General features: G+C 42.5%; 2 protein-coding genes across 2 annotated transcripts; both read left to right on the top strand.

Moving 5' to 3' along the window:
- The first annotated feature begins 15,340 nt into the window (after positions 1-15,340).
- On the top strand, positions 15,341-43,324 carry LOC133537393 (zona pellucida-like domain-containing protein 1). Its single transcript, XM_061878405.1, has 10 exons — positions 15,341-15,605; positions 22,721-22,941; positions 23,047-23,228; positions 32,365-32,437; positions 34,043-34,140; positions 36,454-36,534; positions 36,662-36,833; positions 36,914-37,019; positions 42,688-42,717; positions 42,864-43,324. Exons 1-10 carry the CDS (start codon positions 15,491-15,493, stop codon positions 43,037-43,039), a joined length of 1,254 nt encoding a protein of 417 aa, XP_061734389.1. The 5' UTR covers positions 15,341-15,490; the 3' UTR covers positions 43,040-43,324.
- Positions 43,325-51,713: 8,389 nt separating this feature from the next.
- si:ch211-229d2.5 (zona pellucida-like domain-containing protein 1) lies at positions 51,714-71,610 on the top strand. Its single transcript, XM_061878356.1, has 11 exons — positions 51,714-51,810; positions 57,472-57,692; positions 57,781-57,965; positions 65,128-65,200; positions 65,301-65,398; positions 65,584-65,664; positions 67,703-67,871; positions 67,954-68,055; positions 68,172-68,220; positions 68,760-68,766; positions 71,502-71,610. The coding sequence occupies exons 1-11, from the start codon at positions 51,714-51,716 to the stop codon at positions 71,608-71,610; spliced, it is 1,191 nt and encodes a 396-aa protein (XP_061734340.1).
- The last annotated feature ends 479 nt before the right edge of the window (positions 71,611-72,089 follow it).

Below are 72,089 nucleotides of genomic sequence, written 5' to 3'. Positions count from 1 at the left end.
CCTGAGCCCAGAATTGAACCCAGGACTACTCAGGACATTCATAAATTTAATAATTCTCTCGGGCCCGGTAGCATATGCGTCACGTGCCGGTCCCGGTGCTGGTGCCTATCCCAGCTGCATTCGGGCGGCAGGTGGCGTACACCCTGGACAAGTCGCCACCTCAATCCCAGGGCCAACACAGATAGACAGAACCGGTACTTTTCAAACAGCGTAAAGTACCGTTTTTGATTCATTCGTACTGCGATACTACACCAGTACCGGTATACCGTCCAACCCTAGTCCAATATGTTGGTAAACACGTCGTCAATCATTTTGGAAAACTGTAAGTAAGGAAACAGGTCCACAGTCTGTAGGCGTCCTATATGTTGAGATTTCTGACTTTTATTAGAGTCGTTGCGGGTTGAATCCCAACGGGGCCTTTGATGAGGTTTTTACTTCCCCGCCTATAGCGTCAGGTTACAAGCACACCACAACATTTAAGCCTGTAGTTGCCAGGCAGTCAGCCTGACGACATCACCTTCTACTCACCCTCGAAACACCCTTGTAATTCATGCCGATGATCCATGTTCTGTTCTCGTTCCAAGTAAGTTGTACACCCTGGACAAGTCACCACCTCATCGCAGGGCCAACACAGCTAGAAAGACAACATTCACACTCACATTCACACACTAGGACCAATTTAGTGTTGCCAATCAACCTACCCCCAGGTGCATGTATTTGGAGGTGGGAGGAAGCCGGAGTGCCCGGGGAGAACATGCAAACTCCACATAGAAAGATCCTGAGCCCGGAATTGAACCCAGGACTACTCAGGACATTCATAAATTTAATAATTCTCTCGGGCCCGGTAGCATATGCGTCACGGACCGGTCCCGGTGCTGGAGCCTATACCAGCTGCATTCGGGCGGCAGGCGGCGTACACCCTGGACAAGTCGCCACCTCAATCCCAGGGCCAACACAGATAGACAGAACCGGTACTTTTCAAACAGCGTAAAGTACCGTTTTTGATTCATTCGTACTGCGATACTACACCAGTACCGGTATACCGTCCAACCCTAGTCCAATATGTTGGTAAACACGTCGTCAATCATTTTGGAAAACTGTAAGTAAGGAAACAGGTCCACAGTCTGTAGGCGTCCTATATGTTGAGATTTCTGACTTTTATTAGAGTCGTTGTGGGTTGAATCCCAACGGGGCCTTTGATGAGGTTTTTACTTCCCCGCCTATAGCGTCAGGTTACAAGCACACCACAACATTTAAGCCTGTAGTTGCCAGGCAGTCAGCCTGACGACATCACCTTCTACTCACCCTCGAAACACCCTTTAATTCATGCCGATGTTCCATGTTCCGTTCTCGTTCCAAGTAAGTTGTACACCCTGGACAAGTCGCCACCTCATCGCGGGGCCAACACAGCTAGAAAGACAACATTCACACTCACATTCACACACTAGGACCAATTTAGTGTTGCCAATCAACCTATCCCCAGGTGCATGTCTTTGGAGGTGGGAGGAAGCCGGAGTGCCCGGGGAGAACATGCAAACTCCACATAGAAAGATCCTGAGCCCAGAATTGAACCCAGGACTACTCAGGACATTCATAAATTTAATAATTCTCTCGGGCCCGGTAGCATATGCGTCACGTGCCGGTCCCGGTGCTGGTGCCTATCCCAGCTGCATTCGGGCGGCAGGTGGCGTACACCCTGGACAAATCGCCACCTCAATCCCAGGGCCAACACAGATAGACAGAACCGGTACTTTTCAAACAGCGTAAAGTACCGTTTTTGATTCATTCGTACTGCGATACTACACCAGTACCGGTATACCGTCCAACCCTAGTCCAATATGTTGGTAAACACGTCGTCAATCATTTTGGAAAACTGTAAGTAAGGAAACAGGTCCACAGTCTGTAGGCGTCCTATATGTTGAGATTTCTGACTTTTATTAGAGTCGTTGCGGGTTGAATCCCAACGGGGCCTTTGATGAGGTTTTTACTTCCCCGCCTATAGCGTCAGGTTACAAGCACACCACAACATTTAAGCCTGTAGTTGCCAGGCAGTCAGCCTGACGACATCACCTTCTACTCACCCTCGAAACACCCTTGTAATTCATGCCGATGATCCATGTTCTGTTCTCGTTCCAAGTAAGTTGTACACCCTGGACAAGTCACCACCTCATCGCAGGGCCAACACAGCTAGAAAGACAACATTCACACTCACATTCACACACTAGGACCAATTTAGTGTTGCCAATCAACCTACCCCCAGGTGCATGTATTTGGAGGTGGGAGGAAGCCGGAGTGCCCGGGGAGAACATGCAAACTCCACATAGAAAGATCCTGAGCCCGGAATTGAACCCAGGACTACTCAGGACATTCATAAATTTAATAATTCTCTCGGGCCCGGTAGCATATGCGTCACGTGCCGGTCCCGGTGCTGGTGCCTATCCCTAGCTGTATTCGGGCGGCAGGCGGCGTACACCCTGGACAAGTCGCCACCTCATCGCGGGGCCAACACAGCTAGAAAGACAACATTCACACTCACATTTACACACTAGGACCAATTTAGTGTTGCCAATCAACCTATCCCCAGGTGCATGTCTTTGGAGGTGGGAGAAGCCTATCCCCAGGTGCATGTCTTTAGAGGTGGGAGGAAGCCGGAGTGCAAACTCCACATAGAAAGATCCTGAGCCCGGGATTGAACTCAGGACTACTCAGGACATTCATAAATTTAATAATTCTCTCGGGCCCGGTAGCATATGCGTCACGTACCGGTCCCGGTGCTGGTGCCTATCCCAGCTGCATTTGGGCGGCAGGCGGCCTACACCCTGGACAAGTCGCCACCTCAATCCCAGGGCCAACACAGATAGACAGAACCGGTACTTTTCAAACAGCGTAAAGTACCGTTTTTGATTCATTCGTACCGCGATACTACACCAGTACCGGTATACCGTCCAACCCTAGTCCAATCTGTTGGTAAACACGTTGTCAATCATTTTGGAAAACTGTAAGTAAGGAAACAGGTCCACAGTCTGTAGGCGTCCTATATGTTGAGATTTCTGACTTTTATTAGAGTCGTTGCGGGTTGAATCCCAACGGGGCCTTTGATGAGGTTTTTACTTCCCCGCCTATAGCGTCAGGTTACAAGCACACCACAAGATTTAAGCCTGTAGTTGCCAGGCAGTGAGCCTGACGACATCACCTTCTACTCACCCTCGAAACACCCTTGTAATCCATGCCGATGTTCCATGTTCCGTTCTCGTTCCAAGTAAGTTGTACACCCTGGACAAGTCGCCACCTCATCGCGGGGCCAACACAGCTAGACAGACAACATTCAAACTGACATTCACACACTAGGACCAATTTAGTGTTGCCAATCAACCTATCGCCAGGTGCATGTCTTTGGAGGTGGGAGAAACCTATCCCCAGGTGCATGTCTTTAGAGGTGGGAGGAAGCCAGAGTGCAAACTCCACATAGAAAGATCCTGAGCCCGGAATTGAACCCAGGACTACTCAGGACATTCATAAATTTAATATTTCTCTCGGGCCCGGTAACATATGGGTCACGGACCGGTCCCGGTGCTGGAGCCTATACCAGCTGCATTCGGGCGGCAGGCGGCGTACACCCTGGACAAGTCGCCACCTCAATCCCAGGGCCAACACAGATAGACAGAACCGGTACTTTTCAAACAGCGTAAAGTACCGTTTTTGATTCATTCGTACCGCGATACTACACCAGTACCGGTATACCGTCCAACCCTAGTCCAATCTGTTGGTAAACACGTTGTCAATCATTTTGGAAAACTGTAAGTAAGGAAACAGGTCCACAGTCTGTAGTCCTCCTATATGTTGAGATTTCTGACTTTTATTAGAGTCGTTGCGGGTTGAATCCCAACGGGGCCTTTGATGAGGTTTTTACTTCCCCGCCTATAGCGTCAGGTTACAAGCACACCAAAATATTTAAGCCTGTAGTTGCCAGGCAGTCAGCCTGACGACATCACCTTCTACTCACCCTCGAAACACCCTTGTAATTCATGCCGATGATCCATGTTCCGTTCTCGTTCCAAGTAGGTTGTACACCCTGGACAAGTCGCCACCTCATCGCGGGGCCAACACAGCTAAAAAGACAACATTCACACTCACATTCACACACTAGGACCAATTTAGTGTTGCCAATCAACCTATCCCCAGGTGCATGTCTTTGGAGGTGGGAGGAAGCCGAAGTACACACTCTCACCGGTTTTTGTGATGCAGACTCCTCTGTGTGGTTGTGTTTTGTCTGTTTGGTCGGATAGAGGCAGCTTTATCTGACATATCTTGAAAGTGGCGGTGGGTCCCGGGCCCTTATAAAGCAGTGGTCCCTAACCTTCTTATTTTTGGTACCACGGAGCGGTTTAATGTAGGCATTATTTTCAGGGGGTCGACTTCCCACATATGCCAGCAAAAATAAGTGCATGAAAAATACAACTCACCATAAATGCTGAATAAGTGTTTCTTTACAACGAACTGCGGATGGAAATCAGCCTTTGGCTACAATCTGTCACTTTTCCATTTGATATGTTCAATATTGTACGTTGTATCATGTCACAAAGTTATAATAAGAAATGGTAACTTCTTACGAGGAGTTTTATTTTTAATTGTGAAGTGAATTATATTTATATAGCGCTTTTCTCTACTGACTCAAAGCGCTTCACATAGTGAAAACCCAATATCTAAGTTACATTTAAACCAGTGTGGGTGGAACTGGGAGCAGGTGGGTAAAGTGTCTTGCCCAAAGACACAACGGCAGTGACTAGGATGGCGGAAGTGGGGATTGAACCTGGAACCCTCAAGTTGCTGGCACAGCCACTCTACCAACCGAGCTATACCACCCCAATTATTGCATCTACACTACAAAACCTGAAATTTAAGTAAGATTAAATATCTCAAATAAGGGTGATATTTGCCCATTTTCTGTCTGATAAGATAATTTTGCTCACTAAGGAGATTTTATGTTAATGATCTGTCATGATCTGTGGTGTGGATTACATTTTTGTTGTTTTTTGTTAGTTTTTGGAATCTTTTAGTTCCTTGTTTGTTTGGTTACCATGCCGACTTATTAGTTTCACCTGCCTGCGGTGTTTGGGACACTCACCTGCTCTAATCAAGAGACCCTAATTTAAGCCTGTCTTTGCCAGTCACACTGCACAAACTGAAATCTACGTAAGATTAAATATCTCAATTAAGGGCGATATTTGCTTATTTTCTGTCTGATAAGATAATTCTGCTCACAAAGCAGATTTTATGTTAGTGTTTTTGTCATGATCTGTGGTCGGGATTATGTTTTTTGTTATAGGGACGGCGTGGCGCGCTTGGGAGAGTGCGTCCCAGCAACTTGAAGGTTCCTGGTTCAATCCCCATGTCCGTTGTGTCCTTGAGCAATACACTTCACCCTTGCTCCTGATTGTGGTTAGGGCCTTGCATGGCAGCTCCCGCCATCAGGTGTGTGAATGAGTGTGTGAATGGGTGAATGTGGAAATAGTGTCAAAGTGCTTTGAGTACTTTGAAGGTAGACAAGCGCTATACAAGTGTAACCCATTTACCATTTTTTTTGTTAGTTCTTGCACTCTTTTAGTTCCTGTTTGCGCTCCCTTGTTTGTTTGGTTAAAATGCCGACTTATTAGTTTCACCTGCCTCCGGTGTTCGAGACACTTACCTGCTCTAATCAAGAGACACAGATTTAAGCCTGTCTTTGCCAGTCACACTGCACAACTGAGATCTAAGTAAGATTATATATTTCAAATAAGGGCGATATCTGCTTATTTTCTGTCTGATAAGATAATTCTGCTCACGAAGCAGATTTTATGTTAGTATTTTTGTCATGACCTGTGGTCTGGATTATGTTTTTTGTTTTTATGGGGACGGTGTTGCGCGGTTGGGAGAGTGTGTGCCAACAATTTGAGGGTTCCTGGTTCAATCCCCACGTCCGTTGTGTCCTTGAGCAAGACACTTCACCCTTGCTCCTGATTGGGGTTAGGGCCTTGCATGGCAGCTCCCGCCATCAGGTGTGCAAATGAGTGTGTGAATGGGTGAATGTGGAAATAGTGTCAAAGCGCTTTGAGTAGCTTGAAGGTAGAAAAGCGCTATAAAAGTATAACCCATTTACCATTTTTTTTGTTAGTTTTTGGCTTCTTTTAGTTCCTGTTTGCGCTCCCTTGTTGGTTTGGTTACCATGCCGACTTATTAGTTTCACCCGCCTCTGGTGTTCTGGACACTCACCTGCTCCAATCAAGAGACCCTTATTTAAGCCTGTCTTTGCCAGTCACACTGCAAAAACTTAAATCTAAGCAGGATTAAATATCTCAAATAAGGGTTGTATTTGCTTATTTTCTGTCAGATAGGATAATTCGTCTCACGAAGCAGATTTTATGATAGTGTTTTACTTGTTTTAAGGGTTTTGGTCTTAATTGATCTCAGTAAGATATTACAGCCTGTTGCTGAGATGTTATGACCTATATTGAGTAAAACATGCTCGAAACTAGAATATCAACTGTTGCAAAGCTGTCATCAACACTCACAAGTATAAAACTACGTTTTCAAAGTAATCATTTCTTATTTCAAGCATGAAAAAAAAACTAATCATTACTTGGAAACAAGTGTGTCTCATATTAAAACAGATGACAGCCAAATGGACTTGACCTATTTTCTATTGTTTCATTGAAAATAAAACAGCACTCATATAGTAGTACAGTTGTTATTAGTGAGAATATACTTATTTTAAGGTGTTTTTGGGTTCATTAAGGTTAGCTAATTTTACTTGTTTTCGAAAGTTTTGACAAGCCAAATTTTCTTCTTCTATTGGCAGATAATTTTGCTTAGTTCAAATAAAATACCGCTATTTTTCTTCTTGATTTTGAACACTGACGTTTTGTAGTGCAGTCGGCCTGGCGTCATTGCTTGTTTTCATGCGATACCACAGTTCATGTTGCCCGTTCCATGTCCGATTCCAAGTTTTGTTAGTTATTTGCTTCATGCCACTGTAAGTTTTGTTTGTTCTCTGTCACAGTTTGGTTAGTTGTTTTCATGTCTGTAGCTTCATGTTCTAAGTTTTTTACCTTAGCTTCCGGGTGCGATAGGCACGCTTGCCTTCGGGTTGTTTTCTTTTTTTTTTGTACTTCGTTGAGTGTTAGTGAATAATTAAATATGTTCCTACCTGCTACCCTTGCCCGGAAAATCCGTTTGCATCCCGGGAGAACAGACTTCGCTGTAAGCTGCGACCCTCCCGCCATGACAGAAATTTTACTCAAAAGGGTACAAAAAAAACAGAAAACAACCCGAAGGCAAGCGTGCCCATTGCATGCAGATGCTAAGGCCAAAAAACTTAGGACATGAAACATGGAACTAAAGACATGAAAAGAGAATTAAACTATGGCATGAACAGAGCATGAAACTATGGCATGAACGGAGCTTGAAACTATGGCATGAACGTAGCATGAAACTATGGCATGAACTAAGCATGAAACTATGGCATGAACGGAGCATGAAACTATGTCATGAACGGAGCTTGAAACTATGGCATGAACGTAGCATGAAACTATGGCATGAACTAAGCATGAAACTACGGCATGAACGGAGCATGAAACTATGTCATGAACTAAGCATGAAACTATGGCATGAACGGAGCATGAAAGTAAAGGCATGAACCAAGCATGAAACTATGGCATGAACCGAGCATAAACTATGGCATGAACGGCGCATGAAACTATGGCATGAACAGAGCATGACACTAAAGGCATGAACGGAGCATGAAACTATGTCATGAACGGAGCATGACACTACAGGCATGAACGGAGCATGACACTAAAGGCATGAACGGAGCATGAAACTATGGCATGAACGGAGCATGAGACTAAAGGCATGAACAGAGCATGGCACTAATGGCATGAACGGAGCATGAAACTATGGCATGAACGGAGCATTAAACTATGGCATGAACGGAGCATGAATCTTTGGCATGAACGGAGCATGAAACTGTGGCATGAACAGAGCATGAAACTTTGGCATGAACACAGCATGAAACTATGGCATGAACGGAGCATGAAACCATGGCATGAACGGAGCATGAAACTATGGCATGAGCGGAGCGTGAAACTATGACATGAACGGAGCATGAAACCATGGCATGAAGAGAGCATAAATTATGGCATGAACGGAGCATGAAACTATTGCATGAACGGAGCATGAAACTATGGCATGAACGGAGCATGAAACCATGGCATGAACGGAGCATGAAACCATGGCATGAACGGAGCGTGAAACTATGGCATGAACGGAGCATGAAACTGTGTCATGAACAGAGCATGACACTAAAGGCATGAACGGAGCATGAAACTAAAGGCATGAACGGAGCATAAACTATGGCATGAACGGAGCATGAAACTATGGCATGAACGGAGCATGAAACTTTGGCATGAACGGAGTATGAAACTATGGCATGAATGGAGCATAAAACCATGGCATGAACGGAGCATGAAACCATCGCATGAACGGAGCATAAAACCATGGAATGAAAGGAGCATGAAACCATGGCATGAACAGAGCATAAATTATGGCATGAACGGAGCATGAAACTATGGCATGAACGGAGCATGAAACTATGGCATGAACGGAGCATGAAACTTTGTCATGAACGGAGCATGAAACTAAAGGCATGAACGGAGCATGAAACTTATGAAACTTTGGCATGGAAGGAGCATGAAACTATAGCATGAATGGAGCTTGAAACCATGGCATGAACGTAGCATGAAACTTTAGATAGTAAATAGATGATCTAAAATAATAGTGTGAGAGTCCAGTCCATAGTGGATCTAACATAATAGTGGATCTAAAATAATATTTTGAGAGTCCAGTCCATAGTGGATCTAACATAATAGTGGATCTAAAATAATAGTGTGAGAGTCCAGTCCATAGTGGATCTAACATAATAGTGTCTCAGTCCAGTCCATAGTGGATCTAACATAATAGTGTGAGAGGCATTCGATTGTGTCCCTCGGGAAGTCATGTGGGGAGTGCTCAGAGAGTATGGGGTATCAGACTGTCTGATTTTGGCGGTGTCAGAGCTTAGTCCGCATTGCCGGCAGTAAGTCGGACACGTTTCCAGTGAGGGTTGGACTCCGCCAAGGCTGCCCTTTGTCACAGATTCTGTTCATAACTTTTATGGACGGAATATCTTGGCGCAGTAAAGGCGTTGAGAGGATCCGGTTTGGTGGCTGCAGGATTAGGTCTCTGCTTTTTGCAGATGATGTGGTCCTGATGGGTTCACCTGGCCAGGATCTTCAGCTCTCACTGGATCGGTTCGCAGCTGAGTGTGAAGCGACTAGGATGGCAATCAGCACCTCCAAGTTCGGGTCCATGGTTCTCGCCCGGAAAAGGGTGGAGTGCCATCTCCGGGTTGGGGAGGAAACCCTGCCCCAAGTGGAGGAGTTCTAGTACCTTGAAGTGTTGTTCACGAGTGGGGGAAGAGTAGATGGTGAGATCGACAGGCGGAAGGAGTGCGGCGTTTTCAGTAATGCGGACGCTGTATTGATCCGTTGTGGTGAAGAAGGAGCTGAGCCGGAAGGTAAAGCTCTCAATTTACCGGTCGATCTACGTTCCCATCCTCACCTATGGTCATGTGCTTTGGGTTATGACCGAAAGGACAAGATCACGGGTACGAGCGGCCGAAATGAGTTTCCTCCGCCAGATGGCGGGGCTCTCGCTTAGAGATAGGGTGAGAAGCTCTGTCATCCGGGAGGAACTCAAAGTAAAGCCGCTGCTTTACTTTGGAGAGGAGTCGGATGAGGTGGTTCGGACATCTAGTCAGGATGCCACCCGAATGCCTCCCTAGGGAGGTGTTTAGGGCACATCCGACCGGTAGGAGGCAACGGGGAAGACCCAGGACACGTTGGGAAGACTATGTCTCCCGGCTGGCCTGGGAACAACTCGGGATCCCTCGGGAGGAGCTGGGCGAAGTGGCTGGGGAGAGGAAAGTCTGGGCTTCTCTGCTTAGGCTGCTGCCCCCGCGACCCGACCTCGGATAAGCAGAAGAAGATGGACGGATTTCATAGGCAAATTCATGAATTGCGGTGTGGTCCTTGATGAAAACAAGTTAGACACCCCTGGTCGAGTGGGACAGGCCAAAGTTAAGTGGGAGAAAATGCAGTCCTTTATAAATGATTTAATGTTTCTTTCCGGCCTGGTAGCAAATGTGCAACGGACCGGTACCGGTCACCGGACCTGTGGTTGGGGACCACTGTTATCAAGGTCCTGCAGACTGACTGAAATTAAACATTTGTCAGAATTTCAATCGTTGTGGACATTTTCCATGTGACTAAAACCACAGAAGTAGAGCAGGTGGCTCCAGGGTGGCTAAATAGGTTGAGTGCTGGGTGGGATTTGTAAAATAAAAAAAAAAAGATGGTAATGGTTTCACCGCCTGTATTCATTTCATGTGTTTGTGGCCATCTGATCCTTGTTTGCTTGGATTTGATTTCAACCCTACCTCATCTCCGTGACGGTGAATAGTAAACACCTGCTGCAGTCTGTACTTGGCTTCCAGTGCGGATCTGAGCTTGACACGTGAGGCCGGGGGCCAGAGTGACTAAACTGGGGGGTTGGGGGTGAGGGGGGGCGGGGGTGTTCACCTGATTTAGAAGAGGAGTTCAACACCAAAGGAACAAACATCACAAGCTAATAAAATCTCTGCCGGATAAATGTGTCAAAAGGCAAAGTAGAACAAGTGTGGGAATATCTTTGCTCCTCTTGAATTGTTACTTGCTGGATTTGAATTTGTTTGAAATAATAACCAATAACAAATAGTTTTCTCTTATTTAATCAGTTACAGTAGTGGTCCTCAAACTTTTTGAATTTTGAGGCCGGGCTGTAGTATATATATATATATATATATATATACTACTATATACTGCGATGAGGTGGCAACTTGTCCAGGGTGTACCCTGCCTTCCGCCCGATTGTAGCTGAGATAGGCGCCAGCGCCCCCCGGATGGATGGATATATATATATATATATATATATATATATATATATATATATATATATATATATATATATAAATATATATATATATATATATATATATATATATATATATATATATATATATATATATATATATATATGTATGTACATTTGAATATACATATGTATATATATATATATATATATATATATATATATATATATGTATATTGGCAGGCAAGGTGAAAGACGGTATGCTGACGTTCCAGCCCGTTATCGACCTGGGTGGGAACTTTTATTACCTGCCAAAGGTGCACACTGACATAGACACATTAATCTCTCAAAATAATAAAATAAATATGGATTCACATTTGGCTCTCTATTATCAATCAATCAATCAACCAATCAATGTTTATTTATATATTAAGTGTGTCAATGGGCTGCACAAGTCATGACGGCATCCTCGGTTCAGATCCCACATCAGGGCAAGGAATAACTCAACCCAGTGGGATGAGAATGAGAAACCTTGGAGAAGACAGCAGACGTGTGTGACCCCCACTAGGGAGACCGGTGCGATGGACGTCGAGTGGGTCTAGCATAATATTGTGAAAGTCCAGTCCATAGTGGATCTAACATATTAGTGAGAGTCCAGTCCATAGTGGGGCCAGCCGGAGACCATCCCGAGCGGAGACGAGTCAGCAGCGCAGAGACGTCCCCGACCGATGCACAGGCGAGCGGTCCACCCCAGATCCCAACTCTGGACAGCCAGAACTTCATCCATGGCTTGAACAGAGCAGAACAGAAAAAAAACAGCAGATCAACTGGTCTAAAAGGGGGGTCTATTTAAAGGCTAGAGTATACAAATAAGTTTTAAGATAGGACTTAAATGCTTCTACTTAGGTAGCCTCTCTAACTGTTACCGGAAGGGCATTCTATAGTACTGGAGCCCGAATAGAAAACCCTCTATAGCCCACAGACTTTTTTTGGGCTCTGGGAATCACTAATAAGCCGGAGTTCTTTGAATGCAGATTTCTTGCTGGGAACGAACTTAAATGCTTCTACCGTGGAAGCATCTCTTACTGTTACCGGAAGGGCATTCCATAGTACTGGAACCCGAATACAAAACGCTCTATTGCCCGCAGACTTTTTTTGGGCTCTGGGAATCACTAATAAGCCGGAGTTCTTTGAACGCAGATTTCTTGCCGGGAACGAACTTAAATGCTTCTACTGAGGTAGCATCTCTAACTGCTACCGGGAGGGCATTCCATTGTACTGGAGCCCAAATAGAAAACACTCTATCGCCCGCAGACTTTCTTTGGGCTCTGGGAATCACCAATAAGCCGAAGTTCTTTGAATGCAGATTTCTTGCCGGGAACAAACTTAAATGCTTCTACTGAGGTAGCATTTTTAACTGTTACCGGGAGGGCATTCCATAGTACTGGAGCCCGAATAGAAATCGCTCTATAGCCCGCAGACTTTTTTTGGGCTCTGGGAATCACTAATAAGCCGGAGTTCTTTGAACGCAGATTTCTTGCCGGGAACGAACTTAAATGCTTCTACTGAGGTAGCATCTCTAACTGCTACCGGGAGGGCATTCCATTGTACTGGAGCCCGAATAGAAAACACTCTATCGCCCGCAGACTTTTTTTGGGCTCTGGGAATCACCAATAAGCCGAAGTTCTTTGAATGCAGATTTCTTGCCGGGAACAAACTTAAATGCTTCTACTGAGGTAGTATTTTCAACTGTTACCGGGAGGGCATTCCATAGTACTGGAGCCCGAATAGAAAACGCTCTATAGCCCGCAGACTTTTTTGGGGCTCTGGGAATCACTAATAAGCCGGAGTTCTTTGAACGCAGATTTCTTGCCGGGAACGAACTTAAAAGCTTCTACTGAGGTAGCATCTCTAACTGTTACCGGAAGGGCATTCCATTGTACTGGAGCCCGAATAGAAAATGCTTTATCGCCCGCAGATTTCTTTGGGGCTCTGGGAATCACTAATAAGCCGGAGTTCTTTGAACGCAGATTTCTTGCCGGGAACAAACTTAAATGCTTCTACTGAGGTAGCATCTCTAACTGTTACCGGGAGGGCATTCCGTTGTACTGGAGCCCGAATAGAAAACGCTCTATAGCCCGCAGACTTTTTTTGGGCTCTGGGAATCACTAATAAGCTGGAGTTCTTTGAACGCAGATTTCTTGCCGGGAACGAACTTAAATGCTTCTACTGAGGTAGCATCTCTAACTGTTACCGGAAGGGCATTCCATTGTACTGGAGCACGAATAGAAAATGCTTTATCGCGAGCAGATTTTTTTTGGGCTCTCGGAATCACTAATAAGCCGGAGTTCTTTGAATGCAGATTTCTTGCCGGGAACAAACTTAAATGCTTCTACTGAGGTAGCATTTTTAACTGTTACCGGGAGGGCATTCCATAGCACTGGAGCCCGAATAGAAAACGCTCTATAGCCCGCAGACTTTTTTTGGGCTCTGGGAATCACCAATAAGCCGGAGTTCTTTGAACACAGATTTCTTGCCGGGAACGAACTTAAATGCTTCTACTGAGGTAGCATCTTTAACTGTTACCGGGAGGGCATTCCATAGTACTGGAGCTGGAATAGAAAACGCTCTATTGCCCGCAGACTTTTTTTGGGCTCTGGGAATCACTAATAAGCCGGAGTTCTTTGAACGCAGATTTCTTGCCGGGAACACACTTAAATACTTCTACTGAGGTAGCATCTCTAACTGTTACCGGGAGGGCATTCCATAGTACTGGAGCTGGAATAGAAAACACTCTATTGCCCGCAGACTTTTTTTGGGCTCTGGGAATCACTAATAAGCCGGAGTTCTTTGAACGCAGATTTCTTGTTGGGACCGAACATAAATGCTTCAACTGAGGTAGCATCTCTAACTGTTACCGGGAGGGCATTCCATTGTACTGGAGCCCGAATAGAAAACACTCTATCGCCCGCAGACTTTTTTTGGGCTCTGGGAATCACCAATAAGCGGAAGTACTTTGAATGCAGATTTCTTGCCGGGAACAAACTTAAATGCTTCTACTGAGGTAGCATTTTTAACTGTTACCGGGAGGGCATTCCATAGTACTGGAGCCCGAAAAGAAAACGCTCTATAGCCCGCAGACTTTTTATGGGCTCTGGGAATCACTAATAAGCCGGAGTTCTTTGAACACAGATTTCTTGCCGGCACCGGACTTAAATGCTGCTACTGAGGTAGCATCTCTAACTGTTACCGGAGGGGCATTCCATTGTACTGGAGCCCGAATAGAAAATGCTCTATCGCCCGCAGAGTTTTTTTGGGCTCTGGGAATCACTAATAAGCCAGAGTTCTTTAAACGCAGATTTCTTGCCGGGAACGAACTTAAATGGTTCTACTGAGGTAGCATCTTTAACTGTTACCGGAAGGGCATTCCATTGTACCGGAGCCCGAATAGAAAATGCTTTATAGCCCACAGATTTTTTTGGGGCTCTCGGAATCACTAATAAGCCGGAGTTTTTTGAACGCAGATTTCTTGTCGGGAACAAACTTAAATGCTTCTACTGAGGTAACATTTTTAACTGTTACCGGGAGGGCATTCCAGAGTACTGGAGCCAGAATAGAAAACGTTCTATCGCCCGCAGACTTTTTTTGGGCTCTGGGAATCACTAATAAGCCGGAGTACTTTGAACGCAGATTTCTTGCCGGGACATACTTTTCAAACAGAGTACAGTATGGGTTTTGTAACCGTACTACCCTAGTCAGAGCCTTACCTAACTTGATAATGAAAGTATAAAAGTGCAAAATGACTTTTTGAATGCACAGCACATTGTGGGGGCCTCAGAGAGATAATATTTTCCGCATCCCAATCACATTCAGACCGTGAGCCGACTATTATGTCAATGGGAATTTAGAGCGATGACAGCTTAATTCCTCGCTATACACAACCCCACTCAAACCTCCCCGGTGAGGCCCACCGTTTGTGTCAGCTGACAGGCGATGATCACAACCGGCAGAGGCGAGTGGGAACCCTGGCGGCCGGCTCGGGTTTCCGGGCTCCGTGAAAAGATTTGTTGAGGCCGTTTCAGATCTGACGGAGGTTCCCATGTCCATCACCGTGGCCGTGTTTGGATAATGGTCGCTTCTATCGTTCCCTATCACCCAAATGCCCCCACTGAACCCTCTCCGTTTCTTCGTTTGTTGGGCTTCTCCCTGGTGAGGTTGCTTTGAAGCAAACGGTTAAACGGTTAAACGGGGCGTAGAAGAGATGGGGGGTGAAACGAGGGCGGTTATAAGGGGGTTGAAAAAAGGTGAGGCACGGGGGGGGTTCGGCATGAGCGACTGAGGTGAGGGGGAGGGCAGAAGGGGCCGGAATCAGAAGGACTGGAGAACCCCAGGAGAGAAGGTCGCACCGCTTTGATCGGGGGGTTTTTGATCGGACTTTTTGTCCGGGATTAACGCCATTTCTGAGAATGCGCTCCACGCCATGTTGATCTTCTGAAGATTACGGCCAAAAATGAAAATGATGCCATTGTGCTTCCTCATCACCAGCCTGTTGAGTAGCGCCGCGTCGGTCTCGGCCCAGTTTAACGGATACAACTGTGACGCCAACCACCACAGCAGGTTTCCTGGTGAGGATCCTTCACATATATCTTTTCCGCTACATTGTTTCGGGGGAAATGCGTTTTGCTATGCGCAGTCGGAGGTTGTCGACATCAAGTCCCCCGATGCCTCGTACAAACCCCGTTTCCATATGAGTTGGGACATTGTGTTAGATGTAAATATAAACGGAATACAATGATTTGCAAATCCTTTTCAACCCATATTCAAATGAATGCAGTATAAAGACAAGATATTTGATGTTCAAACTAATAAACTTTATTTTTTTTGCAAATAATAATTAACTTAGAATTTCATGGCTGCAACACGTGCCAAAGTAGTTGGGAAAGGGCATGTTCACCACTGTGTTACATCACCTTTTCTTTTAACAACACTCAAACGTTTGGGAACTGAAGAAATTAATCGTTCAAGCTTTGAAAGTGGAATTCTTTCCCATTCTTGTTTTATGTAGAGCTTCAGTCGTTCAACAATCCGGGGTCTCCGCTGTCGTATTTTACGCTTCATAATGCGCCACACATTTTCGATGGGAGACAGGTCTGGACTGCAGGCGGGCCAGGAAAGTACCCACACTCTTTTTTTTTACAAAGCCACACTGTTGTAACACGTTGTCTTGCTGAAATAAGCAGAAAAAAGACGGCGCTTAGATGGCAGCATAAGTTGTTCCAAAACCTGTATGTACTTTTCAGCATTAATGGTGCCTTCACAGATGTGTAAGTTACCCATGCCTTGGGCACTGATGCACCCCCATACCATCAACGATGCTGGCTTTTGAACTTTGCGTCGATAACAGTCTGGATGGTTTGCTTCCCCTTTGGTCCGGATGACACGATGTCGAATTTTTCCAAAAACAATCGTGGACTCGGCAGACCACAGAACACTTTTCCACTTTGCATCAGTCCATCTTGGGTGATCTCATGCCCAGGGAAGCCAGCGGCGTTTCTGGATGTTGTTGATAAATGGCTTTCGCTTTGCATGGTAGAGCTTTAACTTGTAATTATAAATAAGTGTTTGATGAGCATTCCTCAACTTTATCAGTATTTATTGCGACCCTTTCCAACTTCTTTGTCACGTGTTGCAGGCATAAAATTCTAAAAAAAGTTTACCAGTTTGAACATCAAATATGTTGTCTTTTTAGCATATTCAACAGAATTTGGGTTGAAAATGATTTGCAAATCATTGTATTCCGTTTATAATTACATCCAACACAATTTCCCAACTCATATGGAAACGGGGTTTGTATAAGCCGGACATGGACTGACTCCACTGGTTGACAGCGCACTTTTAAGATCAATGTACCAAGACTTGTTAAGTTTGCAGTCGACTTATTTCACGTCATTGCAAGAAATGGATGAAAGAGTGGTTTGAGAAAAGGTATGACATTTAAACCAGGGGTGTCGAACTCATTTTAGATCGGGGGGCCGCGTGGAGAAATATCTACTCCCAAGTAAAATCACGGCACGATAACTTAAAAATAAAGACAACTTCAGATTGCTTTTTTTTTGTTTAAAAATAGAACAAGCACATTCTGAAATTGTTAGATTTTTTTTACACTTAGTAGCAATCTATATTTATTTGTCGTTATTTATTTTTTCTGTGTGATTGTGTGATAATGTTCACTCTATCAAGATAAAAAAATAACATCAAAATCAAATCACAGTATGTTATTTATTTAGTTTTCCTTGACTGATGTACTAACATTATGTAAAAGGTAAATGGGTCATACTTTTATAGCGCTTTTCCACCATTTTAAGGAACTCAAAGCGCTTTGACACTATTTCCACATTCACCCATTCACACACTGACGGTTAACTAACCAGGACCCATCAGGAGCAAGGGTGAAGTGTCTGGCTCAAGGACACAACGGACGTGACGAGGACGGTAATTGAAACATTGACTGAAACTTTTATTCCGCAAAATTGACCACTTAATGGTAACACCCGGATAAGTTTTGCAACTTGTTTGAGTCGGAGGTGGACGTTAATCAATTCATGGTAAAAGGTGGAAGGTGGGGATTGAACTAGGAACCCTAGGGTTGCTGGCACAGACATTCTCCCAACCGCGCCACGCCGTCCAAAATGATATGGTTTATTTTGTACACAAGTAGCATCATCTACAAAGATACAAAGAATTTCTATTGCGGCATCTAGTGGACACATTTAGAACAGCAGTTTATTTTATTAAAAAAATTCCAGGTTTATATTTATTCTTAGCAAACTCATTCCGCTTGGCGCTTAAACCTGTTCGCGATTCCTGATTTAAATTGTATTCATGCAGTGTGTGTTATAATTTTTTATGTTAAAACAACAACAAAAATACCCCAGCATGTATATTTGATAAAAGATAAATAAACAAAGTTCTGCCTTTATCGAGAGACTGTACTATATAGAAGGATTTTACATCTGAAATAAGGTCACATTTTTTTCAACTTTGCTTTGTTTTTTGTTTTTGTTTTTATATTACTATTTTGTACTCATTTTTTTAACCTTGTAAAGTGTCTTTTGAAAATCGTTTTATAAATTCAATATTTTATTATCAATATTATATCAATTATTATAATTATATCAATATTATTAAATTTTTTCTTGACTGCACTTAAATGTAGAATATATATAGAATATATTTATATTATTCATATATTTTATATAATATATATAATATATATGATGTATTTTATGATATTTTTTATTGTTATTATTATTGTCTATTGTGAGAAAGCTGAGGTGTTGAATTTCCCCCAGGGGTCAATAAAATACTTTCAATTTTATTCTATTGTATTCTATTCTATTTTATAATGTCTTTTTTTTTCAACCTAAATGTTTTGCTTACTTTAAGTAATATGCAGTAAAATCTGAGATCTTAAACTGAAAACAAGCAAAAGTAATATGGCAATAAAATGCAAAAATGCAACTTTCTGGTTTGAAAAAAAAATATATAGCATTTTTGGGAGTTCATTGGGTTATTTTAATTAATGTATATTTGATTATTGACATATTACTTATGATAAAATAATTGGTGCAACGTACAGTATGTGTCTGGTAATTAAAAATATATTATATTTACCCTAATTTTAAATATTTAGTCTTTGGATTGACTTTATTTATCACACAATTCATCACAAAATGTGAGGTTGCAATGCAGATTTTACATTAGGTACAGTAACAAAAGTAAAAACTTTGTAAAACAAATTTTAATAAACTAACAATGAGTAGAAATAATAACTTGATTTTAAGTCTTATTACTGTTTTGATAAGGCAAAACTTTTTGAGTATATTCTGTACAGCCGATTTAAGTTCAAACGAGGGCTGTCAAATTTAAAAAGTTAACTCATTAACATTAATATTAACGCAAATTCAAGTAAAACATGTTTGTGTACAACATTCTGACGATAAAATAGCATCTGTGTCAATTTGGGGGTCTTTTTAGAGTTAATTTCATCCATGCAAGCAAGTACAGTATTTTACTTTCATTATTTACTATTAATCACAATTCAGTAGTGTGACTAATTTGCTTTAAAATATAATTTGACAGCAATACTTTAAACCACTTTCTCATCTGCATTAGATGGGACAAATTCTCAATTCCTAATCTAAAAAGGTTTAAAAGGAAATAATCTTATTTTACTTTATATTTATATTTGGTGTGGGAAACTTCAGGAAACCATTGTCACTAAAAACAGTTGGTCGCTACATCTGTAAATGCAAGTCAAAGCTCTACTATGCAAAGCGAAAGCCATTTATCAACAACACCCAGAAATGCCGCCAGCTTCGCTGGGCTTAAGCTCATCTAAGATGGACTGATAAAAAGTGGAAAAGTATTCTGTGGTCTGACGAGTCCACATTTCAATTTTTGGGGGGAAACTGTGGACGTTGTGTCCTCCCGATCGAAGAGGAAAAGAACTATCTGGATTGTTCTAGGCGCAAAGATGAAAAGCCAGCATCTGTGATGGTATGGGGGTGCATTAGTGCCAAGGCATGGGTAACTTACACATCTGTGAAGGCACCATTAATGCTGAAAGGTACATACAGGTTTTGGAGCAACATATGTTGCCATCCAAGCAACGTTATCATGGATGCCCCTGCTTATTTCAGCAAGAAAATGCCAAGCTATGTGTTCCAACAGTGTGGCTTCGTAGTAAAAGAGTGCGGGTACTAGACTGGCCTGCCTACAGTCCAGACCTGTCTCCCATCGAAAATGTGTGGCACATTATGAAGCGTAAAATATGACTGTTGAAAGACTGAAGCTCTACATAAAACAAGAATGGGAAAGAATTCCACTTTCAAAGCTTCAACAATTAGTTTCCTCAGTTCCCAACGTTTATTGAGTGTTGTTAAAGGAAAAGGTGATGTAACAGTGGTGAACATGCTCTTTCCCACCTACTTAGGCACATGTTGCAGCCATGAAATTCTAAGTTAATTATTATCAGCGAAAAAAAATAAAGTTTATGAGTTTGAACATCAAATATCTTGTCTTTGTAGTGCATTGAACTGAATATGGGTTGAAAACGATTTGCAAATCATTGTATTCCGTTTATATTTACATTTAACACAAATTCCCAACTCATATGGAAATGGGGTTTGAATATATATATATATATATATATATATATATATATATATATATATATATATATATATATATATATATATATATATATATATATATATATATATACATACATACACATATATGTATGTATAAATATATATGTACACATATATGCATGTATATGTATGACTATATATGTATGTACTGTATATATGTATATAAGTATGTATGTATAAGTATATATACACACATATGTATGTATGACTATATATGTATGTATATATGTATGTATATACTGTATGTATGTATATATGTACATATATATAAATACATGTATACATACATGTATATATATATGTATATATATATATACATATATATATATATATACATATATATATATATATACATACATATATATATATATATATATATATATATATATATATATATATATATATTCATATATACGTTTACACATATTTACATACATTTATACACATGTATACATAAACAACATCATCTGGTACAACCTTCCATTCAGCAAAAACGTCTCAACTAATATCGGCCACAAGTTCCTCACTTTGATCGACAAACACTTCCCCAAAGGCAACACCCTAAGAAAAGTATTCAACAAGAACAACATTAAATTGAGCTACAGCTGTATGATTATCATACAACAAATAATTTCAAATCACAACAAAGCAATTGCAAAAGGACTGCCTGCCCTCAGACTGAACGACTCCGAAACAAATAAGTAATATAACTGACCCAGGAAACCTGATTGGCTTCTCAACGGGGGTTGCTTACAAACATCAGTCGTTTACCAAGCAAAGGTAACACACAAGGACATTAACACATCCCACACGTACGTAGGATTAACCGGAGGAGAGTTTAAAGCCAGATTGAATAATCACAAGGCCTCCTTCAGAAACCAGACCTTGCGGAATCCTACAGAACTCAGCAAGCACATTTGGAACCTCAAAGACAATAATGTTGAATATTCAGTAACATGGCAAATTCTTGCATCCAGCACACCTTACAACAGTGGTAATAAAAGATGCAACCTATGCTTAAACTGTTTATCATATATCACCCAGACCAGTCATTCCTCAACAAGCGCGGTGAAATCATATCAGCATGCCGTCACAGACAGAAACACCGCCTAGGTAACACAGGAGCAAATCACCACACCCTAGGCCTGCCTGTTCCCACCCACTCTGTGCCCTATATAAACCATTGTATGTGAATGCTTCCATTAAAATCTCCTGACGATTGAGGGAACCCCTCATGAAACAGTTCTGTAGAGATGAAGTAGTCTTGTGATTTTTCCCACACATACATATTGCGCTCTACCACGGTATCGAGCACTATTCTCTGGATAATCCAATTAAGACACATATATATATATATATATATATATATATATATATATATATATATATATATATATATATATATACTGTATACAACTATGTCAGTCTATTTAAAGTTTCATGCACTTAATTTTATCAATGTTTAGTAGTCACTCTCATTAAACCATGGGTGTCAAACTCTGGCCCGCGGGCCAAATTGGGCCCGCCGTGTAATTTAATTTGGCCCTTGAGGCAATATCAAAATAACATTAGAGCTGGCCCGCCGATATTATACAGGGGCGGTGTCGCTGTAACACCGCACTCACCGCTAGTACTCATACTTGCCCACCCTCCCGATTTTCCGGGAGACTCCCGAAATTCAGTGTGTCTCCCGAAAAACATTCTCCCGATTTCCACCCGGACAACAATATTGGGGGCGTGCCTTAAAGGCACTGCCTTTAGCGCCCTCTCCATACAAACAGCGTGCCGGCCCAGTCACATTATATATGCGGCTTCTACACAGAGGTATGTGAATGCAAGGCATACTTGGTCAACAGCCATACAGGTCGCACTGAGGGTGGCCGTATAAACAACTTTAACACTGTTACAAATATGCGCCACACTGTGAACCCACACCAAACAAGAATGACAAACACATTTCGGGAGAACATCCGCACCGTAACACAACATAAACACAACAGAAGAAATACCCAGAACCCCTTGCTGCAATAACTCTTCCGGGATGCTACAATATAAACCGCTCGCTACCAACAACCCCCTCTCTTCAATTTATTTTCAAGTTTATTAGCCTGTGGAAAAAGTTAGTGTTGATATTTACCTCAGAAGGCTGCAAATGGAAAAGAGACATTCAATTTTTTATGAACATTTTATTTAATATGCCATTGATGTTTTTTCGTTTGTTTTTTTGAAAGTTGATTTTGCACTATTAAGTTATATAAGCGTTGCTTGTTCCATATTCAGTGTTAAAGCAAATCAGTGTAGCAAACCGAGCAATAATTATTGATATTTTTATTATTATTATTTGAAACTCGATTTTGCATGTCACTATAAAGTTATGTAAGCCTTGCTCGTTCAATATTCAATGCAAAACTTGTTGGGGTCCCTATTAAAAGGTTCATTTGTTCAACCTTGGCCCGCATCTTTGTTCAGGTCAGGGTTAGTCGATTTTAAAAATAAAAAAGATCCTCTATTATATTTTTTTCCAGGCGAGCGGGACATCAGCGTATACTGCGGCGTCCAGACCATCACTGTGAAGATCAACTTCTGCCCCGTGCTGTTCTCCGGCTACAGCGACACGGACTTGGCCCTCAACGGTCACTATGACGATGCCCAGTGCCGCGGCTTCATCAACAATAACACTTTCCCCACAGCTGTGCTGTTCAGCATTGGCCTCAGCACCCTGGAAGCGTGCGGTAACAGCCTGGTGGTAAACAACACACAAAAGGCCCTTCTGTCTGTATAAATACCACTTTGTTGTTTATTGACTCAGTAGTGTGGTGCACGGCTCGAGGATCTTTGTCTCTCTCTGCAGGTCACGACAGCCCAGGGGGCCAATGCTTACGGGAATATGTCCCTGGTACAAATTGGAAGCGTCTCCGGCTTTATTGATACGCCTGATCCGCCGACTATAATCAGCTACCTCCCTGGTTTGTTATACAAATTCAGCTGCAGCTACCCACTGGAGTACCTGGTCAATAACTCACAGATGGCATCGTAAGTTGCATCGCTGTAGTCGACCATAACAATCGATAAATATAAATACTGGTGTTCCGATACAACTTTTTCTTTTCCAATACCGATACAGAGATAACGGAGCCTTGGGAATTGGCCAATACCAATAAATATGGTATCTACTTTATTATTTTGTAGTGTATATATATATATATATATATATATATATATATATATATATATATATATATATATATATATATACATATATGTACATAATACATATATGTTATATTTCATATTGCTACTATGGTACATTTGTAGTCTACCATACACCTGCTTTATCCTTTCCATTCTTTGTGAACGATTTCCCTTGTGGATTAATAAAGTTCGCCTAAGACCAAGTCTAAGTCTATTAAAGGGGAACATTATCACCATTTCAAAAGGGTTAAAAACAATAAAAATCAGTTCCCAGTGGCTTGTTGTATTCTTTGAAGTTTTTTTCAAAATTTTACCGGTCTCGAAATACCCCTAAATAAAGCTTTAAAGTGCCTTATTTTCGACTCTCTGCGAATACACTGGCCATTTCCCTGTGACGTCACACAGTGCTGCCAATGTAAACAAACAATGGGAACACCACAGCAAGATATAGTGACATTAGCTCGGATTCAAACTCGGATTTCAGCGACTTAAGCGATTCAACAGATTACGCATGTATTGAAACAGATGGTTGGAGTATGAAAATATTGAAGAAGAAACTGAAGCTATTGAGCGAATAGCTATTGACGCTATTCATAGCCATAGCATGGCCGAAAAGCTGCGTTAGCATCGCCGGTAAAATGTGCGGACCAAACGATCAGGACTTTGGCATCTTGTGACACTGGAGCAACTTAAATCCGTCGATTGGTAAGTGTTTTTTTCGCATTAAATGTGGGTGGAAGGAAACGTAATATAGTTGCGAATGCGTCTACAGGTTATCCGTACATCTCTGTGCCATATCTGCCTGCTTCAGCACCGCCGGTAAATAGCATTTTAGCATCGATTAGCGTAGCATGTTAGCATCGATTAGCTGGCAGTCAACATCATTTCGTTGACTTTCGTTGCAAATGCATCTGCAGGTTATCCATACATCTCTGTGCCATGTCTGTCTTAGCATCGCCGGTCAAATGTGGAGACACTCTGGCACATTCAATGGGGGTCTGGCGGCAGACACTTTCGCATCTTCGGGCCAGTGGTGCAACTTGAATCCCTCCCTGTTAGTGTTCTTACACACTCCGACAACACACCGTCGAGGCATGATGTCTCCAAGGTTCCAAAAAATAGTCAAAAAAACAGAAAATAACAGAGCTGAGACCCAGTGTTTGTAATGTGTTGAAAATGAAAATGGTGGGTGTATTACCTCGGCGACGTCACATTCTGACGTCATCGCCTCCAGCGCGATAAACAGAAAGGCGTTTAATTCGCCAAAATTCACCCATTTAGAGTTCGGAAATCTGTTAAAAAAATAGATGGTCTTTTTTCTGCAACATCAAGGTATATATTGACGCTTACATAGGTCTGGTGATAATGTTCCCCTTTAAGTGAAATGACTTAAACAGAGAATAATGGCGGGTGTGAAAAACACAAACATTTTTATTGATAACCATCTGAAATTGACTCACGCTGTCTTTAAATTGAAGTGGAGTGGTGATAGTTTATGGTGACAGCTAGTGCACACAATATTTCATTCAATCAAGCCTCTAAGTTGAAATGATGCAGACACGTTTGTTACTGGATACCATTTTATTACGCACTTGCCTTGGGGACTTTGTATCTGTAAGTAAAATGTGACTATAATTATTTGATACATGTTCATATTTACATATGCTATGTTTTAATCAAGGACACTTATTACGTGTGTCTAGCTTGCGTGCTATTGTGTGCTTAGCTATTGTGTAGCTGCATTTGACCATTTTTTGCGTATTGTAAAAGACTTCTATAAAACAATAAAACACAAGAAATGACTGTTTCTATACCCACTTAGATAGCATTTAGCTGTTAACTTATATTGGACAGTTAACATGATAATAAAAAAAAAATGCATATTTTATATGTATATATGTACATATGAGTGTGTGTGTATATGTATATATGTATATATAAGTAAATATATATAGTCGAGGTTTCTGTGGTTGATCTGTTCTACAGTGCTGGAAAAAACTCAGCGGCCATATCATCCCTACAAGCCTGTTTCAGAAATATATATATATATATATATATATATATATATATATATATATATATATATATATATATATATATATATGTATATATATGTGTGTGTGTACTGTATGCAACTGTGTCCACCTATTTAAAGTTCCATGCACTTAATTTTATCATTGTTTAGTAGATACTCTCTTTAAATGATTAATCAAAACTTTTTCTAGGAGCAGGGAAACCTGCAAAACAGGCTTGTAGGGATGAAATAACCTCTGTTTTTTTTCTGTCCTAACGTATATGTGTAACTATGTCCACCTATTTAAAGTTTCATGCGCTTAATTTGATCAATGTTTAGTAGTTACTCTCTTTGATGGAAAATATAACTTTTTCTAGCAGCAGGGAAACCTGTGAAACAGGCTTGTAGGGATGATATAGCTTCTGTGTTTTTTCCTGACTTAATGTATGTATGCAACAATGTCCACCTATTTAAAGTTACATGCACTTAATGTTATCAATGTTTAGTGGTTACTCTCTTTAAATGATCAAAACTTATTTCTAGGAGCAGGGAAACCTAAAAAACAGGCTTGTAGGGATGAAATAGCCTCTGTGTTTTTTCCTGTCCTAATGTATATATGTAGCTATGTCCGCCTATTTAAAGTTTCATGTACTTAATGTTATCAATGTTTAGTGGTTACTCTCTTTAAATGATCAAAACTTCTTTCTAGGAGCAGGAAAACCTGCAAAACAGGCTTGTAGGGATGAAATATCCTTTGTGTTTTTTCCTGTCCTAATGTATATGTGTAACTATGTCCACCTATTTAAAGTTTCATGTGCTTAAATTGATCAATGTTTAGTAGTTACTCTCTTTGATGGAAAATATAACCTTTTCTAGCAGCAGGGAAACCTGTGAAACAGGCTTGTAGGGATAATATAGATTCTGTGTTTTTTCCTGACCAAATGTATGTATGCAACTATGTCCGCCTATTTAAAGTTACATGCACTTAATGTTATCAATGATTAGTAGTTACTGTCTTTAAATGATCAAAACTTCTTTCTAGTAGCAGGGAAACCTGAAAAACAGGCTTGTAGGGATGAAATAGCCTCTGTGTTTTTTCCTGTCCTATTGTATATATGTAACTATGTCCGCCTATTTAAAGTTTCATGTACTTAATGTTATCAATGTTTAGTGGTTACTCTCTTTAAATTATCAAAACTTCTTTCTAGGAGCAGGGAAACCTGCAAAACAGGCTTGTAGGGATGAAATATCCTCTGTGTTTTTTCCTGTCCTAACGTATATGTGTAACTATGTCCACCTATTTAAAGTTTCATGCGCTTAATTTGATCAATGTTTAGTAGTTACTCTCTTTGATGGAAAATATAACTTTTTCTAGCAGCAGGGAAACCTGTGAAACAGGCTTGTAGGGATGATATAGCTCCTGTGTTTTTTCCTGACTTAATGTATGTATGCAACTATGTCCACCTATTTAAAGTTACATGCACTTAATGTTATCAATGTTTAGTGGTTACGCTCTTTAAATGATCAAAACTTCTTTCTAGTAGCAGGGAAACCCAAAAAACAGGCCTGTAGGGATGAAATAGCCTCTGTGTTTTTTCCTGTCCTAATGTATATATGTAACTATGTCCGCCTATTTAAAGTTTCATGTACTTAATGTTATCAATGTTTAGTGGTTACTCTCTTTAAATGATCAACACTTCTTTCTAGGAGCAGGGAAACCTGCAAAACAGGCTTGTAGGGATGAAATATCCTCTGTGTTTTTTCCTGTCCTAACGTATATGTGTAACTATGTCCACCTATTTAAAGTTTCATGCGCTTAATTTGATCAATGTTTAGTAGTTACTCTCTTTGATGGAAAATATAAACTTTTTCTTGCAGCAGGGAAACCCGTGAAACAGGCTTTTAGGGATAATATAGCTTCTGTGTTTTTTCCTGACCAAATGTATGTATGCAACTATGTCCGCCTATTTAAAGTTACATGCACTTAATGTTATCAATGATTAGTAGTTACTGTCTTTAAATGATCAAAACTTCTTTCTAGTAGCAGGGAAACCTGAAAAACAGGCTTGTAGGGATGAAGTAGCCTCTGTGTTTTTTCCTGTCCTATTGTATATATGTAAAAATGCCCGCCAATTTAAAGTTTCATGCACTTAATTTTATCAATGTTTAGTAGTTACTCTCTTTAAATGATTACAACTTTTTTGTAGTAGCAGGGAAACCTGCGAAACAGGCTTGTAGGGATGAAATAGCCTCTGCGCTTTTTCATGACGTATACAGTATATATATATATATATATATATATATATATATATATATATATATACCTTATGCAACTATGTCTGCCTATTTAAAGTTTCATGCACTTAATTTGATCAATGTGTAGTAGTTACTCTCTTTAAATGATTAAAACTTTTTTCTAGTAGCAGGGAAACCTGTGAAACAGGCTTGTTGGGAGGACATAGCCTATTATTTTTTTTTTTTACTGATCTCAGGCTGATTTCCAATATCGTGTCATTTAGATTACAGTCAGTGTACATTTTTCAGAATGACTATTTGTTTGTGTTAGTCAACTCTGAACTGCTGCACACAAAAGGGTGAAAATCTGCCAAAAACTGCACTCCCACTGGGTTGCCTGTGCTATTATTTTTCGGACAAATACACGGCGGCGCTGCTATTAAACCCCAAAGAATCATTTGACATTTGTCACACATCTCAATCTTTGCCGAATCGATACAACATTTGATACGCGACCTTAAGGGGACTGACAAGCACATGCCTCACAAATATGAGCGGAATTGGTTGAAAAGCATGAAGTCTTTGCAGGGCCGCTGATACTGACTTATCTATAAGTCTATTAGGATGTTGCTTTTGATCATTAAGGTTATTTATCAGGCTTGTGCAAAATTCCCACTTGAATTGAGAAATGCTGCAAATTCCAAAGAAATTACACAAATTTGCCATAAGGTTGCAAGCAGGGAGTTGAATTTCATGAAATGATTATGGTTTGAATTCATTACAAACATGCATACAGTTACAAAATGGTACCTTACATGTTTCCACTCTCTCATTACAACATTTTACATATCTGTTGGTTCATGCCATGTACTCAATTTGTAACACTAACAAATTAAATGAATACATAAATCCAAAATATTCTTTTGAAAAATTCCAATTGATCATTTTAGTATGTTCAAGAATCATGCTTTAAAGTATATTCCATACATGACTGATTTATACATTTCATAGAAATGTTATCACCAACTACTATATTATAATTACAGAAAATGTTGTCTTTTTAAATCGACAATAAAGACTAAAAGCATCTTCTACGAAACACTTTTTAACTATGGAAAATGGTGGGGAAATAATTCATTGTCGAAAGGCAGTAAAACGGCTGGGAAGACAAAACAGAAGTCATCATCATGGACCCTCTAGCTCTCCAGTCAGATAAAATGAAGTGAATTAGTGAATTATATTTTGTATAGCGCTTTTCTCAAGTGACTCAAAGCGCTTTACATAGTGACACCCAATATCTAATAACGAAAATGTTGTCTTTTTAAATCGACAATAAAGACTAAAAGCATCTTCTATGAAACACTTTTTAACTATGGAAAATGGTGGGGAAATAATTCATTGTCGAAAGGCAGTAAAACGGCTGAGAAGACAAAACAGATGTCATCATCATGGACCCTCTAGCTCTCCAGTCAGCTAAAATGAAGTGAATTAGTGAATTATATTTTATATAGCGCTTTTCTCAAGTCACTCAAAGCGCTTTACATAGTGACACCCAATATCTAAGTTAAATTTAAACCAGTGTGGGTGGCACTGGGAGCAGGTGGGTAAAGTGTCTTGCACAAGGACACAACGGCAGTGACTAGGATGGCACAAGCGGGAATTGAACCTGCAACCCTCAAGTTGCTGTCACGGCCACTCTACCAACTCAATAACTCCGCGGTCACGTTTTGGTTAATTTACAAAACTGAAACAATACAAAAAGAATGTCATTTTCAGACACTTGTAAACGTGTTAGCATGTTCGCTAATGCTAATGACGCTAGCTTGATTTCAACATTAAAACTGTGGAATTCGCTTCCTAGCCGTACCACTGACAGACACTTCACCGGAGCCATGCGTGCAGGTTTTAACAAGGTTTTGATAATAAAGTTTCAACAAAACTTTTCTCTCCACCAGAAAGCGACTTATCAGTCCCGTCCGTATCCTCTCTCTCCTCCTGCTCCCGGCCGCTTACTGTTAAAGACAACAGATGATTAGATTAACACGTACCCCCATTGATCACCTGCCAGCTGTGTCTCGCCGTCAGCACTGCCACGCCCGCCCTCGTCTGATGGTGCTCTGTCCTCAGCACCATGGACAGAGGCGGTGACCTTTGCTCCTGCAGGCAGCACTGACAACATATCCCTCCACAAATACATTAAAACAACCCTACATACGTCACACATGGGATGGTTAAGTCAGTAAGAATTATTTCAGTTGTATTGTAAAACATACAAACTGGGGCGGCATAGCTCGGTTGGTAGAGTGGCCGTGCCAGCAACTTAAGGGTTGCAGGTTCGATTCCCGCTTCCGCCATCCTAGTCACTGCCGTTGTGTCCTTGGGCAAGACACTTTACCCACCTGCTCCCAGTGCCACCCACACTGGTTTAAATGTAACTTAGATATTGGGTTTCACTATGTAAAGCGCTTTGAGTCACTTGAGAAAAGCGCTATATAAATATAATTCACTTCACACTTCACAACTGTGAGTGATGAATAAAGAATCTTTTCGAGCAGAAACATTATAGAGGAATAGTAGACAAAATGGGATATACTTCCGGTTCAAGGGACAAAACAGGAACTACATTTTTAAACTCGCCTTAGCAAAAACAACATCACACATTTTTAGGTCTGTCGGTGTTTTATAAAGATAATTTGTTGAATAGAAAAAAAATATGGTCATTAGCGAGAAAAAATGCATGAATTAGCCGCACCGTTTTATAAGCCGCAGGGTACAAAGCAGAGGAAAAAGAGGTTAACAGGCCAAATAATATTGTAATCTGCATTGATTGTGAATAATTGTATAAGTTATCAAATAAATTTGACGGATGTTAAAAGCAAACCAATGTTTGTCAATATAAGACATCCAAAATTAGCTTTGTGTTGTAGGTGACTAAGAAAATTAGTGTAATCTAATAACGAGGGCTGTCAAAAATAAAGAATTAACTCATGTGATTAATCAAAAAAAAAAATTGAATTAAGCAGATTTACTGCACAATTTATTTTGGTCTGTCACCGTCAATGGATAAAACAAAAGTGGATTTGTGACCAAGCATTGGGGTCTTTTTTAATATTATTTGAAATTGTTAAGTTCATTGAAATCAAGCAAGTGAGTTAATGCTACTAGAAATACTTGTGATTAATCATGATTAATCCAATTTAAAAAAGTAGGATTAAACGTTTAAAAAAAATGTTTTGTTTAGTTAAAAACACAAAAAAAATAAAATAAAAAATGTTTAGTTTAAAAAAATTAATAATAACATCTTGATAATAATACAAATACAATCTGCCGAGGGCCAATACAAAATGAGCGGCGGCCTGAAATAGGGCCCCCAGGCCCCACTGACTTCATTTCCCAGAATGCTTTACTTTACCCCAATTTTGTTCTTTTTCAAATGAAAATAAACAATACAAGCTATTTCAAATGGAGGACATTTTTGTTTAATATTGTAAAAGCCAAAACCTTTGGAAATGATAAAACATGATCAATTATTCCCTTCACTATAAGAAATTTCTCTGACTTGCATTTAATTCCACTTCCTGTTATTCAAATTCAACATCCTGTAGGATGCAGCCAATTAAAAAAAAGTTAAAATTCTTCAAATTAATTACATTGAAATTGCAAATGTTGCATAAGCCTGATTTATATTACGCACACATAGTCGGCTGGCATTTCTTTCAATAAATAATTTTGACCATAACACATAGGGGGCGCCACGAGTCTCATGTACCATCATTACAGTTATTTAAGTGTTCCAACTTGGGAAATTCCATTAAAGGGGAAACCTATTTTTGATTTCAGCATGAGAAAAGCTGACTTGCACTGGATTTAGTTCCACTTCCTGTTATTCAAGTTCAAATTCAACATCCTGTCGGGTTCAGCCAAAACCAATAAAGTTCTCAATTCGTCAAATGAATTAAATTGGAATTCCAAATTCCAAATATTACATAAGCCTGATCTGTATTAGACACAAGTAGTTGACTCGCATGTCTTTCAGCAAAGAATTTTGACCACAACATATAGGGTGCGCCACGACTCTCATGTACCATCATTACAGTTATTAAATGTTCCAACTTGGGAAATTCCATTTTAGGGAAACCTATTTTTGATTTCAGCATGAGAAAAGCTGACTTGCACTGGATTTGGTTCCACTTTCTGTTATTCAAGTTGAAATTCAACATCCTGTAAGGTGCAGCCAATTCAAATAATGTTCCCAATTCTCCAAATGAATCAAATTTAAATTCCAAAAGCCTGATCTGTGTTACACACACATAGTCAACTGGCATGTCTTTCATTAAATAATTTTGACCATAACACATAGGGGGCGCCATGAGTCTCATGTACCATCATTACAGTTATTTAAGTGTTCCAACTTGGGAAATTCCATTTTAGGGGAAATCTATTTTTGATTTCTGCATGAGAAAAGCAAGGATCATTAAAGCCTGGTCAGAAGAAGTGTCCATTGGGCTCATTTGGGTTTTTCTGATTTATTGTACCAAAATAAAACTCTTAACGTCTTGTAGAAAATGTAGCCCAAAAGAGTGTGGCAAATACAGAGAAGTTGCACATACAAGTTGAGGTATGACAAGAGTGTAAACAGACTGCCTTCCTACCTGGAAAAATGTCCAAAGCCAAGAACACAAAGATTGTTTTGAAAATTCTGATACCCATTGTGTTGTGTCTTTTCAGCTCATCCGTCGCCATATCTGTCAAGGACAGCAACGGCACGTTCGTAAGCACATTGAGTCTCATGCTGTACAATGTGAGTGAGTACACGGGTCAACGCAAACAACCACACTTAAAGTGCAAAATTCAAAAGCAGTGAAGTTGGCATGTTGTGTAAATGGTAAAAAAACAAACAAAAAAAAAATAGAACACAATGATTTGCAAGTCATTTTCAACTTATGTTCAATTGAATGGACTGCAAAGACAAGATATATAATGTTCGAACTGAGAAATCAAATTTTTCTGGGTGTTGTTGATAAATGGCTTTCGCTTTGCATAGGAGAGTTTTAACTTGCAGATGTAGCGACAAACTGAAGTTACTGATAGGGGTTTCCTGAAGTGTTCCTGAGCCCATGTGGTGATATCTACCTCTCCAGTCAGCTAAACAGACTCAATAAATCCACAGTGACGTTTTGGTAAATTTACAAAACTGAAAGAATACGAAAAAAATGTCATTGGAAATTAGTAATACTAACACAGACACTTTGTAAACGTGTTAGCAAATACGCTAATGCTAACTACGCTGGCATATATATATATATATATATATATATACAGGGTTTCCCACACAGTCATTTATTTGTGGCGGCCCGCCACGAAAGAATTACGGCCGCCACAAAAAGAAAAAAGAAAGAAAAAAAAGAATTTCTTTTAAAAAATTTTATATCCGGCTTTTGACTAGCTCGACCGCTCATAAAAGCAATGAGACTCTGTCTGTGAATGGAGCTTCTAGTTACATATTATATAAATATGTACATAAAGTGTTGTAATTATATTCCAACTCCACGTTCTTCTTGGTCATCGCCGCCGCCGCCGCTGCCTCCGCAGCCTCCGCACCGCCGCCCGACCACACCACCACAAATAGATACCTGACCTGTGGGAAACGCTATTATATATACATGCATCTGTTTATATTTATTTAATTTTGTTTTTGTAAATTATTATTATCAATGTATTATTATGGATTTTTTGTTTATTTAATTGATGTATTTGTAGATACTACTTTGTTTTTTTGTTTGTTTTGTTTATTTTGCTATTTTTTTGGGGGGGGGGTGGTATGATGAGGATATAAAGTGAAGTGAAGTGAATCATATTTATATAGCGCTTTTCTCTAGTGACTCTTTACATAGTGAAACCCAATATTTATGTTACATTTAAACCAGTGTGGGGGGCACAGGGAGCAGGTGGGTAAAGTGTCTTGCTCAAGGACACAACGTCAGTGACTAGGATGGCGGAAGTGGGAATCGAACCTGCAACCCTCAAGTTGCTGGCACGGCCACGCTACCAACCGAGCTATACCGCCCCAAACAAAAAAATACTTTTGACATTTAGGGCAAACAACAGCTGTACGATGTACTGTATGTGAATATGATGTAATGGATAGAAATGTCTGATGCCGGATGTCAATAAAAAAATAAATAAAAATAAAATAAATAAATACGTTTTTACAATCTGACGAGGGACTCTAAAAAATAGCCAAACACATAGAAGTTGTAGACCTCCATGGCTGGAATTGCACTTTGGACACCACTGTTCTAAATCTCTGTATGAATGACATAGAATTTAATATTCATAAAAAGGGACAAGTGGTAAAAAATAGATGGATGGATGCCTCATGAAATACTTTCTGTGTTTTGTACAGGATTCAACATACAACCAAATGCTTGCCATCCCCATGGCGGGCCTCTCTCTGAAAACCAGGGTGTTTGCTGCAGTGAAGGCCACAAACCTGGACAAACGGTAATCATGGCGCAGTTATTTTTTTCGCTGACCCACGGACGTGACAAGATTGAAAAAATATCTCAACCGCCGCTTTTCTATAGCTAGCCTGCATTAACGGCGGACATTATGATACAAACCCTGTTTCCATATGAGTTGGTAAATTGTGTTGGATGTAAATATAAACGGAATACAATGATTTGCAAATCCTTTTCAACCCATATTCAGTTGAATCCACTGCAAAAACAACATATTTGATGTTCAAACTCATAAACTTTATTTTTTGGGGGGGAAATAATAATTAAGTTAGAATTTCATGGCTGCAACACGTGCCAAAGTAGTTGGGAAAGGGCATGTTCACCACTGTGTTACATCACCTTTTCTTTTAACAACACTCAATAAACGTTTGGGAACTGAGGAAACTAATTGTTGAAGCTTTGGAAGTGGAATTCTTTCCCATTCTTGTTTTATGTAGAGCTTCAGTCGTTCAACAGTCCGGAGACTTCGCCGTCGTAGTTTACGCTTCATAATGCACCACACATTTTCGATGGGAGACAGGCGGGCCAGGAAAGTACCCGCACTCTTTTACTACGAAGCCACGCTGTTGTAACACGTGCTGAATGTTGCTTGGTATTGTCTTGCTAAAATAAGCAGGAGCGTCCATGAAAAAGACGGCGCTTAGATGGCAGCATATGTTGTTCCAAAACCTGTATGTACCTTTCAGCATTAATGGTGCCTTCACAGATGTGTAAGTTACCCATGCCATGGGCACTAATGCACTAATACCATCACAGATGCTGGCTTGTGAACTTTGTGTCGATAACAGTCTGGGAGGTTTGCTTCCCCTTTTGTCCGGATGACACGATGTTGAATATTTCCCCCAAAAATTTGAAATGTGGACTTGTCAGATCACAAAACACTTTTCCACTTTGCATCAGTCCATCTTAGATGATCTCGGGCCCAGAAAAGCTGGTGTCGTTTCTGGATGTTGTTGATAAATAGCTTTCGCTTTCCATAGTAGAGCTTTAACTTGCACTTACAGATGTAGCGATAAACTGTATTTAGGGACAGTGGTTTTCTGAAGTGTTCCTGAGTCCATGTGGTGATATCCTTTAGAGATTGATGTCGGTTTTTTCATAGTGCCGTCTTAGGGATCGAAGGTCACGGTCATCCAATGTTGGTTTCCGGCCATGCCGCGTACGTGGAGTGATTTCTCCAGATTCTCTTAACCTTTTGATGATATTATGGACCGTAGATGTTGAAATCCCTAAATTTCTTGCAATTGCACTTTGAGAAACCTTGTTCTTAAACTGTTTGACTATTTGCTCATGCAGTTGTGGACAAAGGGGTGTACCTCGCCCCCATCCTTTCTTGTGAAAGACTGAGCATTTTTTGGGAAGCTGTTTTTATACCCAATCATGGCACCCCCCTGTTCCCAATTAGCCTCCAATCCTAAGTGTTTGATTAGTATTCCTCAACTTTATCAGTATTTATTGCCACTTTTCCCAACTTCTTTGTCACGTGTTGCTGGCATCAAATTCTAAAGTTAATGATTATCAGTTTGAACATCAAATATCTTGTCTTTGTAGTGCATTCAACTGAATATGGGTTGAAAAGGATTCGGAAACCATAGTAGAGCTTTAACTTGCACTTACACATGTATCGACAAACTGTATTTAGGGACAGTGGTTTTCTGAAGGGTTCTTGAGCCCATGTGGTGATATCCTTTAGAGATTGATGTCGGTTTTTGCATAGTGCCGTCTGAGGGATCGAAGGTCACGGTCATCCAATGTTGGTTTCCGGCCATGCCGCTTACGTGGAGTGATTTCTCCAAATTCTCTGAACCTTTTGATGATAATATGGACCGTAGATGTTGAAATCCCTAAATTTCTTGCAATTGCACTTTGAGAAACGTTGTTCTTAAACTGTTTGACTATTTGCCCCCATCCTTTCTTGTGAAACACTGAGCAATTTTTGGGAAGCTGTTTTTATACCCAATCATGGCACCCACCTGTTCCCAATTAGCCTGCGAACCCGTGGGATGTTCAAAATAAGTGTTTGATTAGTATTCCTCAACTTTATCAGAATGTATTGCCACTTTTCCCAACTTCTTTGTCACGTGTTGCTGGCATCAAATTCTAAACTTAATGATTATTTGCAAATCATTGTATTCCGTTTATATTTACATCTAGCACAATTTCCCAACTCATATAGAAACGGGGTTTGTATTATACGACACTGAGGCGCCGGACCGGGACAGAGAAAGACCCACCTGTGTTCCGTAGTTAGATGTCTATCTTGCGTCCCAATCTGACAGTTTTTGTCCTCCTATAGTTGGAACATCTTGATGGACTACTGTTACACAACCCCCTCAGGGAATCCTAATGATGAACTCCGCTACGACCTTTTCCTGGGGTAATCCAGCGTCTTTCTCCCGACGATAAAGGCTGGATGAAACCACAAAAGGGGCCGCCATTACCCATTCAGTCAGTGTTTTCTGAATATGTGCAGGTCATATCAGTGGTTTCTCCCTTCCACACAGCTGCTACAAAGACCCGCAGACGACCGTTTTCGAGAACGGGAAGAGCCAGATGGGCCGATTCTCCTTTGAGGTGTTCCGTTTCGTGAAGCACCGGCACCAGAAGATGTCCACGGTCTTCCTGCACTGCGTCACCAAGCTCTGCAAGACGGACGACTGCATCATGCTCATGCCGGTATACCTTTGAAGCGGACCCGTGTCACACAAAGTCTCTTATTTCGAGACTGAAAAGTTGTCCGACTGTTTGTTTGGCAGATATGTGGGCGGCGCCGTAGGCGGGATGAAGGGGCTAGCATTGGTTCGTCCCCAGCTGCGAGTGGGAACGCCATCATTAGCGCCGGACCCATTATTACCAGGAGTGGTATGAAGTAACTTTTCTTCTTCTTTTGGTCGAAAGTCAATCATATTGTTCCATCTCATTGGGTACTAACTGCAGTGGCACAGTACAAAAATGAGAGAGGAGCTACGCATATTGATAGTTCAACAAAGAACGTTTTTTCTGGGCTATAAGGCGCCCTTGACCGGAATAAGTCTGGTTTTGCTTACCGACTTCGAAGCTATTTTATTTGCTTCATAGTGTAGCGATTAGAGTAATGGCGCTTTTCTACCTTCAAGGTACTCAAAGCACTTTGACACTATTTCCACATTCACCCATTCATGCACACATTCACAAACTGATTGCGGGAGCTGCCGTGCAAGGCGCTAACCACGACCCATCAGGAGCAAGGGTGAAGTCAATCAATCAATCAATCAATCAATCAATCAATGTTTATTTATATAGCCCTAAATCACAAATGTCTCAAAGTACTGTACAAACCATTACGACTACGACATCCTCGGAAGAACCCACAAAAGGGCAAGGAAAGGAAATATTGCTTTCCTCCTCTCTAAGGTTCTCATAGTCATCATTGTCACCGACGTCCCACTGGGTGTGAGTTTTCCTTGCCCTTATGTGGGCCTACCGAGGATGTCGTGGTGGTTTGTGCAGCCCTTTGAGACACTAGTGATTTAGGGCTATATAAGTAAACATTGATTGATTGATTGAAAACTCACACCCAGTGGGCAGGGAGAATTCACATCCAGTGGGACGCCAGTGACAATGCTGACTACGAGAAACCTTGGAGAGGACCTCAGATGTGGGCAACCCCCCCTCTAGGGGACCGAAAGCAATGGATGTCGAGCGGGTCTAACATGATACTGTGAAAGTTCAATCCATAGTGGCTCCAACACAGCCGCGAGAGTTCAGTTCAAAGCGGATCCAAGACAGCAGCGAGAGTCCCGTCCACAGGAAACCATCCCAAGCGGAGGCCGATCAGCAGCGTGGAGATGTCCCCAACCGATACACAGGCGAGCGGTTCATCCTGGGTCCCGAAGAGTGGTCCATCCTGGGTCTCGACTCTGGACAGCCAGTACTTCATCCATGGTCATCGGACCGGACCCCCTCCACAAGGGAGGGGGGGACATAGGAGAAAAAAGAAAAGAAGCGGCAGATCAACTGGTCTAAAAAGGAGGTCTATTTAAAGGCTAGAGTATACAGATGAGTTTTAAGGTGAGACTTATATGCTTCTACTGAGGTAGCATCTCGAACTGTTACTGGGAGGGCATTCCAGAGTACTGGAGCCCGAACGGAAAACGCTCTATAGCCCGCTGACTTTTTTTGGGCTTTAGGAATCACTAACAAGCCGGAGTCTTTTGAACGCAGATTTCTTGCCGGGACATATGGTACAATACAATCGGCAAGATAGGATGGAGCTAGACCGTGTAGTATTTTATACGTAAGTAATAAAACCTTAAATTCACATCTTAAGTGCACAGGAAGCCAGTGCAGGTGAGCCAGTACAGGCGTAATATGATCAAACTTTCTTGTTCTTGTCAAAAGTCGAGCTGCCGCATTTTGTACCAACTGTAATCTTTTAATGCTAGACATGGGGAGGAGACCCGAAAATAATACGTTACAGTAATCGAGACGAGACGTAACAAACGCATGGATAATGATCTCGGCGTCTTTAGTGGACAACATGGAGCGAATTTTGGCGATGTTACGGAGATGAAAGAAGGCCGTTTTAGTAACGCTTTTAATGTGTGACTCAAAGGAAAGAGTTGAGTCGAAGATAATACCCTGATTCTTTACCGAGTCACCTTGTTTTATTATTTGGTTGTCAAATGTTAAAGTTGTATTATTAAATAGAGGTCGGTGTCTAGCAGGACCGATAATCAGCATTTCCGTTTTTTTGGCGTTAAGTTGCAAAAAATTTGCTGACATCCATTGTTTAATTTCATTAAGACACGCTTCCAACTGACTACAGTCTGGCGTGTTTGTCAGCTTTAGGGGCACGTCTTGCTCAAGGACACAACGGACGTGACGAGGTTGGTAGAAGGCGGTGGATCGGACCAGGAACCCACAGGTTGCTGGCAAAGCCACTCTCCCAACCGTGCCACGCCGTCCCCCGTGTGACAAGTAGATGGCAGTCAAACATAAGAGATACATCTCGACTGCAATATGACTCAAGTAAACAACACCAAAATGTTATATGTTCCATTCAAATTATGGAACATTACACGCGGCGCTCAAAAATCTATCAAAATGTTTTAGTATGAGTTTGGTAAGCTAGAAGCCACACCGCTTGATGGATTGTACTGTGCTTCAATATACAAGTATTATTATTTTCACGGCGTGGTTTGTGCACCTTACTGCGGGGTTTGTTCTCCCGAAATGCAGATGGACTACTCCGGACAAGGCGTGCAGTTAAAACCATGATTTATTCCTCGAAAATCAAAGAAGCACCAAAAACAGCAAAACAAGACGGAGGAAAAAAGGGTCGATCTCACTGGCTGCTGGGGCTAACACTTAGCATAGACTAGAGACAGGAATGATCACGTAGCAGTTGCGTGTAGGAAACACTTAGCATGAACTATAGACATGGAATACTCAGGGAAATGTGGCATGAAACTAACAAGACTTACGTAGACAAAGCGAAGAATGACGGCAGCCCAACTGACTGGCAAAAACAGGCTTAAATAGTGCCTCTGTTTAGAAAAAGATGAGCGTCCCAAACACCAGAGGCAGGTGAAAACAATAAGCAACCATAGCAACCAAACCAAACTCAGGTGGCACAAACAGGAACTAAATAAATGATAAATGGGTTGTACTTGTATAGCGCTTTTCTACCTTCAAGGTACTCAAAGCGCTTTGACACTACTTCCACATTTACCCATTCACACACACGTTCACACACTGATGGAGGGAGCTGCCATGCAAGGCGCCAACCAGCACCCATCAGGAGCAAGGGTGAAGTGTCTTGCTCAGGACACAACGGACGTGACGAGGTTGGTTCTAGGTGGGATTTGAACCAGTCACCCTCGGGTTGCGCATGGCCACTCTTCCACTGCGCCAAAACTAACAGAAAATACAAAAACATGATCCGGATTACGGATCATGACAATTATGGTGTGTGTACAAGGTAAGACATATTAACTTGCGTTTTGTTTCGTAATATTATGCGAAAGCAACTTTTCTTACCTTCTGGTACATGCTGATCTGTTTTTGGGATCTGCATAAGTCCTGGATTTTTCAATAAGCTTCTTTGTTTTCTCTATCTTCTTTTTACCCATAAAAAGAAAATATTGCCATTTCTAATATAAATTAGTGTAAAGTTCTTAGTTTTATGTGTCAGTAAACTTGCCATGAAAGCACTAAAACATACCGGTGCAGTGAGTTTACATTATTCACCCAAGGAACTTTAGTTAATAGAGGGTTCCGGTTGGACGGTTTTTCACGGGACACATTTCCGGCTTTGTTGTTGCACTAGCGAGCCACGGATGAGGAGATGTTGCTCCGTTATTGATTGAAGTAAAGTTTGAATGTCATTAAAACAGTTAACTCCATCTTTTGACACTTCTTCCACTCCCGTCCTTGCACGCTACACCGTTACAACAAAGATGATGGGGAGAAGAGAATGCCGAAGGTGAGCCACGTAAATAAGACCCGCCCAAAAAACGGCTCATCCTGAAGAAACTGTCAGAAAGCAACTTGAAGATGAACGGTAAACATCATCTATGCAACATTTTGACCAAAGAAACACCATTACATGTTATGTAGACCACAAGGAAGTGTTTTTCATTTAGAACAAAAAATAAATAAAATGACACCTTTAATGAGCCCTATAATCCGGTGCGCCTTGAGACCTGAGTAGACCTGCTCATCGGCAACGCGCATCATATTCCGGTGCGCCCTATGGTCCGGAAAATACGGTACACAGGATTACACGATTTTCATTCTATTTCTATTGCTTGTCTGACACGTGGTGGTCAACTAAACAAACACAGCTACTGTGTGTGAACTAGATTTGTCGATTGATCTCATCGATTATCTGTCGGTGGTGTTCCCAGAAATGTCCAACTATCTGGTGACCCAGATGTCAATCTACAAGACTTAAAAAAGCCTGGAGGTTTACAACGTCTATGTGTGTGGCTAAGTCAACAAATTGGTATAATTTTTGCTCGGGTAAAACTGCATTTCATGATTGAACTTTGCGTTTTGCAAAGATGTGTCTTTGTAAACAAACTGCGAGTGGAACTCGACAATCTTGATTCACTATTTTTCTTCTTGTTTTGGTCAAAAGCCAATCCAATTGTTCCACATTTTTGGCACCATCTCATTGGGTACTAACTGTAGTGGCACAGTAAAAAAACGAGAGAGGAGCCACGCACATTGATGGTTTTTGATAGTTTCAACATGGAATCGCCAATTCTACACAGGACTACAAAATTCTTAGTCTATTTTTATTGCTTGTATTCAGTCACGTGACGCTTTCTGACAGGTTTACTTCCAGTGGACCAAGTGGTGGTCAACTAAACAAACACGGCTAATGTGTGTGAACTATCAGAGGGGTCTAGCACTTACCGCTAAAAGCAGATAGGAGAAAGAAAAATCGAACAAAGCAATGGAATCGATCCCTATATTTTATCAAAAAAAGATTTGCCGATAGATCTCAGGGTTTGGATGTCGGTAGCGTTCCCAGAGATGTCAAACTATCCGGTGCCCCAGATGTCAATCTACAAGACTTGACAAAGCATGAAGGTCTACAACTTCTATGTGTGTGGCTGGGTCAAAGAAATTGGTATCAAGACTTTCCAAGCCAATCATATTGTTCCACATTTTTGGCACCATCTCATTGGGTACTAACTGTAGTGGCACAGTACAAAAAGGAGAGAGGACCTACGCACATTGATGGTTGTTGATAGTTTCAACATGGAATCGCCAATTCTACTCAGGACTACAAAACTCTTGTTCCATTTTTATTGCTTGTATTCAGCCAGGTGACACTTTCTGATGCCTTTACTTCTAGTGGAAAAAGTGGTGGTCAACTAAACAATCATGGCTACTGTATGTGAACTATCAGAGTACGTAAGGGGCCTAGAACTTACCGCTGAAAGCAGATAGGAGAAAAAAAATTCTAACAAAGCAATGGAATCGATTCCTATACTTTATCAAAAAAAAATGTGTCGATAGATCTCAAGACTACAGAATTCTTATTCTATTTTTATACCTTGTATTCAGTCACGTGACGCTTTTTGACACGTTTGCTTCCAGTGGACAAAGTGGTGGTCAACTAAACAAACACAGCTATTGTGTGAATTCGCAAGGGGCCTAGAACTTCCCGCTAAAAGCAGATAGGAGGAAACAAAAAAATCTAACAAAGCAATGTTATCGATCCCTATACTTTTTAAAAATATATATATTTTTTATTGATCTCATGGATTGTTCGTTGGTAGCGTTCCCAGAAATGTCAAACTATCTGGTGTTTTATCACATTTTTACAAAAATGTTAATTTTTTTCCATTAGTTCAGGCACTGTTAAAGTATGGATTTGTCTTAGTATTGGTTAAAATGTAAAATATATCCATCCCTAATCATATTTGGCTCATTTTACGTTATTTTGTACTAATGAGGCATAAAAATGAAGATGATCATTTGCACATCGACGATAAAGAAGCAAGATAATGGCTAAATGTTTCATTTCTTTCAGATGACACACCTGTCAACAACTCTCAACTTGGTAAGCCAATTCATGCAATGTCACAAAATCCCCCAAAATTTTGACAATTTCCCAGCGTTGCTGGTAATGATGATACAAATTATAATGATATACCTTAGGTGGCGTATTTTATGTTTGTGCTGTTCTTTATATTCCCCGTCCCACAGCATCAGGTGACCCCTCCCAGGTGATGAACCCAGTGACCACTTCGCTGATCTCAGGCGTGGTCATCCTAGGCGGGATCAGCGTCGGCTTCGTCCTGCTGTCGCTCCACCTCCTGCGGAAGTCCCGCCTCCCCTCGGGCCCAGCAGCCTCGGGAGCTTGGAACCCTGGTTTTAAGTGAATAAGTTAAATTATCAACATATCTAAAGGATTTGTACACACGCGATGAAATATGCGTCATATTGTTCCGTGTGTCCTCCGTTAAAGAGTTAGACTCACAGTAAATAAAATTGAGATAGATAGTTTAAGACATTTTTTTCGGATGGGTGCATTCAAGTATAGCGATACCATATTGATTCATGAAATAAACAACGTGGCAGAAGCTTCTAAATACAAACTTTGCTGCAGTGCAGTGATTTTAGAACAATATTTAAGATGAGATTATGTTTTACACTTTTAAATTTGTAGATTTTTTTTTTTTATCCCCATAACATATTTTATTACAGTTGAGTTGTAATACATGTTTTTTCGAACAAATAATACAAATAAAATGCAAATACAATATAATAGTGACATGCATTAGTGTTTAAGTTTTCCAGTAAATAGCACAACATTAATTAAATCAAATCATAATACCTACTTAAGATACATAAATACAATAATAAAAAAATTAATTCTGGATTATCCAGAATCCAGAGAATAGTGCTCGATACCGTGGTAGAGCGCAATATGTAGGTGTGGGAAAAATCACAAGACTACTTCATCTCTACAGAACTGTTTCATGAGGGGTTCCCTCAATCATCAGGAGATTTTAATGGAAGCATTCACATACAATGGTTTATATAGGGCACAGAGTGGGTGGGTACAGGCAGGCCTAGGGTGTGGTGATTGGCTCATGTGTTACCTAGGAGGTGTTTCCGTCTGTGGCGGCATGTTGAAGTGATTTCACTGCGCTTGTTGAGAGATGACAGGTCTGGATGATATATAATAAACAGTTTCTCTTTTAAGCATAGGTTGCAGCTTTTATTACCACTGTTATAAGGTGTGCTGGATACAAGTATTTGCAATGTTATTGAACAGTCAACATTATTGTCTTTGAGGTTCCAAATGTGCTAGCTGAGTTCTGTAGAATTCCGCAAAGTCTGGTTTCTAAAGGAGGCCTTGTGATTTTTCCATCTGGAATAATCACAGGGCCTCCTTTAGAAACCAGACTTTGCGGAGTCTCCCGCCGTCATCGTGTAGGTCGTAGTGACCATCGATGCAAGACGCATGATAGCAGATTTGACTCCCGTTTATTGTTTCAACAAGTTTTTTTGCCAGTCGATCACGCCAATTTCTAGCACGCACTCCTTTCCTGCTCGTCGCGGCGCACCTTTCGGTGGCCGGTGGCTGCGTCTTCAGCGGGGTGGCATCTCGCTCTGGGTCGCTCTCGTCGCTCTCGTGGTCTTTGTTGCCGGTTGTTTCCTCTCCTACTTCTGCCACGATTGCTCCCCCTTCTCCCCTTTTATGCTGCAGCAGAAGATGCAGGGATTGAGAGCAGGTGTGTTGTGTACGCACCTGACTCTGATGGCTGCAGTGTCGCGCCAGGCGTGTCCCGCCTCTCCGTTCTGCTGCATGCTCCGCCTCCTGGCCGCCATCTTGGTCAGGACCGCTGTTTGTCCTCGCCCGATGTCGGCTCCGTCTCTCCACAATATATATATACTGTATATATTGTCAGGTTCAAACACTCATGAAATCTATTAAACAAGACAAGAAGCAAGGAATCAAACAGAGGCAGAATTAAATTTGGCTCAGTGAGGAGAAACGCGTACATCTGTACACTTGTACAGTGTCACTACGCTCTGACGAAAGATTGTACGCCTCCTCTTTTAATTGGACTTTCCCTGACTACATGGCAACAGCTGTTTCTTGAGGTACGGGGGTCGTAAATAGCCATCGCCTTTGATTACAAAAACAGTTCAAAGAAAAGGTCGGTTCAAAGAAAAGGTCGTAAAAGATTTCAAAGAAGAGGTCGTAAAACAGTTCAATGAAGAGATGCCTGGAACTTGGGCAGATCCTGCTTTCTCTCTGCTTTGTAGTTCTCGGGTCAAAACAAACTCTCTCTGTGGATTACAATACATGAAATAAACATAACAATTTCATGTTGCTTCCCATCCTACACAGTGGAGTTTTACAAGCCTCCTTCTTGGTAGGTTCAAAGACACTCATGGCACCACAAAGTTTTTGATAATTTAGACACAATTTTTCTGATAGATACATCATATCGTTGATGTAGATGCCCATATTTGTTGTACAATTACTTCAAAAAATATAAGTGTGGGATATTTTTGTTGTTGCCTTATTTGTATCGGACTTTATTAAATGGATTTATATTATAATTTGGTGCAGCCGGACTGGAGCAGGAGGGGATAGAAGGAAGAAAAAAGGAAGACAGAGGGGAACATCGCGGGGACAAGAGGAGGATAAGACCAAGAGACAACACCAACAACAACAACAGAAGAGCATCAGAAAATACGATATGAACAAATATGATACAAAAAGTGATATCAAAGAAGCAGTTAGTGAGGTAAATACTAAAAGTACAAATACAAATAGAAATAGCACTATTAATAATAAATAATAACAATAAATACGTCTTTTATCAACGATACCATTTTTTCAAATGCAACCATACATATATTAATGATAACTTGCAATACAAAAAAAGGGAAGAAAGAGAAGTGAACTGTATTAACCTTGTAGATTGTTATAATAACAATAGGTTAAGCTTTGTGACTGTGCCACGTGTTACCCAGTTTCCCCTAGGGCAACAACCTTAATATATGTATGATGAAACATGATTATATGCATGAGTTTATATGTACTTGTATATGTACAGTATACGTATATGTACATATATATGTGTGTGTATGTAAGTACTGTATTTGAGTATGTATATAGGAGCATATGGGTAAGTACCAATGTGTGCGCGTATAAGCGTATTAATGAGTGAATATACATATGTGTATATATATATATATATATATATATATATATATATATATATATATATATATATATATATACATAGATATATATATATATATATATATATATATACATATATATATACATATATATATACACATATATATATATACACATATATATATATATATGTATATACATATATATATGTATATATATATACATATAAATACATATATATATATATATATATATATATATACATATATATATATATACATACATATATATATATATATATATATATATATATATATATATATATATATATATATATATATATATATATATATATATATATATATATATATATATGAATAATTGTGTGTATGTGAGTATGTATGTGTATTTGTATGTACAATATATTTGCCTCCAAGTGCGTGTGGGAGCCAAAGTACGGCCCCAGCCACCCAGGGAGCCCAACTCAAAAACAGCAGGTGCGGTGCCCAGGGAAAAAGGTACCACCGGCCCCACGCAACCAGGCCGGCCAGCAATAGGGACCCCAGAGGCCGGCCTGTTGTGACGCCCGGCAGGGTCAGCAGAGGACAAGGCACGGGAGAAGCAGGAGACAGCCATCCCCCAAGCCAGCGGGAAACCACACCCCACGCGGGCATAAAGGCCTGACGCCCCTCCCCGAGGTGCCCAGAGACTTCCCGCAGCAGGGCGGGAAGACCACCCCTGCCCCACCAGCAACCGGCCCCCAACCCAGCACCAGGCAACCCCACCCAAGTCGGCCGCCGCAGGACCGCCCAGCACGGGGATCGCGGAAACCATTTACCACACCTGCAGGGACCCCAATGATGGAGATGGAACGTCCAGCAACTGCCCTGACAAATCTTCCCCCTGAGGGGAGAGAAAAATGTTTTATTAAATAAAAATAAAAAAGATCACAGACACGCTGACACACAAGGTCACTACCCTGGCAGCTGGCCAAAATGTAGCACTGCAGAAAATTGAAAAAGTACATCCAAATTTTTGTATTAAAAGCGATTGAATTGTTGTGTAAATTATTATTATTATGAATATTATCAACAGCATGTTATTAATATAAACACCACTTGAGTTAGAATGGGATAAGCATACGCCTGTAGACAAAGGGTGGATGGAAATGATTGATTACAAATATCATAATGATTGGTAGTGGTAGTAGGAGTAGTATAGCATTGTTATAATTCTCATTCTGTGTAAAATTGTGCAAATTAAAAGTAGTGTTTTAATTACTTAACGTAACATACTCACAAAGATATTCCCCTTGCTATACTTACTTTCAACCTAAGCTAAAAAACTGTAATTTTTAAAACTTTCTAAATCATTGCAGAGGTTGCTCCTTAGTGGGTTCTTAGTGAGAGCCCGGATTTCAGGGTACAGCACTGTTTTATTTTCATAAATAGTGCAAGTGGTTTGCTTTCCAGCAAACTGTCTTTACTGCGTCTGTCTCTCTCTCCCTCCCTCTCTCTGGCTCCCACTCCAAGTCCAACTCCAACTTCATGTCTCATCCGGCTGCTGCTAATAAAGGTGGCAGAGGATTAGACAACAAGTCCCACCTGGGCCATCTACTCACCTGTTGCAGTCTTCAAGGCCGGTCCTGGCACATCCCGTTCCGCAGGCCACGCCCCCCTCCACAATAATTTTTCTATATTCCCCTCAAATTAGCTGCAAAGCAAATTGTACATATACATTTCAGTCCTGAGCAACTGACACGGTTTAATAATGGTTTCATTTGTGAGACTTTCTAACATTCTGTCACCATTTAGCTGTTTTGCGGCAGTTTTTTTTTGAAAATTTGCTGCAAAAGTTTTTTTTCGAGGCTTCTTTCTTTTTCTTTTTTTACCCCAGCCTTCATAAAAATAAGCAGTAGTGAAATGGACAAACAAATTATTAATGTTGGTGTCCTTTGTAACCTTAACATCAAAAATCACAAGATTTTAACAAAAAATGGAAAACAAATCCTTTATTGATGTTTTGTTTATTTTATATTGCACACACTTATAAGTAGACACTGGATGTGGTGATGCATTAAAAGCACATTCTTAGAGCTGTGCGTCAAATTATTGTACTGTTTTGATAATAGTAACTGTGCAAGTTTTCCTACTCAGGGTTCCTCGGACCACCCAACGTCTTCCCAGGATTGCAACACTGTTTTATTTTTCAACAATCTTTTTTGTGCTTTTCAGCAATTATCTTTTGTCTTTGTCTGTCTCGCTCTCGCTTGTGCTCCAACTCCAACTCCTCTCTCCTCCCCCGCTGCTGCCTTTTAACAGAGCGACAGGTGATTAGTTTATCAGGCCCAGGTGGGCCATCTACGCACCTGTCGCTGATCTCGAAGCCGATCCTGGCACACCCCGTTTCTCTGCAGGCCCGCAGGCCACACCCCCCTCCACAGTAACAATGAATTATAATGACAAAAATAAACATTGCCAAAGTCCTTATTGTCTGCTCTGTTGTCCTCAAGTTGCAGACATTTTTGGTGTTTGCCTTACGCTTGAAAAGTGTTTGTCCGTCCTAAACATTCATTTATGTTCCAACACATTCCGTATTTTCCGGACTACAAGGCGCACTTAAAATCCTTTGTTTTCCTTCAAAACTCGACAGTGCGCCTTATAACCCGGTGCACCTAATTTAGGGTATAATTCTGGTTGTGCTTACAGACCTCGACGCTATTTTATTTGGTACATGGTGTAATGATACCAGTAGATGGAAGTCACGCATAAGAGATACATGTAAATTGCACTATGAGTCAAGTAAACAACACCAACATTTTAAATGTTCCATTGAAAATATAGAACATTACACACGGCGCGCAAAAATCTATTAAAATATTTTAGTACGACTTTGGTAAGCTATGAAGCCGCACCGCTTGATGGATTGTACTCTGCTTGTCATGATCCACGTACGACTTGGATCATGTCATGTTTTGTTTTTGTTCTGTTTGTACATCACATCCTGTTATTTGATGTCCTTAGTTCCTGGTGGCACTTCCTGTTTTGTTCCGTTGTCATAGTTACCCATTTTGTGTCACCTGCCTTCTGTTTGTCACACGCACCTGATTTTTGATTATCTCTTTATATAAGCCGGCCCTTTTGGTTCGTTCTGCCTCGCAGTGTAATTTGCTTTTGATGCAACAGGTAACGTCGCTATCCCGCATTGTGGTAAATATCTTTTTGATCTCGATTAGCTTCCATGCTATTTAGTTTGTTTGTACTTAGTTCACATGCTAGCGCTTTCTGTTCTTTCTAGCTCCCATACTAATTCAGTTGGTTTTGTTTATAGTGCCTATGTGCAAGTATTTTTGTTCCTACTCTGTTTTTGTAGTCACAAAAATCTTGTTTCACCTTTACGCTGTGTCCCTTCCGCATTGCATCATTGAGAGAACGCAACTTCGCCACGATGCCAGCTAAGGGTCACAGTGCTTCAACATAGGGGTAATATTATGGTGTGTGTATAAGGTAAGACGTATTATCTGGCATTTTGTTTCACAATATAATGCAAAAGCAACTTTTTTTACCTTTTGGTACCTGCTGATCTGTATTTGGGATCTGCATAAGTCCTGAAAATGTGTGCGCATCCGCCTTTTTTAGTCCATGATGACCCCATAGTCGATAAGCTTCTTCTTTTTCTCTATCTTCTTATTACGGGACATTCATCCTCCACTGTTGCCATTTCTAATATAAAGTGGTGTAAAGTTCTTACTTATATCTGTCAGTAAACTTGCCATGAAAGCACTGAAATATACCGGTGCAGTGAGTTTACATTATTTACCCAAGGAACTTTAGTTACTAGAGAGTTCCAGTTGGACTGTTTTTCACGGGAAACATTTCCGCCGTTGTTGCACCAGTGAGCCACGGATGAGGAGATGTTGCTCCGTTATTGATTGAAGTAAAGTCTGAATGTCATTAAAACAGTTAGTTCCATCTTTTGACACTTCTTCCACTCCCGTCCTTGCACGCTACACCGCTACAACAAAGATGACGGAAAGAAGACGCTGTCGAAGGTCAAAAGAAGACCGCCCACAAAACGGCGCATCCCGAAGCGACTGTCAGAAAGCGGCTTGAAGATGATCTTTCAAGCATCATCCATGCAACATTTTCATGTGGAGGAGACCCTGCCCCAAGTGGAGGAGTTCAAGTACCTCGGAGTCTTGTTCACAAGTGAGGGAAGAGTAGATAGTGAGATCGACAGGCAGATCGGTGCGGCGTATTCTGTAATACGGACGCTGTATCGACCTGTTGTGATGAAGAAGGAGCTGAGCCGGAAGGCAAAGCTCTGAATTTACCGGTCGATCTACGTTCCCATCCTCACCTATGGTCATGAGTCTTGGGTTACGACCAAAAGGACAAGATCACGGGTACAAGCGGGCGAAATGAGTTTCCTCCGCCGGGTGGAGAGGCTCTCCATCAGAGATAGGGTGAGAAGCTTTGCCATCCGGGGGAAGCTCAAAGTAAAGCCGCTGCTCCTCCACATGGAGAGGAGCCAGATGAGGTGGTTCGGGCATCTGGTAGGAGGCCACAGGGAAAACCTAGGACACGTTGGGTAGACTATGTCTCCCGGCTGGCCTGGGAACGGCTCGGGATCCCCTGGGAAGAGCTGGACCAAGTGGCTGGGGAGAGGAAAATCTGGGCCTCCCGGATTAGAAGATAGATGGATGGATGGTCCTTAATGTTTTCTTTGATGTTCCCCTCTTACACACGTTTATGTGTGCTATGGCTATGAGTTGTTTTTCATTGACTTCAGTCTGGATCCCCTCTCCAGGTGCCCAGGCTTGGACTGATTGTTTTATTTTCTCACCCTGCCCGTCCCCAGCGTTTACCTGTTTCTCAAAATTTTGCAAGGGGCGCCGGAAGTTGGCAGACCCGTCAGCGATCCTGTTCTGTCTCCTTGTAATGTTTGTCTGATATTGAATTGGATTGTACTGAAAATCTGAATTTCCCTTAGTATTTCTGATTCTGATTTTGATTTCCGTCTCCATCATGCCCAAGTGGAGAGGGAAAAAGTGGAGCGAGTACCAATACCAATATCTTTTCCCATAAGCGCTGAAATCTTACAACTGAGCACGTGCGGACTCTCGACATTTTTTACCCGCACACGTCATTGTGCTAATAACGTGATCAGGCTTTACACAAAAGCATGACAATCATCCTCCAACTTGACCCCGATCGGAGGGTTTCCTTCCCAGGTGGGTCGGCTGACTGGATCATTTTACCACGGTCTTGAATTTAAACCTGCACAGACGCCATAGATCACATTCAGAGCGTAAAATTAAGCGGAACGAAGGACTGAGACATGAACATGCCATCCTCATGACGACGCCGGCTTTAAAGGCCATCCCAAACTCGTCCTTCTTGGTCACATGAGTGGCACAAAAAAGCTCACTTTAAATCATCAGAAGACAAGTATTGTGTGACGGATGAATAGCATCCATTCCCTCACTTTACAGAGTTTCATATCAGCGGGTAGAGGGGTGCATTCATGCACTCACTCAGTCACTCACAAAGACTTTGTTCCGGCTTGTAAATTTAAAGAGGTCTGTGTTGGGTTTCATTATTTGCCTCCGAGCCAGGGCCACAAAAAAGGGAATTGTTTACACAAACCCCACCAATGTATCACTGACCCTCTTTCCCGTCCAATCCTAAAAGAGTGGCGGCGTATATAAAACCCAACGCCACGCTCGCTCGTCACCAACCAGGCTGGAAGACTGAGGTAGGTCAATAGACCGCTTGGAAAATTGGATTTCGCGCCGTAATCCCAAATGCCTTTTATGGATTAATCTCCTCTTCAGAAGTGTTTTTGGGGCTGACATTTGTGTTTCTCACACAGAGTGCAGAGCTGAGATGGCTGTAATCAGCTTCCTCGTCCTGACGTCCTTGTGTATCGCGGGCCCGGAGGCCCTCAGTTTATCCGACTGCGGCACGCACGCCAGACGACCCGGTGAGACAATGAGACCACCTGACCTTCAACCTTACTGCTTTGACTGCCGATCCCAAGGGTCGTATCGGTTTGAGTCTAGACCAGGGGTGTCAAACTCATTTTAGATCGGGGGCCACATGGAGAAAAATGTACTCTCAAGTGGGCCGAACTGGTTAAATCGCGGCACGATAACTTAGACCACTTCAGATTGTTTTCTTTGTTTAAAAATAGAACTAGCACACTCTGTAAATGTAAACATCATAATCCATCCATCCATCCATCATCTTCCGCTTATGCGAGGTCAAAACGCGGGGGCAGCACGCTAAGTAGGGAAGCCCAGACTTCCCTCTCCCCAGCCACTTCGTCTAGCTCTTCCCGGGGGATCCCGAGGCGTTCCCAGGCCAGCCGGGAGACATAGTCTTCCAAACGTGTCCTGGGTCTTACCCGTGGCCTCCTACCGGTTGGACGTGCCCTAAACACCTCCCTAGGGAGGCGTTCGGGTGGCATTCTACTCCTGAGCCACCTCATCTGGCTCCTCTCGATGTGGAGGAGCAGCGGCTTTACTTTGAGTTCCTCCCGGATGGCAGAGCTTCTCAACCTCTCTCTAAGGGAGAGAGCCCCGCCGGAGGAAACTAATTTCGGCCGCTTCTACCCGTGATCTTATCCTTTCGGTCATGACCCAAAGCTCATGACCATAGGTGAGGATGGGAACGTAGATCGACCGGTAAATTGAGAGCTTTGCCTTCCGGCTCAGTTCCTTCTTCACCACAACGGATCGATACAGCGTCCGCATTACTGAAGACGCCTGTCGATTTCACGATCCACTCTTCCCCCACTCGTGAACAAGACTCCTAGGTACTTGAACTCCTCCACTTGAGGCAGGGTCTCCTCCCCAACCCGGAGATGGCACTCCACCCTTTTCCGGGCGAGAACCATGGACTCGGACTTGGAGGTGCTGATTCTCATTCCGGTCGCTTCATACTCGGCTGCGAACCGATCCAGTGAGAGCTGAAGATCCCGGCCAGACGAAGCCATCAGGACCACATCATCTGCAAAAAGCAGAGACCTAATCCCGCGTCCCCTCAACGCCTTGACTGCGCCTTGAAATTCTGTCCATAAAAGTTATGAACAGAATCGGTGACAAAGGACAGCCTTGGCGGAGTCTAACCCTCACTGGAAACGTGTCCAACGTACTGCCAGCAATGCGGACCAAGCACTGACACTGATCATACAGGTAGCGGACCGCCACAATAAGACAGTCCGATACCCCATACTCTCTGAGCACTCCCCACAGGACTTCCCGAGGGACACGGTCGAATGCCTTCTCCAAGTCCACAAAGCACATGTAGACTGGTTGGGCAAACTCCCATGCACCCTCAAGAACCCTGCCGAGAGTATAGAGCTGGTCCACAGTTCCACGACTAGGACGAAAACCACACTGTTCCTCCTGAATCCGAGGTTCGACTATCCGGCGTAGCCTCCTCTCCAGTACACCTGAATAAACTGTATGTTTGCCCAACCGGTCTACATGTGCTTTGTGGACTTTGAGAAGGCATTCAACCGTGTCCCTCAAGTCCTGTGGGGAGTGCTCAGGGAGTATGGGGTATCGGACTGTCTTATTGTGGCGGTCCGCTCCCTGTACGATCAGTGTCAGAGCTTGGTCCGCATTGCAGGCAGTAAGTCGGACACGTTTCCAGTGAGGGTTGGACTCCGCCAAGGCTGTCCTTTGTCACCGATTCTGTTCATAACTTTTATGGACAGTGATTCTAGGCGCAGTCAAGGCGTTGAGGGGTTCCGGTTTGGTGGCCGCGAAATTAGGTCTCTGCTTTTTGCAGATGATGTGGTCCTGATGGCTTCAGCTCTCACTTGATCGGTTCGCAACCGAGTGTGAAGTGACCGGAAAGAGAATCAACACCTCCAAGTCCAAGTCCATGGTTCTCGCCCGGAAAAGGGTGGAGTGCCATCTCCGAGTTGGGGAGTAGACCCTGCCCCAAGTGGAGGAGTTCAAGTACCTAGGAGCCTTGTTCACGAGTGAGGGAAGAGTGGATCGTGAGATCGACAGGCGGATCGGTGCGGCGTCTTCAGTAATGCGGACGTTGTATCGATCCGTTGTGGTGAAGAAGGAGCTACGCCGGAAGGCAAAGCTCTCAATTTACCGGTCGATCTACGTTCCCATCCTCACCTATGGTCATGAGCTTTGGGTCATGACCGAAAGGATAAGATCACGGGTACAAGCGGCCGAAATGAGTTTCATCCGCCGGGTGGCGGGGCTCTCCCTTAGAGATAGGGTGAGAAGCTCTGCCATCCGGGAGGAACTCAAAGTAAAGCCGCTGCTCCTCCACATCGAGAGGAGCCAGATGAGGTGGTTCGGGCATCTGGTCAGGATGCCACCCGAACGCCTCCTAGGGAGGTGTTTAGGACACGTCCAAGGACCCACGATACGTTGGGAAGACTATATCTCCCGGCTGGCCTGGGAACGCCTCGGGATCCCCCGGGAAGAGCTAGACGAAGTGGCTGCGGAGGGGGAAGTCTGGGCTTCCCTGCTTAGACTGCTGCCCCCGCGACCCAACCTCGGATAAGCGGAAGATGATGGATGGATGGATAGATGGAGTTTGAACATTAAATATGTTGTCTTTGTAGCATATTCAACTGAATATGGGTTGAAAATGATTTGCAAATCATTGTATTCCGTTTATATTCACGTCAAACAGAATTTGCCAACTCATATGGAAACGGGGTTTGTACAACAACATGCACATTTTACCGAGTGAAAATACAAACAGAAATGACAAACAAATACCTTGTTGGCCGTCATGCTTCTTTTAGGAGGAAATTGTGATCTTTAGGCCCTTATAGCCCAAACGCTCAGAGTCCTTGTGACACTTTTTCGTCTTTGGGACAGTCAGTGTCTCTCTTTCTCCCTTCACATTGCGTCAAAATGTTTACTCAAACCCGATCAGACGACAGATCAAGCGAGACACTTCAAAATAAAAGCATGCCCACAAACTTAACAAAAAGGCATGAAATGACAATTTTAACCATAGTTAACTTAAAGGCCTACTGAAACCCATTACTTCCGACCACACAGTCTGATGACTGTTTATATATCAATGATGAAATATTAACATTGCAACACATGCCAATGCGGCCTTTTTAGTTTACCAAATTACAATTTTAAATTTCCCGATGAGTTTCTTGTTGAAAACGTCTATTAGCCCAGCACCACACACGGCTAAAAGTAGTCTCTTTCCATCGCATAATTACACAGTAATTTGGACATCTGTGTTGCTGAATCTTTTGCAATTTGTTCAATTAATAATGGAGACATCAAAGAAGAATGCTTTTGGTGGAAAGCGGTGGATTGCAGCTGCCTTTAGCACCGAAACACAGCCGGTGTTTCTTTGTTTGTTGTGAAGCTTTAACACGGAGCGGTCAAGCGAACATGTTTTCTCTACGTCAACCAGCAAGTTTTTGGATGGGAAAATTGTGATATTAAGTCGGCTCTTACCGGAGACTTCAGTGGATTATGGGACCTCCTCCTACAGCTCAAAAAGGCAGGTTGTGATCTTGGCTCCTCGGCTTCTCTGAGGGACACTGGGGTTCACCACAGCCATCCGACTTTCATGTATGACTTTACAATCTCACTAAAACACTATTAAACAGTGAGCAGACAAGGGATCTTCCAGAATTATCCTAGTAAATGTGTCTAATTACATCGGAAACGCCGCCTGCCGCCGCCTGGAGCCGTCGCCTTTTCTTTTCTTTTTTCTCTTTTCTTTTTTTTTTCTAGTACTTCACTCTAAACGTCCTCATCCACAAATCTTTCAACCTCGCTCAAATTAATGGGGAAATTGTCGCTTTCTCGGTCCGAATAGCTCTAGCTACTGCTGGCTATGATTATAAACAATGTTCAGATGTGAGGAGCCCCACAATTCGTGGCGTCACGCGCACATCGTCTGCTACTTCCGGTAAAGGCAGGGCTTTTTTATTAGCGACCAAAAGTTGCGAACTTTATCGTGGATGTTCTCTACTAAATCCTTTCAGCAAAAATATGGCAATATCGCGAAATGATCAAGAATGACACAGAGAATGGACCTGCTATCCCCGTTTAAATAAGAAAGTCTCATTTTAGTAGGCCTTTAAATATAGCCTTCTTATGAACTTTTATGCATTTTGATTTGAATTCCCTTTTATGAACTTATTATTCTTTTTTAAGACAAATAAAATAAATTATAATAATTATTAGTAGCAACTGATACAACCACCATGCTTGACGGGAGGCATGGTGTTCCTGGGATTAAAGGCCTCACCTTTTCTCCTCCGAACTGTCAGGCTTGCCCCTGACAGTTTGTCAATGTTTTAGTTTTTTCCTCTGCATTTGTCTGTTCCCTGTGTTTAGTATTTCCTGTCTTTTAGTTCCTGTCAAGTGCTCTTATTTTGTCAGCTTCCTGTCTTGTTCCCTGAGTGCTGTGTTCCTCCTCAGTGTGTTTAGTATTTCCTGTCCTTAGTTCCTGTCTAGTGCTCTTATTTTGTCAGCTTCCTGTCTTGTTCCCTGAGTGCTGTGTTCCTCCTCAGTGTGTTTAGTATTTCCTGTCCTTAGTTCCTGTCTAATGCTCTTATTTTGTCAGCTTCCTGTCTTGTTCCCTGAGTGCTGTGTTCCCCTTCAGCTGCGGCTGATTGGCATCTGGCCACACCTGTTGCCAATCAGCCGGCTCCTATTTCTACCTCCTTTGTCTTGTGTCAGTTGCTGGATCATTGTATTGTCATTTGTATTGTCGTTGCTATCGTGTCGTTTTATTGCAGCGTAGCGGTAAGCAACATCCGTTTGTTTGTAACTTACTGTCTTTTGATCCCTGCTTTGGTTTTGTTTTCACTCTACAAGTAACGACTTCTGTTTTCCTGTTTGCAACCCGCTAGCTTCCACGCTAGGCCCTTTTTTGTTTCTCAAACCCTTAGTTTGTTATCCGCCTTGTGCGCGCTTTTTGTTAGTACCCTTTTCTTTGATTTTGTCTTAGTATCTTTATTAAATCATGTTTTCTCACTCCATGCCTTCCCCCATCTCTGCATCTTGGGGTTCGTCAACAAATACTGTAACTCTGACACGAACATTGTATTTTGGATTAGTTTTAAACAGGTTCATCCCACTTTTGAATTTTGATTCATCTTGATTAATCACAGTAAAACTTGATGGCATTAAATTAACAAAAATAGTTGGATATTTTCACATAAAAGGAATTTTATTGTTGTACTGTCATACAGGATACAGTACAAGACAACAAAACTGATGGTCCCAACCCCATTTATTAAGCAAAAAATTGCACCCTATTTTATAAATAAATAAATAAATGGGTTGTATTTGTATAGCGCTTTTCTACCTTCAAGGTACTCAAAGCGCTTTGACACTACTTCCACATTTACCCATTCACACACACATTCACACACTGATGGAGGGAGCTGCCATGCTAGGCGCCAACCAGCACCCATCAGGAGCAAGGGTGAAGTGTCTTGCTCAGGACACAACGGACGTGACGAGGTTGGTTCTAGGTGGGATTTGAACCAGTGACCCTCGGGTTGCGCACGGCCACTCTACCACTGCGCCACGCCTTATTTGCTTCAAAAAACTGTTAATATTCTTAGTTTTTTCGTATCAAAGTGAATGACTCCATGCCTCCTTACCGCCAGAATACACGGATATTGCAGTGATGTGCGGCACATCCGCCATTGACCTGGCCATCCAGATCTGCCCGGTTGTCTACACCGGATACAACGAGAGCCTACTGATCCTCAACCGTATCATGGGCGGTTCAGACTGTCAGGGTATGCTCGACGCATCTGTGGTGCCCCCGGTGGTGAGATTCAGCTTCCCCATCCTGGAGGGAAACGCCTGCGGGAGTAATTTCCTTGTAAGTCCTTGCGTCCAAGCAATTATTTGGATTTGAGATTTTGTGTTACTGAATAAGTTCAAGTCTACATAAAATATCCCGTTTCCAGACTACAAGCGCACCGGGGACAGGAATATTCTCCGACTTCTCCAACATCCAAACAGTCAACGTCAGTGGGGTGGTGCGATCGTACGACCCCACTATTGGAACAATCACCTACAACACCGAGCTGAAATATTTCTACTCGTGCGCCTACCCTCTGGAGTACCTCATCAACAACACCCAAGTGGATGTGTAAGTATGCGCAGCTCAAAACAACACCTTGACAAAGTGTATAAACCAGGGCCGCCCCTCCTTATATGGAGATCACGTGCTGTGTGTCGAGCCCCGGCGATCCGTGCGGGACCCGGTTTGGTGTGAAGACGCTCGTTTAAAATGTAATTACCGAACAACAGGGCGCTTCATATGAAATTTGAATGCAAACGTATTTTGGCAAAATTCCTTAGCATTTTATACCGTCCCCTGTGGCGTTAGTGCTGTACTTGTAAGGCACATGTTCTGGGATCGATCCTGTGTTAGGAAGGTTTGCGAATGTAATCATGTTCATTTGTTATATTGCACGAGACAAGGGTCAGAAAATGGATGGATGGAGAGTACAAATCAATCAATAAATATAAAGTTGTGATCAAAATTATTCAACCCCCAAACAATTTTGGTGTTTTAGCAAGTTGGACATTTATTCCGTATTTTTTTTCATAGTCAAAGCAAATAAAGATGCATTAAATAGACAAATGCAACTTAAATTACAACATTATATTTTGTAACATACCAAACAGTGTTATTTCTCTTAATATCTCATTGACAAAATGATTCAACCCCTTGAAGATCATAACTCTTAAGAACAGAATTTGAATAAGGTCTTTTCAATCAGGTGTTGAAAACACCTGTAGATGTGATTAGAACCACAACGAGTAACAATTAAACTGATTGAAAAAGACTGTGACGCTCAGCTTCTTGTAGATGGTCAATGGTGTATTTGCAACATGGTGAAGTCCAGGGAGTGGTCAAAGAAGTCAAGAGAGGAGGTCATTTCTCTTCATAAGAAAGGGTATGGATATAAGAAAATAGCTAAGACATTACACATTCCAAGAGACACAGTTGGGAGCATAATTGGCAAGTTTAAAGCTAAAGGCACAGTGGAAACACTACCTGGGCGTGGTAGAAAGAGGATGCTGTCCGGTATTTGAAGTGTACAGTGGTGAAAAACCCCCTGGTAACAGCTGAGGAACTACAATAGGACATTGCAGAGGGGGGAACGCAGGTTTCGTCCCAGACAATAAGGCGCATACTACGAAATGAAGGCCTCCATGCCAGAACTCCCAGGCACACCCCACTTCTGACTACCAGGCACAAGAAAAATAGACTCCAGAATGCCAAAAATCATCTGGACAAACCCCAAACGTTTTGTGAAACTGTTCTATGGAGTGATGAGACAAAGCTGGAACTCTTTGGGCCTATGAATCCACGTTATGTCTGGAGGAGAAAAAATGAATCTTACAAAGAGAAGAACACCTTGCCTACTGTTAAGCATAATATCTCATTTTGTCAATGAGATATTAAGAAAAATGTCCTTTTTTGGTATTTTGTAAAATACAGTGTTACAATTTAAGTTGCATTTGTCTATTTGACACATCTTTATTTGATATGACTATAAACAAAACAGAAAAAATGTCCAACTTGCTAAAACATCAAAATTGTGTGGGGGATGAATAATTTTTTATCACAACTGTAAGTTTATTTACAGTTGTGATAAAACCCTTAATCACAATGAAAAACTCAACCCAATGGGACAATGAGAAATCGTGTACAAATTAAAGTACCCTGCTAATGCTGACATTTTTGGCATTATTTTTATTGAAATTATGTTTACGGATGACAATTTCCCCAAAATAAACAGTTGTGATTTTAGGCTTGTTTTCTTACGTTTCAGCACATTTTTGGTTCCAAAATAAGGGCGGGACTATATCAGCCTGCTGACGTCACCTCCAGAAAACTAAAGGGTGCGGTATGTGTGTTGGTAGCATCTTTATCCGCGATATGTTTACAAAGAATTTTAAGGAATTATCAAATTTTTCTGCTAGATACATTATTGCAAGCAATAGAACTATAAAAAACTCCCAAAAATGTGAAAAATGACAAAAATAATCAAAAATACCTACCGAGGTTTGAGTTCCATAAGTCCCGGGAAGAGTCAGAATGACCAAAATGTCAAAAATACACCCAGGAATGACACACAGGAAAGCAGGGATGAAAAGGGGCAAAACAGCCTAAAATGTGAAAAATGCCGAAACATGTCAAAAATACCTACCTGGGATTTAGTTCCATGAGTCCCGGGAAGAGCCACAATGACCAAAATGTCACAAATATACCCAGGAAGCACAGGGAAGCGGGGAAGAAAAGGGGGAAAACAGCCCAAAATGTGAAAAATGCTGGGAATAATCAAAAATACCTACCTGGGATTTAGTTCCATAAGTTCCGGGAAGAGCCACACTGACCAAAATATCAAAAATACATCCAAGAATGACGTACAGAGAAGCGGGGAAGAAAAATAGGAAAATAGCCCAATATGTGAAAAATGTCAACTTATGTCAAAATTACCTACCTGGTTGTGAGTTTCATAAGTCCCGGGAAGAGCCTGAATGACCAATATATAAAAAATACACCCAGGAATGACGCACAGGGAAGCGGGGAAGAAAAAAGGAAAACAGCCCAAAATGTGAAAAATGCGGAAAATTTAAAAAAATACCTCCCCAGGTTTGAGTTCCCTCGGTCCCAGGAAGAGCCAGAATGACCAAAATGTCCAAAATACACCCAGGAATGACGCACAGGGAAACGAGATAGAAAAGGGGGAAAACAGCACAAAATGTGAAAAATGACGAAAATAATCAAAAATGTCTACCTGGGACTGAGTTCCATAAGTCACGGGAAGAGCCAGAATGTACAAAATGTCAAAAATAAAACCAGGAATGGTGCACAGGGACGCAGGAAACAGCACAAAATGTGAAAAATTCCGAAAATGATCAAAAATACCTACCTGGGACTGAGTTCCATAAGTCCCAGGAAGAGCCGGAATGACCAAAATGTCAAAAATACACCCAGGAATGATGCACAGGGAAGCAGGGAAACAACCCAAAATGTGAAAAATGCCAAAAATTATCAAAAATACCTACCCGGGACTGAGTCCCATAAGTCCCAGGAAGAGCCAGAATGACCAAAATGTCAAAAATACACCCAGGAATGACGCACAGGGAAACGGGGAAGAAAAAGGGGAAAACAGCCCAATATGTGAAAAATGCCGAAAATGATGAAAAATACCTACTCAGGTTTGAGTTCCATAAGTCCCAGAAAGGCCCCAAAAAAGTTAAAGTTAAAGTACCTATGATTGTCACACACACACTATCCATCCATCCATCCATCCATCCATCCATCCATCCATTCATCCATCCATCCATCTATCCATCCATCTTCTTTCGCTTATCCGAGGTCGGGTCGCGGGGGCAGCAGCCTAAGGAGGGAAGCCCAGACTTCCCTCCCCCCAGCCACTTGGTCCAGCTTTTCCCGGGGGATCCCGAGGCGTTCCCAGGGCAGCCGGGAGAGATTGTCTTCCCAACGTGTTCTGGGTCTACCCTGTGGCCTCCTACTGGTCGAACATGCCCTAAACACCTCCCAAGGGAGACGCTTGGGTGGCATCCTGACCAGATGCCTGAACCACCTCATCTGGCTCCTCTCGATGTGGAGGAGCAGTGGCTTTACTTTGAGTTCCTCCCGGATGGCAGAGCTTCTCACCCTATCTCTAAGGGAGAGCCCCGCCACTCGGCCGAGAAAGCTCATTTCGGCCGCTTGTACCCGTGATCTTGTCCTTTCGGTCATTACCCAAAGCTCATGACCATAGGTGAGGATGGGAACGTTTATCGACTGGTAAATTTAAAGCTTTGCCTTCCGGTATCTGGTATTAGTGTTCCTGAAAAAAGGGACCCAAACACACATATAGAGAAGAAGCGCTATATAAATATATTTCATTTCACTTCACTTCACTACTTGGCCCCTTAGCCACATTTTTTTCTCTCAACGTGGCCCCCGAGTCAAATATTTGCCTAGTTCTGCGCTAGTATCTATCAGTTCTGAAGGACCAGGACCAGGGCAACAAAAACATGCAACCCAGTGTTCAAAATAATATTCTTACATAACTTTAAACTACACTGTCTATGTGGGGGTATATGCTTCATTTCTATAGATGAGGTCACACCAAAAGGGTATATTGAGTCTGGCGATGGAAAGGGGACCTTACAAGTCATCATCATCATCATCGGCGTTCACTCGAACAAGTAGGACGATCCTACTGGTAAGGGTGTATCCCTTTATGGAGGATGCCTGTGTGTGACTTTGTTTTACCTGGGGAGACTGGTGCACAGACAGTCACCGCACGATCCTTGACAGAATCGGGTCAGGGTCCAGTGGCATGGAGTCCAAGACTACTAGGGACCCTTTTCTACTGCAGCCTTCCCTCTGCCATCGCAGCCATTGTGGTAGTTCTTAAGTCTACCATCTTCCGCTTGCTCCGCCATTGAGGTCTTCACCGTATCCCTGGCTAGGGTTAAGTCAGGTACTAGGCCTTTGTCAAGGGCCACCTGGGGTAACAGTAGTAAAGGGGTTAACCTCCTAGAACCCCAAAACCCCATAGAGGACGCTCCACTGCCGGATGCACTTTAACGTCATTCCCCGGTGGTAGTTCTTAAATCTACCGTCTTCTGCCCGCTCCGTCGTTGAGGTCTTCACCGTATCCCTGGCTAAGGGGCAGTGAGGTAATTGGCCTTTGCCAAGGGCCACCTGGGGTAAAAGTAGTAAAGAGGTTAACCTCCTAGTGCCCCAAGACCCCATAGAAGAGCCTCCACTGTCAGATGCACTTTAACGTCATGCCCAGGTGGTAGTTCTTACACTTTGTAAATCTACCGTCTTCCACCTACTCCTCCGTTGAGGTCCTCACCGTATCCCTGGCTAGGGGTAAGTCAGGTACTAGTCCTTTGCCAAGGGCAACCTGGGGTAACAGTAGTAAAGGGGTTAACCTCCTAGTGCCCCAAAACCCCATAGAGGAGCCTCCACTGCCGGATGCACTTTAACGTCATGCCCTGGTGGTAGTTCTTAAATCTACCGTCTTCTGCCTGCTCCGCCGTTGAGGTCTTCACCGTATCCCTGTCTAGGGGGCAGTGAGGTACTTGGCCTTTGCCAAGGGCCACATGGGGTAACAGTAGTAAAGAGATTAACCTCCTAGTGCCCAAAGACCCCATAGAAGAGCCTCCACTGTCAGATGCACTTTAACGTCATGCCCAGGTGGTAGTTCTTACACTTACTTTGTAAATCTACCGTCTTCCGCATGCTCCTCTGTTGAGGTCCTCACCGTATCCCTGGCTAGGGGTAAGTCAAGTACTAGGCCTTTGCCAAGGGCCACCTGGGGTAACAGTAGTAAAGGGGTTAACCTCCTAGTGCCCCAAGACCCCATGGAGGAGCATCCACTGCCGGATGCACTTTAACGTCATGCCCAGGTGGTAGTTCTTAAATCTACCGTCTTCTGCCTGTTCCACCATTGAGGTTTTTACTGTATCCCTGGCTAGGGGGCAGTCATGTACTAAGCCTTTTGCAAGGGCCACCTGGGGTAACAGTAGTCAAGGGGTTAACCTCCTAGTGCCCCAAGACGCCACAGAGAAGCCTCCATGCCGGATGCACTTTAACGTCATGCCCCGGTGGTAGTTCTTAAATCTACCGTCTTCTGCCTGCTCCGCCGTTGAGGTCTTCACCTTATATCTGGCTAGGGGGCAGTCAGGAAGTAGGACTTTGCCAAGGGCCACCTGGGGTAACAGTAGTAAAGAGGTCAACCTCCTAGTGCCCCAAGCCCCATAGAGGAGCATCCACTGCCGCATGCACTTTAACGTCATGCCCAGGTGGTAGTTCTTAAATCTACCGTCTTCTGCCCGCTCCACCGTTGAGGTCTTCACTGTATCCCTGGCTAGGGTTAAGTCAGGTACTAGGCCTTTGTCAAGGGCCACCTGGGGTAACTGTAGTAAAGGGGTTAACATCCTAGTGCCCCAAAACCCCATAGAGGACCCTCCACTGCCGGATGCACTTTAACGGCATGCCCCGGTTGTAGTTCTTAAATCTACCGTCTTCTGCCTGCTCCGTCGTTGAGGTCTTCGCCTTATCTCTGGCTAGGGGGCAGTGAGGTACTTGGCCTTTGCCAAGGGCCACCTGGGGTTACAGTAGTAAAGGGGTTAACCTCCTAGTGCCCCAAGACCCCATAGAAGAGCCTCCACTGTCAGATGCACTTTAACGTCATGCCCAGGTGGTAGTTCTTACACTTTGTAAATCTACCGTCTTCCGCCTGCTCCTCCGTTGAGGTCCTCACCGTATCCCTGGCTAGGGGTGAGTCAGGTACTAGGCCTTTGCCAAGGGCTACCTGGGGTAACAGTAGTAAAGGGGTTAACGTCCTAGTGTCCCAAGACCCCATAGAGGAGCATCCACTGCCGGATGCACTTTAACGTCATGCCCAGGTGGTAGTTTTTAAATATCAATCAATCAATCAATCAATCAATGTTTATTTATATATAACCCTAAATCACAAATGTCTCAAAGGACTGTACAAACCACTACGACTACGACATCCTCGGAAGAACCCACATAAGGGCAAGGAAAACTCACACCCAGTGGGCAATGAGAACTCACACCCAGTGGGACGCCAGTGACAATGATGACTATGAGAACCTTGGATAGGACCTCAAATGTGGGCAACCACCCCCCTCTAGGGAATCAAAAGCAATGGATGTCGAGCGGGTCTAACATGATCCTGTGAAAGTTCAATCCATAGTGGCTCCAACACAGCCGCGAGACTTCAGTTCAAAGCGGATCCAAGACAGCAGCGGGAGTCCCGTCCACAGGAAACCATCCCAAGCGCGGAGTCGGATCAGCATCGTAGAGATGTCCCCAACCGATACACAGGCGAGCGGTCAAAATATACCGTCTTCTGCCTGCTCCACCGTTAAGGTCTTCACTGTATCCCTGGCTAGGTGGCAGTCAGGTACTAAGCCTTTACCAAGGGCCACCTGGGGTATCAGTAGTCAAGGGGTTAACCTCCTAGTGCCCCAAGACCCCCTTTAACGTTATGCCCAGGATACAAGTACAGCTAGTCATCAAAAACTGATATTATGGGAAATGACTGCCAGATTCATTTTCAGGAGCGACAAGTACATTAGGAGAACTTGTTAGTAAAAGTTTGGTCAACCGCACGCCTTTGAACGTCCTTTGAATTCAAGTTTGAGTAAATTAACATATAATATAAAATAATGCTGCTTTGGACCCTAATATAGCCTCGAACAGCCCTGATATGAACATTACTATTCCTCTCTAGGTCTTCCTCCTCCATTGCCTTGAAAGACAACAATGGAAGCTTCATCAGCACCCTCAGCATGACTTTGTACCAGGTATCACCCTTTCTTCTGGACCAACACACTTCATCACCAACTCTTCCTTAAAGAGCTTATGTGTTTTTGTTTATTGTCAACTAGTGCCTTCTTTGTCCAGGATGAAAACTACACCACGCCCCTCATCATGCCACCGCAAGGCGTGGAGCTGCGAAAGAAGATCTACGTGGAGGTCATTGCCTCCAACCTGACGTCGCAGTAAGAACCTACCACGCTGTTTTCGCTTCTTTGAATTGATCAGTTGGTTTCTATATTTCTCTTTGTGGCGACATGCAAGTTTTATATCCATCAATACTACGCGTCTTGATATTGTAAATTTGAGGAATCCACCCGTGACTTGGAGTCTCTGACTTGGTGCTGGGGACCTCATTCTCTCTCCACAGGTACTACGTGCTTCTGGACCGCTGCTACGCTTCGGTGTCCCCGCATCCGAACAACTCCACCTTCTTTAATCTCTTTGTCTCGTAAGTCCAAAGAAAGCCGAAACCACAACACAAACGTTCAGTTTATGACTGTTTTACACCAACTACTTTATTAATTGTCTTCAACTTTTCTATAGACGGTTGAGTCCTTGTCTATATGACAAACTGAGGCTTTAGTTTGAAGACTTGGGGATGAGGTTACTGTAAACCAGGGGTCGGGAACTTTTTTGTCTGAGGGAGCTCATCCATCCATCCGTCTTCTTCCGCTTATCCGATGTCGGGTTGCAGGGGCAGCAGCCTAAGCAGGGAATCCCAGACTTCCCTATCCACAGCCAATTCGTCCAGCCCATCCCGGGGGATCCCGAGGCGTTCCCAGGCCAGCCGGGAGAGATAGTCTACCTAAGGTGTCTTTGGTCTTCCCTGTGGCCTCCTACCGGTCGAACGTGCCCGGAACACCTCCCTAGGGAGATGTTCGGGTGGCATCCTGACCAGATGCCCGAACCACCTCACCTGACTCCTCTCCATGTGGAGGAGCAGAGGCTTTAGTTTGAGCTCCTCCTGGTTGACAGAACTTCTCACCCCATCTGTAAGTGAGAGCCCCGCCACCCGGCGGAGGAAACTAATTTCGGCCGCTTGTAATCTTCTCCTTTCGGGCATAACCCAAAGCTCATGACCATAGGTGAGGATGGGAACCTAGATCGACCGGTAATTTGAGAGCTTTGCCTTCCGACTCAGCTCCTTCTTCACCACAACAGATCGATACAGCGTCCGCATTACCGAAGACACTGCACCGATCCGCCTGTCGATCTCACAATACACTTTTCCCTCACTCTTGAACAAGACTCAAATCAAATACTTCTTACCATTAATGCGACTTCTGGTGCTGCATGGTTTCGCTGATGGCTTTGCAGTCTGGTTGAAACGTGGTTATTTTAAACACTTTAATATTACTTTATCATGTTAGGCAATGTCAGCTAAGATTTATCTGAGAGCCTACCCGGGTTTGAGTTCCATAAGTCTCGGGAAGAGCCAGAATGACCAAAATGTCAACAAAAAAAAAATACACCCAGGAATGATGCACCGGGAAGCAGGGGGAAAAAAGGGGGAAAACAGGCCGAAATGTGAAAAATGCCGAAAATGATCAAAAATATCTACCCGGGATTGAGTTCCATATGTCCCAAGAAGAGCCAGAATGACCAAAATGTCAAAAATACACCCAAGAATGACGCACAGGAATGCGGGGAAGAAAAAGGGCAAAACAGCACAAAATGTGAAAAATACCGAAAAGTTATCAAAAATACCATAAGTCCCGAGACGAGCCAGAATGACCAAAATGCTAAAAATACACCCAGGAATGACGCAGAGGGAAATGGGGAAGGAAAAGGGGAAACATGTGAAAAATGCTGAAAATGGTCAAAAATACTTACTCAGGTTTGAGTTCCATAAGTCCCGGGAAGGCCCAATAAAAAGTTAAAGTTAAAGTACCCATGATTGTCACACACACACTATCCATCCATCCATCCATCCATCCATCCATCCATCCATCCATCCATCCATCCATCCATCCATCCATCCATCCATCCATCCATCCATCTTCTTTCGTTTATTAGCAATGTCAGCTAAGATTTATATGAAAACCAGACGCGGTCATCAAAAGAGCCAAATCTGGCTCTGGAGCCATAGGTTCCCTACCCCTGTTGTAAACCTACAGGGTTATTTAATGCACAACGCGGTAACTACTGTAGGGAAGGGATTCATATGGCACCATTCCTGGAGTACCTAATCAACAACACCCAAGTGGATATTGCAATGCAGTCTGCTGAAAATGATAGGAAGCGCCACTTTACATAGCAACTGACGCTGTCCTCAAAGTTGGAATTGCCAACACTCTACTCCCATTTGGCGGCTAAAGTGGATACTGCACCCCCCCAAATTCGTCATGTTTCGTGTGTCAGGTAAACAGCGACGCAATGGGATAAAATGAGTTAAATTTCTCACAGTATTCCCACCGGTAATGCAGTGCCTTGTATGTATACGTGCCACAGAGGGACACTTGTAAGGTTGACCTCTCATTTCAAAGGTGCTCCATTGACCAGCTGACCACCATCCTGGAGAACGGCGACAGCCAAAAGGCCCGCTTCCACTTTTCGGCGTTCCGTTTCATCGAGCAGCAGAACGAGACCATCTCCACCTACTATCTCCATTGCATCACTCGACTGTGCGAGCCCAGCACTTGCAGCAGCTTCAAGGTAAAGGAGTGTGTACCGTTTGTGGTTTAAACCGCAAAACCCCCAAGAGATCTTCGGCTTGAAACGGATTTCTGATCCACAGCAATGCAACGGGAGGAGGAAAAGGACCGTGGAGACGACTGTGGTGAAGGACAGCATCGCTGAACCGTCTGTGCTCACCGTGCCGATAAAAGCCAGGACCGATGATGGTGTGTACCCTTGTAATTCTCTTTTTATACTCTTGGAATTTAACCAACTTTTTTATTGCTGTCCGACGACAACCACGTCATTATAATTTTGTTACTTTTTATCTCCATTGAATCTCCACTGAGTACCAAAGACAGACTTTTGAATACAGTACAGACCAGTGGTTCTTAACCTGGGTTCGGTCGAACCCTAGGGGTTCGGTGTGTCGGCCTCAGGGGTTCCGCGGATTTTCAGCCCCAGAGGTCAAGACACACCCGACTCATCGTGTAAATAAAAAACTCTCCATATTGCCATATTATGGATACCCGAGCGGCATAGCTCGGTTGGTAGAGTGGCCGTGTCAGCAACTTGAGGGTTGAGGTTCGATTCCCACTTGTGCCATCCTAGTTACTGCCGTTGCGTCCTTGGGCAAGACACTTTACCCACCTGCTCCCAGTGCCACCCACACTGGTTTAAATGTAACTTAGATATTGGGTGTCACTATGTAAAGCGCTTTGAGTCACTTGAGAAAAGTGCTGTATAAATATAATTCACTTCACTTCACTAACAATGTTCCCTCTAGTTTTCCATCTGATTCACAGTTGTGTGAAGTGAAGTGAATTATATTTATATAGCGCTTTTTTCTCTAGTGACTCAAAGCGCTTTACATAGTGAAACCCAATATCTAAATTACATTTAAACCAGTGTGGGTGGCACTGGGAGCAGGTGGGTAAAGTGTCTTGCCCAAAGACACAACGGCCGTGACTAGGATGGTGGAAGCGGGGATCGAACCTGCAACCCTCAAGTTGCTGGCACGGCCACTCTACCAACCAAGTTAAACCGCCCCACAATTGTAATTTCTTGTGCGTTCATGCACTGTGTTGGTTTTGTTCTTTGAACAAGATGATGTTCATGCACGGTTCATTTTGTGCAACAGTAAAAAAAAACATAACTTTGTCTTGAATTTGAGAAAAAAAATATTTAATTTTTCACCAAAGAAGGGTTCGGTGAATCCGCATGTGAAACTGGTTGGGTTCGGTACCTCCAACAAGGTTAAGAACCACTGGTTTGGACACACCTTCTCCTCATTCAATGCGTTTATTTTAATTAATACCGTATTTCCTTGAATTGCCTTCTGCCTTGAATTACTCGCTTCGCAAAATAATTAACGCATGCTTGGTATTACCGCCGGGTCAAACTCCTGACGTCACGAGTGACACTTCCCCTGTCGTCATTTTCAAAATGGAAGAGGCTGATTTCAATACCGGTAATTTGAAATCGCATAAAGGGAAGAAGATAAATAGCTATTCAGTAGGATTTAAGGTCCAAGCTAAAAGAACGGTCATCAGCTATTTTTTTTATTAACATACCGTAGCTGCGTGTGTCAAATATGAGTCAATAAATGACACCCCGCCTCCTGGTGGTAGAGGGCGCTAGTGATCCTTTTTGGGACTACTCGGCTGCAGAAGAAGTGACAATGAGTGACGTGATATGTGCTGGGACGGATATAACGCGGGGGGTGCACGACGGACCTTTTAGGATGTAACACCACTACTTTTATTCTGGCTATGTAAACAACCGGGCTGAAATAAAGCATGTTCCAGTCCTAAATACTCAGTGTATTATTTATACAATACCACTTCATGGTGGCAGCGGTGGGATAAAGAGATCACCCACAGAGAAGAACGGGAGGTGGAGTTGTTCGAGGTTAATTCCGTCGTCGCCCGCACTTGAGGAGCCGAGCTAACTGATAGCAGCGGTCTGATAGCAGTTTTCTAAACTGGACTTTCAATTGAAGCAGGAGGTAATGAAGGAAGATCTCCATCGAGACATAGACTTTTAAAACTGAAGAAAGATAAGGAAGACTTCTATAAACAAGTTATCGATGGTTTTGATCAGAAGGACTTCATTCATAAGAAAAGGTAAGACAATAATAATGTTTTTTTTAATTAAATGTGCTTTCCGTGATGGTATCCTTACATCACACTCAATTTTTTTACTGCATGCCTTTGGTAAGTGCTTGAGTGAGAAGAGGTTTTAAAATAATAAGCGCATGCTTACCTTTATCGCATGCCTTTGGTAATTGCAGGAGTGAGAAGAGGTTTTAAATTAATTAGCACCCCGGCGGATATTCAAGGAAATACGGTATTTACATTGTAGATTGTCACTGTAGGCATCAGAACTATGAATGAACAGACCTTGCCCCAAGTGGAGGAGTTCAAGTACCTTGGAGTCTTGTTCACGAGTGAGGGAAGAGTGGATCGTGAAATCGACAGGCGGATCGGTGCGGCGTCTTCAGTAATGCGGACGTTGTACCGATCCGTTGTGGTAAAGAAGGAGCTGAGCCGGAAGGCAAAGCTCTCAATTTACCGGTCGATCTACGTTCCAATCCTCACCTATGGTCATGAGCTTTGGGTCATGACCGAAAGGATAAGATCACGGGTACAAGCGGCCGAAATTAGTTTCCTCCGCCGGGTGGCGGGGCTCTCCCTTAGAGATAGGGTGAGAAGCTCTGTCATCCGGGAGGAACTCAAAGTAAAGCCGCTGCTCCTTCACATCGAGAGGAGCCAGATGAGGTGGTTCGGGCATCTGGTCAGGATGCCACCCGAACGTCTCCCTAGGGAGGTGTTTCGGGTACGTCCAACCGGTAGAAAGCCACGGGGAAGACCCAGGACACGTTGGGAAGACTATGTCTCCCGGCTGGCCTGGGACAAAGTGGCCGGGGGGAGAGGAAAGTCTGGGCTACCCTGCTTAGGCTGCTGCCCCCGAAGATCCAACCTTGGATAATCGGAAGAAGATGGAAGCATGAATGGAAATTTAACTTTTTGAAACCGTTACCGATAATTTCCGATATTGCATTTTAAAGCATTTATCGGCCGGTAATATCGTCAGTCTGACATCATCAGACATCTCTAATTTTAAACACATTAATTACTTTTATAACATTCATTAAAGAGTAGTTCCGTCAGTAATTCAGTGACTTTTTTGCAAAGTAACAAGAAACTATAATTAATTGCGGTATAGCTCGCTTGGTAGAGCGGCCGTGCCAGCAACTTGAGGGTTGCAGGTTCGATCCCCAATTCCGCCATCCTAGTCACTGTCGTTGTGTCCTTGGGCAAGACACTTTACCCACCTGCTCCCAGTGCCACCCACACTGGTTTAAATGTAAAAATTAGATATTGGGTTTCGCTATGTAAAGCGCTTTGAGTCATTAGAGAAACAGTGCTATATAAATATAATTCATTTCACTTTTCAAAAGTCATTTTCTGAACGCTGGTCATTAGTCGGCCAGGACTGAAAGTAATAATCTCTTACTATTTTCTTGCAGCTACTCAATCCAAGGAGGAGGGTAAGTACATTTTCCTTTAGAGCACCGCTCGGTGAAAATAAACACTGTTAACATTTTCTGGCGACGTGTTCCGTTCTTTGTTGCACAGCCCAGTCCGGCGGCGAGTGGGACAACAGGAGCGCCTCGGTCGGCCTGGGGATCGCCGTCGCCGTCCTTGTTGTCATGTCCGTGACGGCCATTGTGACGGCCACGACTTTCTATCGAAAGCTGAAGCGGCTCAGCTAGCTGCCGCCATAACTTGGCCAAATTTGATGAATTGGCGGAAAAAAACAAAATGGGCGGAGCTACATGGTGTATGCCACGGGAGCACTATTTCCTCCATAGTTATGGAAGGTGAAGGCTAATGTACATCAAACATGATTGGACATGAAGCTTCATGTGCACGAATCCTGACTATTTTTTCGACGGTACACTATATCGCCAAAAGTATTAGGCCACCTGCCTTGACTCACATTCCATCCCATTCCTAACCTATAGGGTTCAATATGATGTGGGTGCACCTTTTTGCAGCTATTACAGCTCCAACTCTTCTGGGAAGGCTGTCCACAAGGTTGCGGAGTGTGTTTATAGAGATTTTTGACCATTCTTCCAAAAGCGCATTGGTGAGGTCACATGCGGATATTGGTTGAGAAGGCCTGGCTCTCAGTCTCCGTTCTAATTCATCCCAAAGGTGTTCAGGTCAGGACTCTGTGCAGGCCAGTCAA

The sequence above is a fragment of the Nerophis ophidion genome, linkage group LG18 (genome assembly GCF_033978795.1).
Source record: "Nerophis ophidion isolate RoL-2023_Sa linkage group LG18, RoL_Noph_v1.0, whole genome shotgun sequence".
NCBI lineage: Eukaryota > Metazoa > Chordata > Actinopteri > Syngnathiformes > Syngnathidae > Nerophis > Nerophis ophidion.
The sequence above is the reverse complement of the archived record's forward strand: the minus strand, read 5'-3'. Positions and strand labels throughout refer to the sequence as shown.

Bases quoted from the DNA above. Each gene is read 5' to 3' on its own strand.
- LOC133537393 (XM_061878405.1), top strand. From the start codon at position 15,491: ATGAAAATGATGCCATTGTGCTTCCTCATCACCAGCCTGTTGAGTAGC. The intron at 34,141-36,453 runs GTAATCATGGCG...GTCCTCCTATAG, and splicing joins GCCACAAACCTGGACAAACG to TTGGAACATCTTGATGGACT. The intron at 36,834-36,913 runs GTATACCTTTGA...TTTGTTTGGCAG, and splicing joins ACTGCATCATGCTCATGCCG to ATATGTGGGCGGCGCCGTAG.
- si:ch211-229d2.5 (XM_061878356.1), top strand. From the start codon at position 51,714: ATGGCTGTAATCAGCTTCCTCGTCCTGACGTCCTTGTGTATCGCGGGC. The intron at 57,966-65,127 runs GTAAGTATGCGC...ATTCCTCTCTAG, and splicing joins AACAACACCCAAGTGGATGT to GTCTTCCTCCTCCATTGCCT. The intron at 68,056-68,171 runs GATGGTGTGTAC...ATCTCCATTGAA, and splicing joins CGATAAAAGCCAGGACCGAT to TCTCCACTGAGTACCAAAGA.